At 31.8% G+C, this 52,463-nt stretch overlaps 1 protein-coding gene across 2 annotated transcripts; it reads left to right on the top strand.

Annotated features, from left to right (window-relative positions):
• The first annotated feature begins 16,377 nt into the window (after positions 1 to 16,377).
• Positions 16,378 to 39,006, top strand: LOC111711823 (uncharacterized). Of its 2 annotated transcripts, XM_023486273.1 has the most exons (17): positions 16,378 to 16,460; positions 18,900 to 18,935; positions 21,352 to 21,428; positions 21,861 to 21,940; positions 24,768 to 24,907; positions 25,853 to 25,893; positions 26,360 to 26,400; positions 27,308 to 27,414; positions 28,871 to 28,912; positions 29,719 to 29,810; positions 30,660 to 30,849; positions 31,281 to 31,388; positions 34,409 to 34,491; positions 35,931 to 36,077; positions 37,279 to 37,358; positions 38,218 to 38,283; positions 38,797 to 39,006. In XM_023486273.1, exons 1-17 carry the CDS (start codon positions 16,413 to 16,415, stop codon positions 38,904 to 38,906), a joined length of 1,488 nt encoding a protein of 495 aa, XP_023342041.1. In that variant the 5' UTR covers positions 16,378 to 16,412; the 3' UTR covers positions 38,907 to 39,006. The 2 variants fall into 2 exon arrangements, with proteins under 2 accessions (XP_023342041.1, XP_023342042.1); XM_023486274.1 differs by lacking the exon at positions 28,871 to 28,912.
• Positions 39,007 to 52,463: the final 13,457 nt, after the last annotated feature.

Raw genomic sequence — 52,463 nt, 5'->3', positions numbered from 1 at the left:
AAGATTGGGTCTTAAAGTCGGGTTTAAGGAAATACGACTCGAGCCGAAGCTTTTAAATCTTAATCAGGCAAAATAAATAGTTAAGTATAAAACTTTAAACATAAGTTAAAGAAATTTTTTTAATCGATTTTGATGGTTATTATATCGTTAGAACTGACGAGGGTCAACCCAGACCGAAATATATTTTCAATAAATGTGGAACTAACATCTACTTTTTTACTCTACAGAGGTTTGGTCCATCACCATCACTGAATTTTAAATAACTTTTCTTGCATTAGTACCTTGATCTGAGTGAACATTTAAAAAATAACATCGTATATTTATCTGAAACGTGTTGAATTCTTGCAATTTCCTTCGATGTCATTTTATATGTCCTACCTGTTCTTCATCTGTCCTACACTTCATCAATCCTACATTTCATCTACCCTACATGTCCTACACTTCAACTTTCTTACATTCCATCTGTCCTACACTTTACTCGTCCTTCTCTCTATCTGTGCTACACTTTATCTGTCCTATACTTTATATGTCCAATACACTTCATCTGTCCTACACTTCATTTGTCCTATACTTTATCTGTCCTATACTTCATTTGTCCTACACTTCATCCGTCCTATACTTCATTTGTCCTATACTTTATCTGTCATATACTTCATTTGTCACATACTTCATTTGTCCTATACTTCATTTGTCCTATACTTTATCTGTCCTATACTTCATTTGTCCTATACTTCATTTGTCCTATACTTCATTTGTCCTATACTTTATCTGTCCTATACTTCATTTGTCCTATACTTCATTTGTCCTATACTTTATCTGTCCTATACTTCATTTGTCCTATACTTCATTTGTCCTATACTTCATTTGTCCTATACTTTATCTGTCCTACACAATGTGACGAGGCACATTATAAACAAATGTGTATATTTCTAAAAATCTAATCATTCTCTAAATTCAACTCTGTTTCCTTGTTTCATATCAATGTTAATTTTGCAAATTAAGGATAATTTACATATATATAAAATGCGAGGGACATTTATATATTAATACTTTGCTCTTTTTTGTTTGTATCCAATAAACGTCAAAACGGCTGAAACGATCAGTTTGTGTGGGACCTCACGTGACCGACGTGACCCCAAGTGTTTATTTTAGTAAAAGTTTGGAAAATGCGCCAAAAAAATATTTTGAAATCCGCAATCTTTTGTTTTGTTTTTGTTTTATACTGTACAAAAAGAAGATGCTCACAGATAAAGTCACAATTAAAAGTTAAAATAGATTAAAGGCGCGAAGCGCCCTAAAAGCCTAGTTATTGTTATAAACCCCGAGTTTTATTTGGTCTACAGCAGAATTTAAAACGCAATAATTAACTCTCTAAGTTCATATTTATTAATCTAAGTTTACTAATTCTATATTATATTATATATACAAATGTATATTTCTAAAAACCTAATCATTCTTCAAATTATATTTTTCCTTCTTTCTTGACAATTTTAAATTTTTTAAATTAAGTATAATATAAATATGTATAAAATGTGACGAGGATTATATACATATGTATATATATATATACATATAAATCCTGTTTCACAATATTGAAACTTTAATCATTACTCGCTTAGAGCTTAGCTACTAACAATTTGCAGCAGCACCGAGTATAAATTGACACCCAGCTTATTTATCATAAATTACATTTGATAGGGGACTGAAGGCAGCTCCAGTTATCAGCTAAAAATCACACTAAATAATGGATATCACTTGTTTTTATTTAGGAAAATCCTTGTACTCCAACCTCCGCATAAAGAACTCTAGACCTCCAGAGTTCTACTCCAACCTCAACATAAAGAACTCCAGACCTCCAGAGTTCTACTCCAACCTCCAAATAAAGAACTCCAGACCTCCAGAGTTCTACTCCAACCTCCAAATAAAGAACTCCAGACCTACAGAATCCTACTCCAAACTCTACAAAAAGAACTCCAGACCTACAGAGTTCTACTTTAACCTCCACATAAAGAACTCCAGACCTTCAGAGTTCTATTCCAACCTCCACGTAAAGAACTCCAGACCTACAGAATTATACTCCAAACTCTACATAAAGAACTCCAGACCTACAGAATTATACTCCAAACTCTACATAAAGAACTCCAGACCTACAGAGTTCTACTCCAACCTCAACATAAAGAAGACATTTTAGACTAGACTGATGTGTGCTTGAGTTTGATGTGGTTCAGAAATTGATTTTGTTTTGATAGATTCTCTCAACTTTACATGATGCACAATTCAATGTTTCATTTTACTGTTTTTTTTGCTATTTAAAATATATCATAATCCCGTCAGGACATTTGGAGGAAAATGTACGCTAAATTCTGACGTGTGTATTTAGCTTAATCAACTACACTGATCATTGTTATTAGGTGCAGTACATAGAAAAGGGATATGAAAATAAACCAAAATTTAGTTGGGAGGGGGGGGGGGGNTGATAATAAAAAGAATTGTAACTTTTTCTTCACTTTAATCATACATGATAAAATGGTAAGCATTGACGACTTTTCAAAATATTCAGTGCGTCCAAAAATTATATGGAAAATGAAGACAACTTCTCATAAATATACAGTGCTCCCCAAAATAAAAAGGTAAGCATTGACGACTTTTCTAAATGTAGAGTGCTCCTCAAAATGATATGGAGAGCACTGAATATGTAAGAGAAATCGTCTATGCTTACCATATTATTTTGAGGAGCACTGAATATTTATGAGAAGTCGTCTTTATTTTCCATATAATTTTGGGGAGCACTGAAAACTTTGAAAAGGTTTTAATGCTTACCGTTTTATTTTGGGAAGCACTGTATATTAAAGAGAAGTTTTCAATGCTTAAATATTTTATTTAGGGGAGCACTGTATATTTTAAAAAGTCGCATATGATTACCATTTTATTTTGGGGAGCACTGTATATGTATAAGAAGTTGTCTTCATTTACCATTTTATCATGTATGATTAAGGTGAAGAAAAAGTTACAATCTTTTCATAATTCAAATAGACCATAAATAAATCACCCCCCCTCCCAACTAAATTTTGGTTTATTTTCATATCCCTTTTCCACGTACTCCACCTAATACCAATGATCAGTGTAGTTGATTAAGCTAAATACAAACGTGAGAATAGCGTACATTTTCCTCCAAATCATAATTCATAATTCATTTTTTTAATGGTTAATAAGAGATTTCTAGAATAATTGCACATTTAAGAAGAAATCTTGTTTCCCTGACATTTGTTCAAATTTACGTCAGGCTTCAAATTTTTTGATTTTATTGACAATTTTTTCTTCAAAAATCTGTTTTATAACAAGATATATGCTAAGATAAACATTTTGCTTTTGTTAAATTTCAATGTCTGAAATCTGAATAGAATGTTCTCAACGTTTTTTGTGTTCTTAAATCTAATATAAATGTTTGATGATAAAACATTTAGATAGTAATTTAAATGTCTGGTTTTAGAACAAGTGTGCATAGAGGGGGGTGGCAAGTTGCGCAGTGTCCCATCCAAGATTTCTTTAAAAAGGGGGGCGTCTAGGGAACCCAATGAAATTTATCATTCGCCCCTATTTTTATGATGGAATATTTAAATATTCATGATATTATGATGTATGCTCCATTAATAGAATTCTAAACTGACTAACTTTGCTTTTTATGATGTACAAAGTTTTGGTTTCTGTGACCATCAAAGGACCATAAATGATATTATTTAGATGAATATTTTATCCTGAATCTCTGTTGAGAACATCAAAGTTTATCTATTTAATTCTGTTTATGTGACATAGTTTTAATATGAACATGAATGATAAATGTTTATATCACAACAACTCAAACCAAGTTTTACAATTTATTATTTTAGTTTGATATTCTAATACAATCTATTATATACAAAGTTCCCCGCAAGAATGAGACTGAAAAAACTCTTAAAATATGACGATTTCTGCCTGAAATGTAGTCTTTTATGGCTTTATGGCTTTACAGTTGGAGGAAGTCATGAAAGTAAGAAAACAGCCAGTATAAATTCTTATCTCTGAAGTATGGTCATTTATGGGTAGATTGCACATCGTTGGCAAGGGTTTAGGTAGCACATGATTCAACAATATAAATGCACACAGATAATGTTGACGTATTTTCATTTGAAACAACCCGCCCAGTTCCAAACGATAACTAACCTTTATCTGAGAAAATATTAGATAAATATCTTCGTTTTCTATCTTGAAAAATTCTAAACTCTGACAATTTCCATCCATTGTGCTGCTCCATAAATCGCTTTATAGAAAATCGGCAATTTTCAAATAAAATGGTCAATACAATTTTCATAAATTTTACTGAAATGAAGGTTTGAGGAGAACCGTTGTGACTGGAAGGTAACAGGTACAGTCGACAGCTCCTGAGAACCCCTGGTTTATTAAGTCTATTAATTTGTTTTGTATTCAATTAGAGTTGAAACAGTTGAGCCGATTGGTCCTATAAAAGAACCACGTTTATGACCGGGCACAGTAATACACATATCACAGCAAAGTTTCTCTCCGTAATTCGGCGAAACAACACGTCAGTCAATGAATAAAAACTATGATTTTGAACAATATTCCGGGAATAAATGATTTATAATTTGATTATTATTCTCCTTCTTCAATATTTTAGCAAAGTTTCTCTCCAACTACTCTTCAGTAATTCTCTCAGGTTTCAAAACTTATTTAATTTAAGTCGAGAAGATTTCTAAATCCCTGGAATCCTTCTTTTCTAATAGTAATTCGATTCCATCCTCATTCCTTAACCCATTATTTCAGTTTTATATTCTCTCTCCTCATCGGAACTACTTTTGCCCGCAATGGAATTTTCTAAAAAATTTTCATGTTTTTATCAAAAGAAGTTATGATTGAAATAATGCAAGATTTTGGTTTGACGTGCTACGGATTTATTTAACTATTCTTATATCATAAAATTAATCCTAGAATTTAATGGTGCCTATTTTGGATAATGAACTCAAGCGCTTAAGAGTTACGACATATTCCATCTAAATAGATTCTAATACAATAAATGGCAACGTAGAACTTGTACACTCTCAGTACAAGCTGTATTCTAACGTCTCAAGTGTCAACTTAGTTTTTGTGTCCGACAAAATTATTAATAATAGTGATAATTTTGAAAAAAAGTTCTTATCTTTCTGAAAAATAAGTGCATTTTTTTTATTTTTTTTTATTTTCTGTCCTTACACTGTTTTATTTAATCTTGGAAAACATGTCAATTAATGAGAGAAAATTTCGTTTTCCTTGTTATATTTGACACTTGTGACGTCGTCTTTAATTTGTCCATCTCCCTGTTGCCACCTATTCTACTTGATAATCTATTTGCTTTACAGAAAAGTTCCCCGCTCTGAAGTTAGAAAGTATGTTGTGAATCTCGAGATCAAACATTGGTCTATTGTTCAGACCATACAGATTAGTTTAAGTATACTTACCCTGCAAAAGATAACAATATTTGAGAGATGAAGAGTGGATCCTAATTGAATAGTGCCCATATTAGATATCAAGCTTTCAATATTAACTCCGATCTTATGGAAATCCTTTTTGTTTTGCTTTGAATATTTCATACGGTTCATCTCCTAGAGCTGATCATGTATATTGGTGTTTCTGGCAACCTGTATATCTATTCCACAATACTTATTGACGTTTATTCGATATTCTTAATCTTTTAGAATACATTCATCCTTTCCTTTCACTCATGGCTGAGTTTATCTATCCTTACCTAATATAGGTAGATTCCAGGTTACAGGGTAAAATTACAAAACTCTTTATGCTTTTTTAGCTTAAAGGGACTGTAAAGGAAAATGAAGGGGGTATAATAGGATGACACCTGAGAATTCCAGGCGTTAAACAATACATATAAGACATCTGTCTGGTGTACCTGTCTCGAGAAATGATATAAAACTGTGTCAAAACTATACAAATATTAATATACATACAATTTTGTATAACAGGATGTTTAAACAGATCATATTCAGCAAATACGCAACCAATCTGAAAACGATTATATCTCACAGGCAATCTCAGGTTTGCTCCTATTATAATTTTTTAATTTCTATTCTGCATTTTTAATAGATATAATTGATAATATTATTTCATATAGTCAATATAGTCTGTATTGCGTCACCATAACTTCAGCCAATGGCAGTGCAGTATACTGGTCACGTGATTTCCGTCTATATCACGTGACCAGTATACTGCACTGCCATTGACTGAAGTTCTGGTGACGTAATGCGGACTATAGGGACTATACGTAGATTTGTGTCACTCTATCCCCGTAGTAAATTTGAATTCGAACAGGACCTGCCCAGTTTGTACCGGCCTGCCAGATAACAGCATGTACTGACCCGATCCTATGGTACAGTACGTCGCCCTAATCAGACTAACATACGACAGGGGTCAATTTTCTTTGCATAGTCCCGTGCGAGGGCTAACTATGACAACTCCCACGGCGCGTTCAGACTTTTTACAGTACCCGGCCTAATCCTAGGCCTATTTGACCGACCCCACTGGCTTAGTCCACCGTGGTGTGGTTTATTCAAATGCTGTGAATCTGACATGCCACTCTGACATTGGAGGGGCACTTGAAATTACGTATACAGCCTCTTTAAAATCAACTATTTCTGCTCTTGATATTTTAAAGTATAAAAATGAAAAGTTTGAATGTCTCCAAATTCATTGGACTTTTTCATTATTCATCGTGACTGGCGAGTCTAGCTAAATTGATCATTCATTTGGATTTTTCATAATATTAATATATTAGATTTCAGAGGTACGTATGCTCACTAACTTTGCTTCGAAATTAAACTACACAATACTACTCAAATATAAAAACATTACGTTGGTTCTTCTGGGTTAATAACAAAATCTAAATTTAAAGCAAACCGTTAAAGAGGTTCATGAGTTATGACCCATTTCACATAATTAGTGTTTAAAGGGAGTGTTCGCGAAAAATGAAAGGGGGTATAGGCTTAATGCGATAAAAAAAGCGCTTTTGATCGCTACTAATTTTACTTCTATCTGTTGCGTCTATAAGGAGAAAATTGTTAAAGACGTCTCATAACGAATAACTTTGCGCCCATAGAAATTCAGAAAATTGCAACATACAACTTGACCGTAAAAAATAAATTTAATTTCAAACAAATCATTTAGATATTACAACCTATAGTCATCGATTATCTTTCGCCACATTTGTATATAGTTTATATTTTATAATATTTTATTTTTTTAGAAAACGTTTTAACGGATATCGAAAAATGTGAATGGTGCGCGGCAATCAAATTCAAAACGAAAGATAATCGATGACTATAGGTTTTAATATCTGAATAATTTGTTTGAAATTAAATTGATTTTTTACAGTCTAAGTTGTATGTTGCAATTTTCTGAATTTCTATGGGCGCAAAGTTATTCGTTATGAGACGTCTTTAACAATTTTCTCCTTAGATTTTTACAGTAAGAAAGTTTAAAAAATGTCGTCTGACATGTTTTTATATATAAAGGGATCATAACGCTAATGTTTTCTCACCTATGGTTTTTCTGATTTAAAGGTTTTTATTGTTAACAAGGAGTTGTCGATAACGTTTGTGAACGAAGAGTCGTCGTCGACGGTCGTTAACAAAGTGTCTTTGTTAATGATCGTTAACGAAGAACAAGGAACTCAAAAAAACGACTTCTTCGTTTTTCAACTTAAAAGACGTCTTTTAAAAAAAACCTTTTTGAAAATAATCGGGGTTTTTTTTGTAAAAAAAGGCACAATCGTTTTCCAAAACATTAAAACGATTCATCCATATATAACTCTTCACATATTTTTAAGAAACTTACTGTTATTAGTTTTTCAAGTTATCCTAGATTTGTAAAACCTTCCAACATTTATCTGATCCAAAGACTACACAGACTGCTCATACACTCTACCTGGATAGGCTGAGCAGGCATAAAGTGTCCCTGCACGCCATGCTACGGTTCCATGTAATGTTTTTTGACTGACATCTCACGGCCATTTGTTGCTTTCAGGGATTTTACAACTTTTAAAGAAATGCTCCAATTTTAAACATAAAACTTAACGTTTATGAATATTGTCTATTTTTAAAGATTTTGCCTTTCCTATTCAAAGGATCCTTAAATATCCCTGAATACAGATGTCTCCTGATTGGTCGTGTGCAGTACTTGTACACAATAGAACATGCTGTGGAAAATATCGCATATTATTTGTGTTAATCAATCTCTGTAACTATCTTATCTCTGATCTGATCAATGATGGGTCGGTTTTCTAGCTTGAAAATTTGATGATTTCTATGCCCTTCTTTCTTGAAGAAAATGTATATGCAAATCACTTTTGTAGAGAAGCAATTCAATGGAAGATAATTTCTTTTTAAAATAATAAACACGGATATCTGATACATTCTTGATCTGTAAGTGGGTTGATGGTACAGTAGTGAATCTAACATGAAACTCTACAGCTAGAGAGTTACTTGAAATAACTTCTACGGAGGTGGTTACGTTACCTTCAGAATAATTGATGTTTTTTAATGCAATTTGGTATCTTATTTTCCTGGAACTAAATAATGTTTCAAAAGTTAAATACATCTATAATGCAAATAAAATAGTAATCTTTGTTCGTGTATATCTGATCCTATAACTCTTGAATCCCTTGACCTATTTGTCTCAAACTTGAAAGAACCGCGGCCAAACGTTCTTAGCTTGGTTCAATAATTATAATTTGGATAACTTGAATTCTGTTCTAAGAAAAGAGAACTAGATAAATTAGACTAGATAGCTCATGTCGTCTTCACCATACATTAGTATTTCAACTGAAATTGAAAATATGAATTTTATAAAAAAAAAGTTGCGGTAAGTCTTGTTTATGCTCCGTACAAATGTATGGGGTGTTTTGTTTTGTATAGAGGAACAGTAATTTACACAATTCAGAATGACAAGATACTGATCAGTTAAAATTTGTTTTCTAAAACGTATTCATTGACCTTTTAGTATGACGAGTTTATGATGTTTTAGGGGTTGTACAATTTTCAGATTATATAGTCTGAATGAACAATCTAGGTAGAAAGCTTACTTCCAGGCAAAGCTAATTTCCCAATCTAGTATTGTTTTATAGAAATCGACACACATAAATATTATTTCAATTTGCTAATGCGATATGATTATCTAATATGAAATGATTATACAAATATTTTGTTTTTTTTTACTTGATTTGGGCCATAACTTATTATTCTCCAATGCCTAATAAGAATGATCTATACTGGGTTAATCTTTGATTTAAGCACATATTGCAGAAAAAAATTTCAAATTTAGATTTATACCTTGATTTCAGGCAGAATACATGCATGAAAAGAAACCACAATGCAGATACATTTGTCTTTTTTATTGCTCTCTCTATTCACATCTTTTCTTCCATATTCCAATTGGCATCCGGGTTTAAAGGGAGTGACCGGCAATGTATGATAGTTGAATTGAGAATGTAGTATTGTAGAGAAATTATTTAGGATTTATTTGAGACATTTAAAACGTTTTAATGATGTATAATGTATGATTGAGAGCAAAGTTGACTTTCAAAATCATTCATTTGGGTGGTTACGTTTCGTGAATCGATTTTTTTACAATTATTAAACAACGAAGACAGTAAACTAAATAGTTGTTTAGGAATAGGTTGAGAAAATAATTAATCTTATTCAGTTATTGGTTTATGTAATCTCTCATTGTTCACGCACATTTTCTGTAGATTTTCTGGAAATTTTATTAAAAAGACGACATTTGAAGAATTTGTAGAAATCTGCGAACAAATAAAAGAATAAGAAATTCAATATAATGATAAAAAAGAAATTCTAACATTGATTTATTGGAAAATTTCTATCCAGAAATATGTTCCTAAACATCTAATTAGTTTACTGTAGAATTATAGATTCGTTTTTCATCGTAGTTATTTAATAATTCAAAAAAATTGATACTTTAAATGTAACCAATTTTATTTCTTATTTAATAACTAACAATTTTAAGGTGGTTAGTTTGTGCCGTACACATAGAACCTTTGTCCCTGTTTTAATGTGGGGAATTTGGAAATGCACATATATTTTAATTATTCACGAATTTCTCTCCACAGCTCTTTACTTAAAATACAAGTAATGGAGAGAATCTTTTGCATTTTTTAATGCAAAGGGAGTAGAGATGGTAGGGTAATAAAATGGTTAAAAGACCGGTCGGTTTAAATTTTACTTTATATTTTTTGTTATTCTAGCTACAGCTCTAAATTTCTAAAATAAACATGCTTAAAATTTTTTTCGAGACCTCCCTAGCACCCTCATGAAGTATACACATACAATATACATAGATTTAGACCCCAGTCGGTTTAAATCAGTATAGGGTTAAAATCAATCTTTTTTCGCAGGAGTTTGGTTGCATGAGCGTAAAAATTATATTCTTTAATCAATCTTTACAAAATTTTGAAACAAAAACGAATCCTAATATGCTTATTGATCTAGTTTGTAATCTTGATATTAAACCAGGGCCACACAAAGATAGAGATGTGCATAGTTGTTAAGTGAGTTTTCAACTTTTCTTTTTAGAATCTACAATTTATAGTTTTAAACATTGTGCCACATTTTTACTCTCACATAATTATATTTTTAGAATCCACCATTTAAAGTTTTATACATTGTGTCACATTTTTACTCTCACATAATTTATATTTTTAGAATCCACCATTTATAGTTTTAAACATTGTGCCACATTTTTACTCTCACATAATTTATATTTTTAGAATCTACCATTTATAGTTTTAAACATTTTGCCACATTTTTACTCTCACATAATTTATATTGCCAAAACAAAAAAAGGAAAAAGATCAGAGCTGAAAACTTAAGATTTTGATATCCTTAATCCCGATTGGTTAATTAATCTTGAGATTAATAATAAAAGGAGAACAAGCATTATTTAATATTGAGATTTAGAAAAAGACTGGATCAAGCATTAATCCCGATATCCACCATTCAAAAGTTCCCAGCTCTATAAATTATAAAGAAAATAAAGAAAAAAAACAAAAAAAAACTTCAATTTTATTCAAAGATCTTATAAAAAAGGTGGTCAATTTTTTTTTTCATTTTCATTAAACCATATTGAAGTATAGTTTTAAAAGATACCGCTAAATTCCATTCATTATTTGTTTTAGATATTTCAAAATTGAACAGTTTAAGACAATATTTTAAGGGCTCTGAGCTGAAAACTTTAGAATGGTGGATATCGAGATTAATGCGTGATCCAATCTTTTTCTTAATATCGAGACTAACCTAATCTTGTACTTGTATCCTGAAAAGTATCTAAAATTCAACCAATCAGAGTCACGTATATGAAGCTGATAAATTTGAAATTTTGCGCACCATTAATGTACAGAAACAGGAGGACTCTCTAATTTAAAAAGCCAGTTTTTATTTTACTATGCACAAGAAAGAACGGTTTAAGAAGAAAATCAAAAGTGTATCCATTGGATACTCATATTAAGTAATCGGGATTAAGGATATCTCATTCTAAAATCTTCAGCTCTGACTAGTTTTAGTCCAAAGGAAAAAACCGTTTAATTGGCTGTAATTTTGTGAATTTACAGGATTTTACGAACTCAACAACTTTTTAATTGAGTATACGTTTTAAGACAGAAATTTTGACGAAACTTAAAAAAAATGAGTAATTTTAAAAAAGAATTAAGTGTTCAATTGTAGTGGACTTTTTTTTGAAAAACCCTGGAATGTTTAAGATCGAACCAAAATAATATGCCCAACTCTACGCAGAATCCGGGTATGATATTAATTATTAATGTGAACAAACTTTTCTTTATTATCTAAACCTCTTCCTTTAAATAAAGCGCAGCTAGAGGGGTAAAATAACATTTTTAAAGAAATTGTTAAAAATGTTCAGTCGTTTGTTGCAGACTTGAACCAACATTTCTTTATGAAAATATAATCTTTTTTGATTTTTTTGTTGAAAAATTGTTGTGTTAACCAACTTGTTTTTGTGATGTCATATGCATTGCCTACTTTATTATGTAGGGTCATAAAATAAATTGTCACTTAAAGGGAATGTAGACGTAAATGACCCTCCAAAAATGACGTGCAGATTTATTGTGCAGAGATGTCAGTGAAAGATATTGTCAGAATTTAGTACGTTTAGAAATAAAAAACAACATAGCATCCTTGTTGTTTCTCAAATAGGAGTTTAAAGGGTAATGTTGGGAATCAGAATCAGAAATCTAATAATTACATCTACAGAGATCTTAATAATGTAAATCTTTTTCTTTTCATTTATTTTTTCATAAATAAAACATTTTATCGCATGCAAAGCCTGAGTTTCAGTATTTATATTGTTTTCAAATTTCATTGGAAAACAATACAGACCGAACACAGGTCATGAAACAATAAGGGATTCAAGATATTGCTTCCCTTTGGTGTAATTAAATCAGTTTAAATGAATAAAGTCTTTTAAAAATATATCTTTGAAAGTTTGGAAGGGAAACAAATATTAAACTGTCTTTTTGCATCTAATAAAAGGCAAAACCGATTGGGCCCAAATTGTGTGTGCCAACTCACAAGACCGGCCCCAGGAAAGGGTAATAGACGGTCAAAAAATGTAAACGTTTATTATTTAAAAAAATCAAACAATTTAATTAGACACAACAATTTTTGTTATTGCAGAGTACGATTAATATTTATTATAATAGTTATCATAAACCAGGATGAATTATTCTGTAAGAAAGATATTTCTGTAGTCTGTACTTTGTGATAACATATTCCAAAAGATATTTTTTACATTCTTTATTTTTAATTATATATTGAATAAGATAGTTATATATTCTTTTTTAATTAAATATTGAATAAGATATGATCTATCTATGATGAGTATAGACTAGACTAATACATTCATTGTATTTTCTCCTACAGGTTTTCATTAAGATTTCCTTTGTGTTCTTTTATCGGTTAATCTATACTTAGAATTGGGCGTTTTCGGCTTTTTTTCAGATGGCTCATTAACGACTCGTCTGTTTTTTTCTAGTCATTTAGTAAATATTTGAATTAGTGTTTGTTCTCAGAACAATTTTTAATCATTGATTTATTATTTTTTTGTTAGTTTTTAAGAAACGATTGTTTTGCGAATTTCCTTGAACGATTTAATTTGTTTCCTTATGTTCCTTGATTTTTTTAAGTAGCACTATGGAGTGTCACAAATTCAGATAATTTTTGTTCATTCACAAAAAACGATGTCCATCTCTATCTATAATATATATTTTGAAGGATGCCTTACACTGCTGAGTTTCAGTCTTATAAACTGATTAGATCATTTGTATTTTTTAACAAGGAGTAAAACTATCTGTCCTTTGTGGCCTTGTATCTCTTGTAGTCAATAAAAAATTTCAAAAAATGTTCAAGCTTTCATCTTCAGCCAGAGCAAAGATTTTGCATGATGTAATAACTTTAAGAGAATAAAGTTTTGTACAGTCTTTAACTTCTCAGATTTTGTGGAGCTTTCTAAAAGCCTTATAACCTGAATATACAAATAACCATGATAAATGACCATACTTTTCGCACAAATTTGTTTTTTGTGCATCTTTTAATATTTGATAATAAATATTTGGATATATTTAAGTAAATATGTTCCATAAGATTGCGAAAAACAGAATAAAGCGGAACGACGTAATTTTGTGAGAAATGAAGTTTGCCAATAATTGCTAAAAGTGCTATTTTCTCACGCAAAAATTTAGGGTATCAATAACTGTGAAAAAGTTTTGCGAATGGAAACTCTATTGATGAATAAAGGGTTTGATATCATTCATTAAGCTTTGAAACAGAAAAAAAAACGAATATTGTAAATAATCACGCAACCTCGTTGCTTGAGATAATATTAGTCTGTAAACTACTGTGAATGGAAGGAGGTTGAAGGGATAAGCCTGAAACTTTGCTTCCATTATATCCTTAATCCTTCACCAAAACCATCTTCCCTATTTTCTCTAATGTCCAATTTTGTCAAATATACTGTAAGATTCAGAAAAAGATGAATTGATTTTTTTGTCTAATAAAATTAGACCTTTAATGGTTAGGATGCTAGGGAGGTTTAAAAAGATTTATTTTTGAAGGACTTTTAAAATAAATACAGTTTGGATCTGTAGGTCAATTTATTATAAAGTTATGAACTACTTTTGATTTTTTGAAACACCAACCAGCCGTATTACCGTCCTCTTCCTATTCATCAAAAAAAATAGTTTTTTTTATACAACAAATACATATATAGTCACCGCAGTAATAGTTATATTGTAAATAAAAGGTTTGGTGTCTTGTATACGAGGCTTGACTATGGGGGGGGCAGGAGGGGAAAGAAAGGAAAGGGAGAGTGGCATGCAAGTGGTAAATGGAGTGGGCATTGTTATGGACGATTACTTTTAAAATCTCACAAGTATGGAACAGATCACTAAATTATGTATAAAAATAAAAATAAACGATTGACACATTATACAAAGTTTATTTTACATTAAATCAAATGAGATTATCTGGAAAAAAATTTAAAAAAAAAATATTGTGGACGATAGGTTAATTTACTTAAAGCAAGAAACAATTTTTTAATCACTAGATCAATTTACTTGAAGATTGAAACAGATGTGATCGCTAGATCAACTTACTTAAAGATAGAAACAGATGTGATCGCTAGGTCAATTTACTTGAAGTAAGAAACAATATTGTGATCGCTTTATCAATTTTAGAAACAATATTGTGATCCCTATATCAATTTACTTGAAGTAAGAAACAATATTGTGATCGCTATATCAATTTAATTAAAGTAAGAAACAATATTGTGATCGCTATATCAATTTACTTGAAGTTAGAAACAATTTTGTGATCGCTACATCAATTTACTTGTAGTTAGAAACAATATTGCGATCGCTAAGTCAATTTACTTAAAGATAAAAAGAATATTATGATCGCTATATCAATTTACTTAAAGATAGAAAGAATGTTATGATCGCTATATCAATTTACTTAAAGATAGAAAGAATGTTATGATCGCTATATCAATTTATTTAAAGATAGAAACAAAATTGTGATCGCTATATCAATTTATTTAAAGATAGAAACAATATTGTGATCGCTATATAAATTTATTTAAAAATAGAAACAATGTTATAATTGCTAGATCAATTTCCTTAAAGATAGAAACAGATGTGATCGCTATATCAATTTACTTGAAGTTAGAAACAATTTTGTGATCGCTATATCAATTTACTTGAAGTTAGACACAATATTATGATCGCTATATCAATTTATTTGATGATAGAGACAATTTATAAAGGAACTGAGTTTTTGCCACAAAATCTGATTTCCAAATTGTTATAGCTATGCAACCCAATGTCATAGACGTTTGATATTTCAAACTATGAATTCTGTTAGATCAAATAATTATCAATAAATATCAAATCTCAATATTGTAATCACTATATCAATTCACTTAACGAAAGAAAGAATATTGTGATCGCTAAAAAAATTTACTTGAAGATTTCTGATTTCTCTTTGGTTGAATTCGAAGATTCTTGAGATATGTTTGGTTAATTTTGAAGATTCCTGATTTGTTTTTGGTTGAATTTGAAGATTCCTGATATATCTTTGGTTGAATTTGAAGATTTCCGATATCTCTTTGGTTGAATTTGAAGATTCCTGATTTATCTATGGTTGATATTGATCCTGTTTTTTCTATGGTTGAATTTAAGGATTCCTGATATATCTTTGATTAACATTGAAGACTCCTGATATCTTTTTGGTTAAAAGTAAAGTTTCCTGATTTCTCTTTGGTTTGATTTATAGATTCCTGATTTTTCTTAGGTTAAAATTAAAGATTCCCAGGATATCTTTGGTTGATTTCGAATATTCCTGCAATTTCTCTTTGGTTGAATTTGAAGATTCCTGATTTTCTTTCGTTGAATTTGAAGATTCCTGATTTTTCTCTGGATAATTTAAAAAATGATTTTTGTTCATGTAAAACTGTTTAATCTTTACATAATAACACTCTTCTTGTTTTAAATTTGTTAGATAAAGCTAGCTGGCCAAATTGCTGAACCAAATAGGCAAACAAATTTTAACATTTATACATTCTTTACCTTTTGGAAATTCCACGGGCACCGCCGGCACTTCTTCAGTTAGTTTAAGGTCAAAGAAATGATTTGAGGGCAACGACGATAATCATTCAGATATTAATAAGTTATAAGTTTATATTTATTGGTATATATTAAATAGACTTAATATAAGAGTACATTATGTTTGGATAAAAGATAAGCATTATAACAGGTAGTGTTGTAGTGCAGCTTGGCCAGCAGGTGGAATATGAGACTGAATATTTACGTAGTTTTCACCTTGGGTCTCATTTCTCAGGAATTTTTATCATTTCTCACTCATTTTTAATATTTCAGTTGTAAAATAAAAATACATATGCCTTTAAGAGCGCTATGTACCCTTTTCCTGTTAACAATTTTAGCTTTCAACTTTGAATCTTGCCATTTTTTTTTCTAAAATTTTCACTAATTTTTCTGTTATGATTGGCGAATTTAAAAAAATAATGACGACCAGCCAAACAAGTAAAGTACATATATGTGTATATCTATATTATTCAATACAATTAAAACTCACATCATGTGTTGAATGCTTCTTTTCTTTTATCTATATCAAAGAGATTATCGATAGGTGGCAACAGAGAAATTAACCAATTATGCACGACGTCACAAGTGTCAAATATAACAAGGAAAACGAAATTTTCTCAAATTAGTTGTCATGTTTTCCAAGATTAAATAAAAAAGTGTAAAAACAGAATCTAAAGAGCACACAAAATTGCACCTATTTTACTGTAAGAAAAGCACTTCATTCTAAAATTATCACTATTATTGATGATTTTGTCGGACACAAAAACTGAATTGACACTTGTGACGACAGAATACAACTGTACTGAGAGTGTACAAATTCTACGTTGCCATCTATTGTACTAGAATCTATGTGATCTATATTATATATATAGATTAGATAGATGTTCATGCTTATCGTGAAAAGTTATGTAAATTGAGAAACAACTAACTTGAAAAGTTTTCAAAATTATCTCATTTTCAGGAGTTGCTATCAATTTCAGTAAAACTTAATTTACAAATTTATAAATTTACATCACAGTTTCATCTTTTGCATTACAGTGAGTTCCAGCAGGTACTTCACAATCAAGAAGGAGTATTTACAATTAGAAAATTCAAAAATCTGTTTTTTTGAAGCAACATTTTTAAATCCTAACTGATCAAAATCCAATCCAATAAGGTCACCTGTAATGAGTATTGACTCTTATTATGAAAACATAAACTAACAATTTGTCCTTTCGTGTGCACTGTATGCAGCTCTGTACTGTTCGATGGAGCGCGGGGTTGTGTAACCATAATTGTATTATCTTCATCACCAATTTAAAATAGGATTTCACGCACCCCTGACCCTCTTGTAAAAGTAAATTCAACCTAAAATCTGACCGCGTCAACTTTGTTGCACCGGCCAGTCCTATTGAGTGTCTGCTTTATTTAAACAATATCCGGGCGATACAGTACAAACTGGGTCCGGAAAGGTTGACCCGGCTCAGAAATTCAAATGTACTACAGCTGCCCGTGATTTCCTGGTGATGCATAAAGATTGGAAATGTAATTTCATTAGACCCTCCATTAATGAAGTAGCATATATAATTCACAACTGTACCATGGGGGCTCGGATCAGACATGAAAAAAATATCATTGATTTCCATTTAAAAATAATTTTTTTTTATTAATTTTGATATTTTCTCGATGTAAAGTGACTAGAAAACCGATTATTGATCAGATGAATTGTTTAAAGGTATCTTTAAACAATTTTGCCCTTGACCTCTTAAATGGAGGGTCACTTTGAATTTCAAGGACAGACCCTTCAAGTCCTTTTTACTTTTGCTAAAATATTCGTTTTTGAGAAAATGTCTTCTATTAATCTTCTCCCTTATATCATATAAATTGTGCCTGGCTTAGCTTTAAAACTGCAAACCAAGCTTCTTTTGCAAAATCTAACAAAGAAGAATTTATTGATAAAATCTTGGAAGTGTTTAAAAATTTTATTCTGGAACCGCTTTTGCTTATTTAGCGATTATTAGATTGAAAACAATAAGTTTATTCTAAGATTTGATGAATATGCTTACATGGGTACAAGGAAGGAAGGGGGAGAAGGGAGGGGAGGGGCAAGGGTACGTAAAACCAAGGTTGTAATGCAAGGAAAGTTATTTCAGAAGTGTACGCATCTTTTGTACTGCAGTGTACTGTCTCTGGGCGGTAATGCAAACACAAGACGGATGTTGAAGCCTGACATGGGATCCATCTTTCACATAAAAAAATCAATGAAATATTCTGGTCATAGGAAACTATCATGTGAATTATCAAAATTATCAAAATTAAATGCTTTAAACCTCCTCGGATACTAAACGAACACTGATGCATCTATTCTTGTTTTCAAATTCCGCCCAAAGAGAACTGGTTTCAATATGTACGCAGAGTATACAAAACCGCAATTAACTTTCCTTGCATTACATTCTTGTGTAAAACTAGCAAAAGTGGAATATTTTCAGTCATATTTTGATTTCTTATTTAAAATCTGATATAAGTAACAAAATATCCTTAAAAATGGAAATATAAAATGGTAAATAACGCACAACAGGAAAATTCTTCATTTAATGGGTGAAAATGGGTTATTTTACGGAGAGGGGGGAGGGGTCACGACCAAAGTTCTGAAAATATTTCAAATTATTTGAGAATTGATATTAAAATTGAACAGGCTGCATCTGACTGCAGTATAGAGCCTCCGATTAAGGTAATGTTTACTTTTTAGATTTATGATATTTTTTTAACATTTATTTTTGTAAATGAATGAAAATAATTTATTTTTGATAGTATAGTATAGTTACTCACGTCGACATAGGAATAACTCGTAAAATAAATATGACTTCATTTAGCAATATAAAAACCTGATAATCTCTATCCATAAACATATACAAAAATATCTATGACGATATTTTCTTTAATATTTTGATTTTTCTGCAGGCTTTTGAACTTTTTTAAGATCAGTTTCGATTAAGTAATAATTCAAAGTTTTTAAGCTGCAACCAACCCCAAAATCAAAAGCTCAAACTCAATGTGTATTTAAGTTTCTGTTGATTTCTTAAAGTTTGTCTGCAGAGAAAAAAATGAAAAATATCACGCAAAACCCGATGTAGAAAAATTAAAGTAAAATTATAGAAAATAAGTTTAATTATGTATTTAAACATTTTCTTGCAAACTCTTAAAATTTTTACTTTCAAAGAAAACCCTGGTTCAAAGAAATACTTGAAATTCAGCATTCGTACACAAAAGCTAACATTTAATGGAAGCATGTAGAAACTGTTGTCTTTCGAAAGAGTTTGCATCTTATCAGGAATTCTCTAAAACCAATAATGTTTTTAAATTTCTAAGTTACAACTCCAGCATGAATTATAACAAATAGATGTGACTGCCAATGTAAAAATATGTTAGGATTGTTTCAATTTTAATTCAAAATCAAAATTAAGAAAATTAAGCTTTTAAAACGTTGTCTTTCCTAATTTGCTGGTTATAATTCTGCTCGTGTCTCGTTTTCTTCTTAAGGTTTATGTCATTAAATGATCAACCATCCAAGTGATTTACGCCGTGCCCATTGGATCGTTTTTTTTTCTTAAGGTTTATGCCATTAAATGATCAACCATCCAAGTGATTTGCGCCGTGCGCATTGGATCGTTTTTTTTTCTTAAGGTTTATGTCATTAAATGATCAACCTTCCAAGTGATTCGCGCCGTGGTTGCGCATTGGATCGTTTTTTTTTCTTAAGGTTTATGTCATTAAATGATCAACCATCCAAGTTATTCGCGGCGTGCGCATTGGATCGTTTTTTTTTTCTTAAGGTTTATGTCATTATATCATCAACCATCCAAGTGATTCGCGCCGTGCGCATTGGATCATTTTTTTTTCTTGAGGTTTATGTCATTAAATGATCAACCATCCAAGTGATTCACGCCATGCGCTTTGGATTGTTTTTTTAAGGTTTATGTCAATAAATGATCAACCATCCAAGTGATTCGCGCCGTGCGCATTGGATCATTTTTTTTTTCTTAAGGTTTATGTCATTAAATGATCAACCATCCAAGTGATTCGCGCCATGCGCATTGGATCGTTTTTTATCTTAAGGTTTATGTCATTAAATGATCAAACATCCAAGTGATTTGCGCCGTGCGCATTGGATCGTTTTTTTTTCTTAAGGTTTATGTCATTAAATGATCAACCTTCCAAGTGATTCGCGCCGTGGGCATTGGATGTTTTTTTTTCTTAAGGTTTATGTCATTAAATGATCAACCATCCAAGTGATTCACGCCATGCGCTTTGGATTGTTTTTTTAAGGTTTATGTCAATAAATGATCAACCATCCAAGTGATTCGCGCCGTGCGCATTGGATCATTTTTTTTTTCTTAAGGTTTATGTCATTAAATGATCAACCATCCAAGTGATTCTTGCTGTGCGCATTGGATCGTTTTTTTTCTTAAGGATTATGTCATTAAATGATCAACCATCCAAGTGATTCGCGCCGTGCGCATTGGATCGTTTTTTTTCTTAAGGTTTATGTCATTAAATGATCAACCATCCAAGTGATTCGTGCCGTGCGCATTGGATCGTTTTTTATTAAGGTTTATGTCATTATATGATCAACCATCCAAGTGATTCGCGCCGTGCCCATTGGATCATTTTTTTCTTAAGGTTTATGTCATTAAATAATCAACCATCTAAGTGATTGGGGCCGTGCGCTTTGGATTTTTTTTTTTTAAGGTTTATGTCAATAAATGATCAACCATCCAAGTGATTCGAGCCGTGCGCATTGGATCATTTTTTTTCTTAAGGTTTATGTCATTAAATGATCAACCATCCAAGTGATTCGTGCCGTGCGCATTGGATTGTTTTTTTCAAATTTTTGTTTTTTCTCTATTTTTTCGGATACATAAACACGGATTTTAGCGGTCAAATAACAATTTATTGTGTTCCCCAGCATATTAAATATTTAAGGGATTGAGTTTTTGCAACAAAATCTAATATTTTATATCCCTGCAGCTTTTCAACCCTGTGCATATGTCTTAGACCTTCAATATTTCAAACTATGGATGCTGTGATATAATAATTTAATTATGTAGAGATTAAAAAATTTGAGATTATTTCAAAAATCTTTGTAGGACGGAGAAGATGGTATCGGTTTAATTTTTGTTCCTGGCGCTACAATAAGTGGAGAAGCGTATCTTCCGATCCTAAGGTAGGTATTCAGTGCTGACTTTTGGGACTTTTTTCTGTCTTAAAGGGAGCGTTTGCTAAACGACAAGGGTATTGAGGCTGAACCAAAAATTGAATTCGGAATTGTATCAAATGAGAAAATTGTAAAAATCCAGTGAAATCCCGGATTTGGTAAATTGTAATGTAATTCATGTAATCAATTTCATAAAAATAATTCTAGAAATATCCTAGTACTATTGATCCTTATGGATTAAAACAGCTAATACTATTTCCAGAGTGATCCAAGATGAATATCCTGGATATTTATATGGATTAAAACAGCTAAAATATTTCTAGAAACATCCAAGAGAATTATCCTGGATCCCTATGGATTAAAATAACTAAAATATTTCTAGAAGGATACAAGTGGATTATCCTGGATACCTATGGATTAAAACAACTAAAATATTTCTAGAAAGATCCAAGAGAATTATCCTGGATCCCTATGGATTGGAGCAACTACAGCATGGTTAAACAATTTCCCAAACCCAATTGGTAAATTAATCAATCAGAATCAATCAATGAATAATGAGAAGTTGAACTAGATATATCTAGCGTAACTGCTCTAGTGTGCACTACTGCAGTTTAACTATATATACCTGGTTTAACTACTTTTAGCTAGTAGAGGCTCAACTCTATAGTCGTTTTCTGATTCATGAACCAAACCAAATCATGTCTGTAATATACACGTTATATAGTTATATTTATACTTTTAGGATTCAGTATAAATTTATACACTTCATTTTCTGCTTTTATTGAATATAGAGTCGCTGTATTTGGTAAGCCTGATGTGATAATTTTCTCAAAAAAATATAACTCTCGCTGACAAGCAGGAAAGTCGTTCCAACTGGTTATCTGCCGTTCACCCTTTCACTGGACAGGTTTGCTCCACATGATCCATAAATCAGACTGGTCTTGGAGACCTTGTGGCGAATACCGTGGACTGAATACACAAACTGTCCCTGATAACTATCCTCTTCCAAATGTTTCTGATTTCACATCAAGACTGAACAGGTGCAAGATCTTGCACCTGTTCAGTATTACCAGGTTCCAATGTCCCCTGGAGACATTCCTAAGAGGGTGGTCATCTCACCTTTTGGGCTTTTTGAATGGATATGGATGCCTTTAGGACTATGGAATGCAGGATGTACTTTCCAGTGCCTCATGGACCAGCTACTTGGACACCTTCCACACTGCTTTGTATATATTGATGATATACTCATTTCCAGCCAGGATATCCAGTCTCATCTTCAACATACTTGCTAGGTTCTAGACAGACTCCGCCTCCACGGCCTCAGTATAAATCCAGACAAGTGTGTTTTTACAGCTCCTTCACTCGACTTCCTTGGGATGACAGTTTCAGCAGAAGGTTGTATTCCCTTGTCTAACCACACTGACGTAATATTTGCCTTTCCTCAACCCTCTGATAAGGAATTATCAACTTCTACATACGTTTCATCCAAGGTGCAGCAGGTTTTCTTTTCCCCCTAACTGAAGCTTTGAATGGAAAAGTTTTGTCCTTAACTTGGTCCCATTCCATGCTGGACTCATTCTTTGCTGCCAAATCAGTCCTTGACAAAGTTCCCACCTTGGTTCACTTTGATCCAACCGCCAGAATCTCCGTCTCCATTGATGCATCAGGTTCTCACATTGGAGCAGTTCTCCAGCAAGAAGTAGCAGGTTCCTGAACTCCTCTGTTGTTCTATTTCAGGAAACTTTCCTCTGCCTAATCAAGATACTCAACCTTTGATAGAGAGCTGCTAGCTGCTTACTTTGCCCTACGCCATTTACAGTTCTTACTAGAAGGTAAAGAGTTTGTTTTGCTCTCCGACCACAAACCCTTAACCTCCAGCTCCGTCACTTGTATGTGCTGCACCTCGTTTTAAAGCTAGGAGCAAACCCAATCTAGTTCCATGTTTTTCTCCTCTTTGTAAACTCGTAGGAACCCAAGACGGACAGTTTGAGATAAACCTCATCCTCTTTAACAAGTTCGAGGCTGATGCTGAGGGGACCTCGGTAGGGATCAACTATAATCGTCTTCCGATTCATGAAACCAAACCAAATCATTTCAGCAATATACATGTTATATAGTTACTTTTAGGATTCAATGTATATACAGTTCGTTTTCTGCTTCTATTGAATATAGAGTTGCTACAAGCTATTTGTTAATTATAATCTTTGGCAAAGGAACTAACAATGTCTGAAAGGCACAGGAGATGTAATTTCAAGTTACTCTCCATTATTTTTGTAGCATATCTGAATTACATCGGTGCCTCTAAAAGCTTTGCCTGTGCAAGAATGCATGAGAATATCCATTATTTTGTTTTAAAAATTCATTATTTAAAATTTTGGTATAAATTGGCTTGCAAATTCCTTTTTGTGGAACAATAATGAAAATTTAAAAATTCAACACTTTTCAATATTTTTCCAAGCAAGTTTCAAGCTAGTTTCAGGCTTGTTTGAAGCTAGTTTCATGTTAGTTTCAAGCTAGTTTCAAGTTAGTTTCAAGCCAGTTTTAAGTTAGTTTCAAGCAATTTTCAAGCTAGTTTCAAACTAGTTTCAAGTTAGTTTCAAGCAAGTTTCAAGTTAGGTTCAAGCTTGTTTCAAGCTAGTTCCAAATTAGTTTCAACTAGTTTCAAACTAGTTTTAAGCTAGATTCAAGTTAGTTTCAAGCTAGTTTCAAGCTAGGAAAACTAGGAAAAGGAGGGAAACGACGATATCTCACGTTGTTAATCAGATAAAGCATTAAAGGGTATTGTTGTGAATCAGGACCGCTCCTCTTGAAATGGAGGGTCACTTGAAATTTCATCGTCAGTCCCTTTAAACTCAGATTTCTTATCTCTTTACCTTTGCAACCTGATGTCGTACACATTCGAATTCCTATGAATAAGATCAAAAAGTCTAAGTTAAAGACATTTAAGGTGCACACCATCAGGTTGAAAAAATTGATCCAGTTTGCGTATTTTCCCATAAAGGAAATGTGTTCTTGCAACAAACTCTATATTTTCCCGACTATATCTTAGCAACCCGATTTAGTAGACCTTTGATATTTCAAACTATGAATTCTGTTAGATTAAATAATCTAAGTTTGAAATATCATCGGTTTACATCATCAGGTTTCAAAGATATAGGACTTAGCTTGTGGCAAAAACTCAAATACGTTACAATAAAAAGACTAACAAAATACATAAGAAAAGGTAAGATTCTAAAATTCAGATAAAACCATGAATCAAAATCTTAAAAACGGGAAAACTTTCTCACAAAATTAGGTAAAAACTGAAAGTTTGAAGATAACCTAATTTTTATTTTTATCTGAATATAGAAATCGGTGGACAGATCAATGATTGCCTGTCGATCGCAGAGATCAGTGGATTGAGCACAGAACGGGTTTTCTTTGGTGGGCATTCTCTTGGTGGTATAGTTTTAGAGAGCTATATTTCAGGACATGCAGAGCTGGCTCAGGTTAATTTCATAAATAGAGCTTATGTGATCCAGAGTATTCTAACTTATATAATACTAGCACAAGTGCCTAGCGTTGCCCGTTGAATTTTAAAACCCTTAAAAAAAAATTCGAAATTTTAAGCTAAAAAAATTTGATTTAAAAAAAAATCAAATTCTTACATCATATGTTATTCTATAACCCATGGGTTCCCAAATATATCGGCCAATTGGGTCCAGCCGTTTGCCCAGCTTAATTATAGCTAACATGTAAATATAAATGATTGAATTGCGATTTATTACATAGATATTCAAATTCGACCCCTAAGAACATAACATACACAGTTCTGAAATTCTAAACACAAAGTTATTAACGTATATAACTTTATATTCTATATAAGCAATTTTCTTTACGCGATCAGAATTAACAATGCGTAACTTTACAGTTGATTCAATTTTTGAAATAACTTTCACAATTCATTTCTGTACAGAAGTCATCAAAATAAAGGAAATTCTTGTTTTCAATTGAATTTATGAAGAATAAAGTGAAAAATGTTCAAAATTTTTAATTGTTTTTTTTTCAAATATATTGCCATTATTTTCTAACTCCAGGTGTTGTATTATAATTTAGTAAATTGGTTTTAGGAAAAAGTTTTAAACTTTCAAAAGTTTTATCTCAAATTGATTTATATTTTTAGGGGATTAAAGAGAAATGACAAGTAACCCTCCATTTGCAGAGGGACATGTCTGATTTTTGTCTGATCAATAATAGAAGAAATCTGCAAAACAATTTTGCATAGACACCACAATTTAAAGTAATCGATTTTTATTGAACATCTCATTCATTTTCGAAAATACAAAGATGGTTAAGGGTCTTTGTGAAACAGAGATGCCACTCTATAAATCCAGGGCCACTTGAAATTCCTTATACAGTCCCTTTAAAGATGTAGATAATTAAAACTATTTTAGGGTATAATTTTGCTTGGTACTTGGCTCCCAGATCTTCTCAGGTCAGTAAAACAAATTGTTATTTTTTTACATATTTTGGAAATTCTTTTTCAGGGCAATTATGACATAATTCATTGTTGAAAATATAACTTGATAAGTCAAAAATCCGTACTAGGGATGGTATTTGAATTGAGCGTATTATAATACTGCACTCTTTGTTCAACTACCATATGATTAGCCGGTCACTCTCTTTAATTTCAAAATGTAACAAAACTAATTCAATCCTTAACCAAACAGTTTAACATATCCTGGCTGGGGTTAAATTATCAAAATATTCGGAACAATACAATTTACTTTTCAAAGACGGTTTATGATGCAATACATATAAGAAAATTTATATTTCAAATGCAGCCAGGACAAAAAGTGTTCATCAGAGACAATAAAGTTTGGTTCGAAAAAAAAGAAATGAGGATGATGAAGAAAAATAGTGGACATGCTAAAAATACATCATATTGATTTAAACTTTAGGGCTGACAATGAATTCCCTGTCCCAGTTCTCACAGCAATAGGTAAATTTAAGCTTGATCATTAAAAATAAGAATACACAAAAAGTTTTAAAATTAAACATAATATACAACAAGGTAAAATAGTTAATACAAACGCAAACAAGTTTTTATTAAAACTATTACTCAATGAAAACTTAATGGGGAGGATATAATTCAAATTTAAATCTATACCCCCCCCCCCATAAAATTTATAAAGGTGTTTTTGTAATTTTTATATCAAACCCCTGATACGGCCGCTGGTGTAAAAAATTTAATTAAAGAGGCAAATAGGTGCCCTGGCCCACCTCCACTTTACTTAGGTATCCCCTAACTTTCCTGGAGGGGGACTTCCCCCTCAACCCCGTCCCCCATTAAGCCGTCATTGTATAAAATGTTATGTGTTCGATGGTTGGGCCAAAATATGGTAGTTTGCAGAAATATGCTGAATATAGAAGACAAACTCACAACTTTTTTAGATAAAAAGATGATTGCGCTGTTTTTATAAATAAAGATGAGTGTGTGCATCAAAATGTTGAATGCCACAAGTTCTTGTAAACTTTCAGATAAACCATATTTTCTAATCAGATTTACCCAGAATTTTTAAAACAAAAACAATATATATTTGGTATTTTGTTACACAGAATGTATTTTTTTTTCAATAATGTAAACCCTTAGTTTAAACAATTTAGATTTTTTTAAAGACACGTTAATAAAGAAATACAATTAGTACATTACTATAATTAAAGAAGGGTAGAGAATTTTTTAAATGTATCTGACGCAATAAAGGAACTGAGTTGTTTAACAGAAATTTTCTAAACCCTATATTGTACACCATCAACATTATTGATAACTTAAAATATCAAAGGTCTACGATATCGGGTTGCACAGATATAGGATTATAAAATTAAAGTTTGTTGCAAAATCTGTTTAGGAGAAATTGACGGAGGAGGTATTAGCTACCTTAGACGAGAATATTTCGAGACAAAAGATCTTTCTCCGGAAGTTCAAATGAAAACAAAAACTATCCTGGTTCCTCAGGTAGAGTTAACTATCCTGGTTCCACAGGTAGAGTAAACTATCCTGGTTCCACAGGTAGAGTAAACTATACTGGTTTTTCAGGTAGAGTTAACAATCCTGGTTCCTCAGGTAGAGTTAACTATTCTGGTTCCACAGGTAGAGTAAACTATCCTGGTCCCTCAGGTAGAGTTAACTATCCTGGTTCTTCAGGAAGAGTAAACTATCCTGGTTCCATAGGTAGAGTTAACTATCCTGGTTCCACAGGTAGAGTTACCTATACTGGTTCCTCAGGTAGAGTTAACAATCCTGGTTCCTCAGGTAGAGTTAACTATTCTGGTTTCACAGGTAGAGTAAACTTTCCTGATTCCACAGTTAGAGTAAACTATCCTGGTTCTACAGGTAGAGTTAACTATCCTGGTTCTTCAGGTAGAGTTAACTATCCTGGTTCCTCAGGTAGAGTAAACTATCCTGGTTCCACAGGTAGAGTAAACTATCCTGGTTCCTCAGGTAGAGAAAACTATCCATGTTCCACAGTTATAGTTAACTATCGTGGTTCCACAGGTAGAATTAACTATCCTGGTTCCACATGGTAGAGTAAACTATCCTGGTTCCAAATGGTAGAGTTAACTATCGTGGTTCCACAGGTAGAATTTACTTTCCTGGTTCCAAAGATAGAATTAACTATCCTGGTTCCACAGTTAGAGATAACTATCCTGGTTTCACAGGAAGAGATTACTATCCTGGCCTATCCTGGTTCCACAGGTAGAGATAACTATCCTGGTTAAACAGGTAGAGCTAACTATCCTGGTTCCACAGGTAAAGCTAACTATCCTGGTTCCACAGGTAGAGCTAACTATCCTGGTTCCATAGGTAGAGATTACTAACCTGGTTCCACAGGTAGAGATAAATTTAATGAATTAGAGAGTTCGATAAACAACCTACCGCTGAATCTTGAATCAGTGAATTGGTTATTCGTGATTTGAGCCGGCAGTAGGTAGTTCAACGACTCCTCGCGATGCATTTAATCCGGTTCCTGGTGTTTAAATCTAGTATTACGAAAGTAGAAAACTGTGACCTTTATCACAATTGGACAAATTAATAATTTCATCCTTTTTGTCGGCATATGCTTGTCAAATGTCGGCATATGCTTGTCAAATGTCGGCATATGCTTGTCAAATGTCGGCATATGCTTGTCAAATGTCGGCATATGCTTGTCAAATATCGGCATATGCTTGTAAAATGAAAAACGTAAAACATGATGCAATTCTGCAAAGTATAAATATTGTTGAATTATATTTAGACCAAAACATGATAAAGTTTAAATTAAAGAAATTGAGTCCAGGGTGATCAAGGAACCTTAAAAATATTATAATTGATTAATATGGTTGCCAATGAATTAAAGCTATTTTAGTTAATTTGGTAAACATGAAATGTTCAAAGGAAAAGTGTCATTTCTCCATAATTCAACATATTTTAGGTCCAAATGTTGCTTTTCTTCAAACAATTATACAAATACACGGTAATTTCCTAGAGAACAATTTTTGTGACCCCCGCCCCCCCCTTTTTCAATTTTTTACATGGATCTTAAGGATCATGTGAATACAATTGGTCATGTGGCTGCAGCGCCCGGCCCCCTAGCCTGTCCTAGCCGCGGCGCTCGGCCCCCTAGCCTTTCCTAGCCGCAGCCGCAGCGCTCGGCCCAGAACCTAACCTAACCCTAAAATAAAAAAAAATAAATAATAACAATTTTGCTGAAAAAATAGTGGTCATGTAAAAAATTGATAGGAGGAAGGGGGGGGGGGGGGGGGTGTCCAAAAGTCGTTCTCTATGACAGAACCAACATTCACAATGTATTAAAATGTTAAAAACTAATAATAAACAAATAGTCCGCAAAAAGAAAAGTGTGAACACAAATTAAAAGGTCATTAGTGGATCATTTATATTTACAAAATTAGTCATTGTAGACATCATTTATACTTAGCTTTCCTTTCTTTTTTTGTAATAATCAATAAACATTTTCCAGCACTAATTCATATATGTATATATAATAGGCATTTTTTCGTAGTCAGTAAAACATTTTTACTTTATCCAAAGGTTCCCAAGACCAATTTTGCATTTATAGCGTAGCGAGAGAAGTTTGCTAGGCAAAATTGGTCAAGTGAACCCGTGGTTAGTTAACTTTTAGTTCCGAAAAATTAGTTGTTCACGAAATTATCGTCTTTTAAGATGAAAAGGCGTGATTATTTGTTCCAAGGGACATCCAGTAGCTTAAAATTGTGGGTTGGTCATGGTGGTCAAAAGGTGGTAAAAATATTTTTGTTTGAGGTAAACCATGGTCAAGTGGCGAGTGGTGAGCTTCCTGACGGAGTAATCACCGACGACATTGATCCAGAACTTTCTGAAGAAGAAGCTCACACGTAATTATTTTAAAAATCAATTCCTAACATGGACAAGGTCAAGGGGTAGGGGGGTCGAAAACAAAACATTCTAAGAAATAACAATGTAATTAGAGCGTAGTTAATTATTGAACATAATAAGATGTGAAATAAAAAAAAAACGAGTTTACCATTTAATTTTATTAGATCTCAATTTGAACCTTACCCAGAATTTGTAAAAGAGGGAATTTCTTCAAAAAAAAATTTCATTAAACATTGCTAAAAATTTAGTTATTTGTCTGTTCCTTCATCGCTTTTAAACAAATATCATTAATTAATTAATATCAAATAACATTGTCGAAGTAAAATAAATCACGATATTTGTTCAAGAGTGTTCTGGTTACCTCTGTATCTTGAAAAATAGTATTATAATAAATGGACAAGTTCAAATTCAATATTAGAATAATTCCTGTAAACAGTTTGAAATCCTCTGTGGGTTCTTCACTAATCAGTAAATATTCTGTTTGTATGTATTCTCCTGTTCAGTAGTTATAGTGTTCATGTATACTTCTGTTCGGTATCGTGCATCCTCCTCTTTAGCAACTTAACTATGCATTTTATGTATCCCTCTGTTTTGTTATGCAGTTCACGTATCCTCATGTTTGGATATTATATTGTTCATGTTTACTCCTGTTTTGTAATTATATGCTGTTCCTATATCTTCCTGTTTTGTAACTTTATTGTTCGTGTATCCTCCTTTTTAGTAACTATCCTTTTCGTATATTCTTCTGTTTAGTAACTATATTTTTCGTGTATCCTCTGTTTAGTAACTATACCGTTCGTGTATCCTCCTGTTTAGTAACTATACTGTTCATGTATCCTCCTGTTTAGTAACTATGCTGTTCGTGTATCTGACTGGCTGATCTTGAACAATGAAACTATCTCTGAACAAGAAAAGAGAACAGCTGAAAGAAATTTTGATGATTACGATACAGAGACATTCAACTTTCTTAAACCATTCTCCGCCATGTTTGAACAAGAAACTCAATCCTCATACTCTCCATTCACTCAGCAAGCACAGGTTAAAGATTCAATATATTTTGGTTTAAATAGATCAGACGTATTTAGATTTTGTCTGAAATCTATGTAACTATGAAACTCATCAAATTTGTATACAGCCTCGACTTTAAAGTGTCTGAACGCATTGGCCTTTGGTTTGACCACACCTCTTTGTAGCCCTAGTTTATACATTTAAAAAACATAATGCTCATGCTCTGTCTTTCTTAATAAGAATATATTAAAGAATTTTCTGAAATTAACTGCATAAACCTTATTTTTATGAGGCCCTTCATTGATATCCATGATTTGATTTTAAAAACTGATTTTTTTAATTTTTGGTCTCTCTCTACAAAAGTGACTTGCGCAAGTAAAGAAATTACTTTGAATTCTTGTAATAATACTTGCATATGTGCGTTCTTCAAAAACTGAATAGCATTATTTCCTTGAATTTAGTTGGAGCTCCTTCAAGTTGCTATATCTGATAATCTGGAGGTTAAAGATGAAATAGTGGATGCTGGAACTTTTCAGCTTAAACAACCAAGCTTGGAGGTCAATCCTCAGGTTTTAGTTTTTAATTTCTTTTCATATACATGGTTTATTTATAGAGCTTGCAGACCATTTTACGTGGAATAATATTAATAATAATAATCAATCCTTCAATCTGAAAATTCAGGCTTGAGCTCCCATCCGTTTAACTTCCAATGAATGAATCCAGTTTAGAGATGAGTGTAAATCCATGGTTACACATACAGGATGAGTCTTAGAGACAACTTTTGTGTAAACGAAGCACAGTAAGGTTAACCAAAGTATTTAAAATAATTCCGAACAGTGGAGTCCTCTCTAATCTCTCATCCTTTGCGAATAACCCTTTATGCAGATGTATTTGTGCTAAAATCGAATAGATCTTAATATTTCTCTTTCAGTATTCACACCAGATTTTTATACATTTTTTCTCAAAAACATCGAGTGCATACAGAGGCGCAACTAGGACTTTTGCTAGGGGGGGGGGCAATATATTATTTTGTTAGGGTTTGGGGGGGAGGTTAAGGGTTTCCCCCCTTTTTCAAAAATTTTTCAAAAACAAAAGTGCTTTTTTAAGGGTTTGAAGTCGAAAAAAAGGAAATTTTAAGTTGTTGCATGCAGATTTGGCTGTGTTCAATTCAAATCGATTTTTTGTTCTTGTGTTTTTACAAAATTTATACTTCCAACAGCAGTAAAATGATGATTAGTCAATTCATTGAATATGTGTGCGAATCGCAAAAGAGTATTTTTTAAGTACCTGGTTTAATTACAGATTAAATTGCAAGAAATAATCATTTATAGTTTCTGGAAAAAAAAACATAAAAATACATAGGTAAATAATAATTTCAATCATCTACATTGAAAAAGGACAGATTATGTTACCTTTTCTCTTGAAGTTATTGAATTAATGATTGATCTAACCAACATTCATAATCTAAATTCATTTTCGATTTTACAGAACTTCTGTCAAAGAAGATAAATCTTGTTAGTTATCAAAAATGATAATCAGTTAGAAATTTGCCAGGTTCAGAATTTTCTCTAGATTTGGAACTGAGTTTTTGCCACAAACTCAAATATTCTAATCCCTAAATCTTTGCACCGAGTGGTGTAAACATTTGATATTTCAAACTTGGAATATTTTACCATAAGAATTCAAAGTTTGATATCTACGAGTACTCTATAAACTCAACACAAATAAAATACAGTTCAGAACTTTTTTTACATTAAATGTTTACAATAGCCTTTACCTTGAGAATTGAGAAAGATAAAAATATTCTTTTTAAAACTAACTATAGTATAATAAAATTTCTACAATAACTCTATTGGTTTTCTTATTCCTGTGATACTGATTTTCGCCATTCTTTCTTTCTTTTCATTCTGCAGGGGGGGGGCGCCCCCCCCCCTCTCAGGTGCTAGGGGAGGGCGCGCGCCCGGCCGCCCCCCCCCTAGTTGCGCCTCTGAGTGCATACAGACACAGTACGTACATTTATATTTGCTCATAGATATCAGGTCTTTATAATTCTATAGCACTTTTAGTAATTTACTAAACCTAAAAGCTCATTTCACTACTCCAAGATAAGATAAATATGTCCAAATCTTTTGAAGCATTGTTCATATTTTCAAATATGAAATTTGAAAGTTTTGTTTATTTTGTATCTTTGTTCCTCTTGAGAAAAGTTGAAACAAGTTCAAACCTTTATATTACACAAAGTTTGAATAAAAGTATTGTTTGAAATTTTATCAGAGCTAAAAACTTTAGAATGAGATATCCTTAATCCCGATTACTTAATATGAGTACCCAATGGACACACTTTTGATTTTCTTCTTAAACCGTTCTTTCTTGTGCATAGTAAAATAAAAACTGGCTTTTTAGATTAGAGAGTCCTCCTGTTTCTGTATCTTAATCTTAAATGGTGAGCAAAATTTCAAATTTCATAACTTCATATACGCGACTCTGATTGGTTGAATTTTCTACACGTTTCAGGAAACAAGTGCAAGATTAGGTTATCCTCGAAATTAAAAAAAGAGAGGATCAAGTATTAATCTTGATATCCAACATTCTAAAGTTTTCAGCTCTGGTTTCTGAGGAATTTAGAGAAAATAAGTTAAATTAAAGAAAAAAAGAGAATTAGCGTTGTTATGTAAAACAATAAACAAGTTTATTTGTTGGGTTCATGTTGTGCTTTTTAAAGTTTTAAATTGTGACTTTACAGGCAAATAAATATTTATTATTCATTAAAAAAATAGTTGCGAGTCTAACTTTTTCATTGAAAAATAATACTTTTTTTGGAAATCTATTCCAAAATAATTATTTCTTCATTTATTTCTTGGCTTCACTTATAGAACAGGAATTATATGTTGTTGGACTTTACTTCACTTTTTAAAGTAATAATACTACATAATCGACATTGCAAAACTCAATTTTCTATATTTTTGCCCCCGAATGTCGTAGACCTTTGATATTTCAAATTATATATTTTGTTAGATCATGTAGTCAAAATTAAAAATATCATGGGTTTAGACCAGAAAAGGTTACAAAGATATAGGGATTAGAAATTTTGTTGCAAAAACTCAGATTCTTACCAGACTTTTCACTGATTCTAGACATGAAGAATGCGATAGTTGAACTATATTAGAAAATATATTCAAATGTCAAGCGAACTGTAAGGTTGATTTCAAGTGACCCTCCTTTCTGTAATTCTTTTTCGCAGATAAACCGCAGATGAAAACAAACAGTTTTGAGAAACAAAAACATTGATATCTAATTCATACATGATCATCATTCAAAGCTTTCAAGGGTACCGTTGTAAATCAGGCATTGTTATCTTTGCAAGGAGAGTCACATGGAATTAGGCTTACAGATCCTTTTAATGTTTAAATAAATAAAGGAGTTTAATGCATTATAATTGTAAATGTTTAAATGTAACAGCTCATTGGTAAAAAAAAACATTGGTCACATATTCAAACTTTGACTAATAAGTCAAAAATTTTAATTATAAAATTCTAATCTAAGATCAACATGAAAAATTATTTTTATTCTTAATAATATTTGTATGTAGACTGGACTGGTTATGGTTGGAACTGTCACCCATCTCACCTTTGATTTAGATATACTCGATCATAATCATTATAAATCAGCAAGGTCAGTATTATTCACGTTGGGGTCACCATTTTTATAATAAAATGTAAACCAAAATATGTATCGCTCTCATGTTAAAAACAAATTAAAGGAGTTGAGTCTTTGCCACAGCCTACAACCTTCAACTTTCTATAGATTTGATTAGAGTTCATCCATTAAATCATGGAGTTTATCATCTGAACCTCGGAGTTTATCACTAACCCTGTGCAATTTTCATTCAAACCATGGTAGTTTATCCCCTGAACCATGGAGTTTATCACCTGAACTATGGAGTTTATCACCTGAACTATGGAGTTTATGATCTAAACCATAAGACCCTTTTACTTTGATATATCCTAACCATAAAATATTTCACATCCTGGATATCTGGAAAACTAAAGAACACTGTCTGCTCATATAATCTCAAACACTTCTGAGAGATTGTTATTAACAATTCTGCATTAAAAAAAAAGAAATATATTTTGTTTGTTTCCGCATTTGTTTAATAAAATACAAAGGGTCGTACAAAACACATTTGTTCTAAAATGGTCGTTCGAAATTATATTGAACTTTGAAGTATATGTGAAATCAGGACTAAATTTCTCCAAATCTTTAAAATGAATTTTCTCAGGATTCCCTCGAACCCGGATTTTGAATTTTTACATTTTGAACTCAGGTTGACCGCCTTTTTGGCATAGAATTAATTTCATGTCTGAGCACCAATTTCATGTCTTGAACAGGTTAAGCCTCACTATTATACTATTGCAATGTGCTGTATTTTTTAATATATATTAGTTTTTGTATTTAAGAAACAATAATGCAATATATATCAATTTTTCTATTGTATGATTGCATTGTGCAGTATTTTTATTTGCATTTACTATTTTAATTGAATTGAATAATTCATTTTGTTGCAAACTTTTAAAATTTTAATTTTATAAGAATTCACTACAAACTAATCAGAAGCAGGACATCAACTTTTTAAGATATTAATAATACAACGCTAAGAACTTGCAGTTCCTATAGTTTTTATTTTATGAAAAAATAGGAGAAAAACTAATTTATTCGGATATAAATTAAAAATTCAAAACATGTTTTCTTCCTTATAGCTCTTCAATTAGAGGGGTAATGATTAAAAACGTTTAAGATTTTATTTTCACGTGCAATTTACTCTAGTTTCACTTGAATTTTATTGTTTTCTAGTACTCTGAAGTTTTATTGTTTTCTAGTACTCTGAACTTTTATTGTTTTCTATTACTCTGAAGTTTTATTGTTTTCTAGTACTCTGAAGTTTTATTGTTTTCTAGTACTTTGAAGTTTTATTGTTTTCTAGTACTTTGAAGTATTAATGTTTTCTAGTACTCTGAAGTTTTATTGTTTTCTAGTACTCTGAAGTTTTATTGTTTTCTAGTACTCTGAAGTTTTATTGTTTTCTAGTACTCTGAAGTTTTATTGTTTTCTAGTACTCTGAAGGCCAAGATGAAATCTGCAGATTCTATTTATTCTGCTGTTGAACTACCGGAGACAGGACAGTTCATTTCATGTTCAGAACTCAACAAAGCGTCCTTAGATCTAGCATTGTCCGTTGCAAGTCAAACAGCTCTTAACAGGAAAGAACCTTCGGAACAATATTAACCCTATCCCGCCCGGTCGGGATATTTTTGTCTAACATAGATGTGAGGGAGTATTAAATTGTAAGATTACAAAAGTGTATAGCTTTGATTATTCTGGTATAAGGCGTTTTTAAGACATAAACAAATTTAAAGGTACTCCCCCCCCCCCACCCCAGCTGGATAAGGTTTTAATGTTTAGTTTAGAGAAGATTCTCAGTAAATCTGATTTTAGATTTAAAATTAATATCAAATCCTTGTCCAAATATAGATTTTTTTTTCATATTTCGTGATTTTATATTTTCCCAATTCAATCTAAATATTCTGCTCATATCAACCCTCTGGATTGACAGGATTCAATTTATTCATTAAAATTCTATTTTTTTTTTGATCCATCATATAAAAACCTTCATTTCCTCTGTTCCTCTAAAACGTGATTTCTTTGCAGAATCAATTTTTTAATTCGCAGTTTTAATTGCAAACCCTTAAAAAAAGTTTGATTGAAAAAAAAATAAAATAGTTCAAACATCTGAAATGGGTCACTTTTTGTTTTATTACACCCGAACTAACCAGGGCGAGATGCATTCGGCTTCTTCTATTAAATAACGTTTTGTGATGGAAACGAACCGTTAAACCCAAGTGAGTAGCACATTAAATAAAGTGCAAGTAACATAAGAATAAATATTTAAAACATTTTCTTTAGAAAAGGACGTTTGATTTACGAATCAGATTAAAGTTTTGTACTTTAATATTTCATAAAAGGGCTGACATAATTTTACAAGCTTCTCAGTTAAAGAGAGACTTTAACGATTTTTAACTTGGTTTGAGATTATTTAAAGGGATTTAACGCGTTTAATTTCAAGTGACCTCCAACGCAAAGATGGTATTGTCTGATTCTCAATGGTCCCTTAAAAGTATAAATTATATTTCAATATTTATGATTTATTTTAACTGATAATTTTCATTTGTGTATTTACTACAAAAACGACTTGCGCATTTCTAGTGCAGGAGAACATATAGGAAAGATCAGAATGAAACACTCCTAAAATAATTTCCCACAATAATAAATCGAAAAAGATTTCAAGGGTAATGTTGTTAATCAGGAATTGCTATCTTGAAGAGTCAATTGATATTACGCGTACTTTACCTTTAAAGAAACATTTGATCCCGCATGTTAATCCAAGGTTCCGTGTAACTGTAGGTTGAAGGAGAAGGGACGAAATCTAACTTTTCTTCCCGACCATGAGATGGGTTGGGGAGGAATATCTTGGGAGCTTTCAGGTATATTACCGGGATACTATGATTTTTTCCACAAGAACTTTACTGGGAAGTTTACTTTACCGATTGATGTTTAAAACCAATTTAGCAAAATCAAGAAAGTGGGATAGAGAAACCCTGTCTTAAACTCTTCAAAGAACTTGTAGGATTAAAATGCCTAGTATTACACAGAAATCTATCATATGATCATATACATAAAGTAATTTAAAACCCCTTCACCCCTCTTCCCTTTCCCTCTACCGTTCCCGACCCCTTCCTCTCTTTCAAATTCGTCTTACTGTAGTATTAAACGGATTAATTTAATCCTTTCTGATTCTAGCTAAGTAAAGGATTTAGAACAGCTTGGTTTAAACTTCACCTTTCACTTGAGATTATAACAAACAGTTTAGTGCCTCTCTTCAATAGATTATATCTAACTATATATTCAATTATTATATCTATCTATATATATACATTTATTGGACTCCAGGCCAAATGGTGGTGTAGTGCCCTAAAAGAGGTCTGGGGGTTCCACGTTGGGTTCCCTTTTAGATTAAACCTGCTTTGATATAGAGAAGTAACGTCTATTTGTTTTATGCCTGATCTTAACTCAGGAACCCCTTGACCGATTTGCCTGTATTTTTTATTGGGGAGTTATTAGAACCATAGGAATGTTCCTAGCTTGCTGAATACACTTAATGTGACCATGTCGAGTTTTGCATAAGCATCGTTTGGAATAATAAGGAGGAATATAAACTTTAGAGGTTATTGGTCATTTATTGGTTCCAAAACGGGTTTATGGGTCATTTCTAACACTCAGTGTTAGAAATGGAACAAATTGCGGTTTTGAACTAATGTCCCGTGAACATGCTTTTGTATTTAGGGAAACTAGAATGGGCTGAGGTTAGCCCTGGTGAAGCTACTCTTAAGTCTTCTAGACTTACGTCAGGTCATTTTTAAGACATAAATACTCCAGTTTAATGAATTTCAGTGCTGTGAGATTCAAACTTTGACTTTGACTTCGAGGGGGAATTAGGAATGTTAAAAAAAAAATAAACATAATTTTACAAATTCCTGTATTGCAATTAAAACACAATCCTAGCAAAATTTGTAAAGTATAATGAAGAATAAAAGACGAACGAATTAATTTCACAGTTTCTATAGTATCCTCCATATGTACACTGTGCAGTGTTGTAATTGAATGTTATTTGACAATTTTCTCTCTATTTTCCTTTTCCTGTCCGGCTTTCGGGAAATGTAAACCGACATATTTACAATATACGTCATTATTGGATTCCATTTTGAGAAGGGAACTAAACTGCAAACAAATCAGAACTAAACTGGGTTTTGATCAGCAATTTTCTGCTTAAAGAATGAGAAAGTCATGTTAAGGAATTTAATTTGAACTTCAGCTAACAGTTTGTATCAAAAGTAGCAAAATAATTAGAATATTATTGTACAGGAGTTGATTTCCCATTGTTTCCTGGCGTACAGTACTGCGATATCCTGTCCCCGTACAGAGCTCTTGAGTGGATTTATGTGGAGAGCATTCGGAACACCATGACGTTGTAAAATGTTTCAAGATAGTTTTAACGACAAAAATTAGAAACATCTGCATCTGTAAATCATTTAAAGACGCAGATATAACCAATAAAATGTGGAATGATCGTCATCTTCTTCTTTCAGTTTGAGATGCCAATGCCACTATACGAATGTTATATTTATAAATGGTTCACCTCATATCTCTTATTGGTGGGAGTAAGGTTGTAATGCAAGGAAATTAATTGCAGTTGCTTATACTCTGCGTACACATATTGAAACCAGTTCTCTCTGGGCGGAATTTGTAAACAAGAATAGGTGCATAAGTGTTCGTTTAGTTTCCGAGGAGATTTAAAGCATTAAATTTTGTTATTTTGAAAATTAACATAATAGTTTCCTATGACCAGAATGTTTCATTGATTTGTTTATATGAAAGATGGATCCCATGTCAGGCTTCGACATCCGTCCTTTGTTTACATTACCGCCCAGAGACAGTACACTGCAGTACAAAAGATGCGTACACCTCTGAAATAACTTTCCTTGTACTATAACCTTGGGTGGGAGTAAGGGTGGGATAACCAAAAGAGATTAATTGTCCTAATTTTTCAAATCACATTTTACATACTTTAACACAGAAAGTTCTGTATTTTTCTGAAAGATCCAAGATCTAAGATTCGTGTTCATTTGCTGACTTGCAGAACACCAAAGCTTTTAAGTTTTTAAAATTGTCAATTTCATGTCAAAGGATTTATTAAGTAGATTTTCATCAAAACTCTGTAGAGTAATATTAGAAAATATGTATGTTGAGAAGAGGAAGGTTGTTAATAACTAAATTAAAATAAAAATAAGAATCTTTGATATTATTTTATATGTTGAAAAGGAGAATGTTGTTTATAACAAAATTGAGATAAAATTTAGTATATTTGAAATTATTTTATATAGAGTTACAAACAAAGGATGAAACTTCAGATACTACTTTATGGAATTTATTATATTATCTATATATACATAAATATTTATTTATTTAAAAATTATTTAATTCTACCATAAATAACCTTTTTTTGGCATAAAGCTAAGTTTACTTTTCAGATCCTTTTCAACATATTTTAAATTGTTTAATAAATATATTCTTTTGAGCTAATTTTGTTAAGTTAGAACAATTTAAAAAAAACCTTCAGATACTTCACAGTTCGGATGAGCGCTGCGTAGAGTTGCTCTTGACTTATCCTACAAGGAAGTAGGGAAACATAGGATTTAAACAGTAAACAGGAACTCCATCTTCAGCTTATCTTGGCTCAACATCTCAGCTAACAAGTAACACCAAAGTATAACCCCTGATAGGTATAAAAGCTATGAACAATGATACCGGTTTTTTACTTGGCCGGCTGTGAGGACTGGATTACTGTGAAAGATTCCACCTGATGGGGCTTTAAAAATTTCAACTACCCATTTTGCATAAGTTGTGCTGTTATGGGTTTCCACCAGGAATATGTGTTGCTGACTCAGATATAACATGTGTAAACAAAACAGAGTTCAGAAAAAAATGAAAACAGGATCATCTAAGTTGGCAGCTTGGCAACTGCTAGGATGTTCCAAAATGAAAACAGGATCATCTAAGTTGGTAGCTTGGCAACTGCTAGGATGTTCCAAAATGAAAACAGGATTATCTAAGTTGGCAGCTTGGCAACTGCTAGGTTGTTCCAAAATGAAAACAGGATCATCTAAGTTGGCAGCTTGGCAACTGCTAGGATGTTCCAAAATGAAAACAGGATTATCTAAGTTGGCAGCTTGGCAACTGCTAGGATGTTCCAAAATGAAAACAGGATCATCTAAGTTGGCAGCTTGGCAACTGCTAGGATGTTCCAAAATGAAAACAGGATCATCTAAGTTGGCAGCTTGGCAACTGCTAGGATGTTCCAAAAGAAACTTTTTTTTCGAAATTAGATGAAATATTATGAAATATGTATGAGCAAGAAGAAAATTAAGAATAATAAATATAGAAATGTCAAAATATTTCCATCTGCCATCATATAATTAAATTAAAGAATATTATTGAAATTAAAAAAAAGAGTATGAAAAAATATTAAAAAAAGAATTAGCAATGACTTAAATTAAAAAATCATAATTGCATTTATGTAAAGAAGAAGGATACACTATGCTTATATATGGAAACCGGATGTACAGACGGAATGAATACTTAAAAGCTGTAATAACTATTTATAACATTGTTATTTTGGTTCGCAGTGTTAAAGCTCGGAACAAAATTAAATCTAATAAGGCGAGAACCTTCTTGATAAAGAGAAAATTTCTGTCAAAAACTTTATAACACTGTAATATAACTTTGGAAAATTTTTCAGGAATTCAATTAAATTTTTTTTGTTTAACTTATTAATTAATAATTATTAATCATTCATATAAATTAAACTATCAAAGCCAGCGCACTTTTAAATTTATAAAATACAAGTTTATTATTAGAGTTAAAACTTTTATGACGTTAATCCTATGGCGTCCGCTGTCTGAAAAATGCACTTTAAGAAATGAAGTAGAACACACAGCATTTAGATTTTCTAAAAAAATTGGGTTTGGACAAAAAATTACATTTTTTAATGTGTTAAATTTAACATAGTTTTAACAATTCAAAAGCACACAAATTCAATTTTTTACTTTTTGTAAATTGGGTAATATTCAGAAAAATCTCCAAATTCATTGTTTCTAATGAGAGAAGATTAATAAAAAATCTCAAAATTCGTGTTAATTGCTCCAAACCAAAAATTTATGTTAAAAAATTGTTTTTTTTTACACAGTCACACCCTGATGGTGTAAACCTTTCAAACTTTTCAAATTCTTCGTTAACGAAATTTTACATAAGTTTAGAAAAGAAAACTATCGGAAAATAGTTTTTTTTAAAGATTTTGTGATTCCTACTAAAAGCCAAAAAATAGGATTACAAACTCACCCAACTCTAGTCAAATGCAACATATTAACTTGCTATATTGTGAATTAACAGTTATACATTTTATCTAATTTTAAGACAAACGAAAAATGCAAAATCAACAATAAAAACTTGAACTTTTTCTGGCATCAAATGAATTGAGTCTTTGCCACAAACTCTGATTTTCTAATCACTATATCTTTGGAACCAAATGTTGTAGACCTTAGATATTTCAAAATATGTAAACAATTCCATTAATCTCAGGTAAAATGTTATCTTTTCCATCTTTAACTGTATTTAGAATTTAACATTTCAATTTTGATTTTTAACAGTTGTTGCATTCAATTTATTTCCTCAGTCTTCTACATTGTCATATTTAACATGTACCTAATATTTACTATCTTTCTATCGTGACTTTTAAATTTGCAATTCAGAAAAATCACATCAGAAAACTCTGATGCTTTCTTTAGAAATTCATTCTAAGAAATGAATATTTAAAGGAATTGAGTCTTTGCCACAAACTCTAATTTTCTAATCTCTAAATCTTTGCAAACCTTGGATATTTCAAAATATGAATTATGTTTAAAAAAATCTAAGTTTGAAATAAAAAAAGTTTACTTCATCATCTTGCAAATATATAGGTATTAGAAAAATAGAGTCTGTTGAAAAGACTAAATTCCTTTAAAAGAAATTGATTGAGTACTGTTTATTGCATTCTCTTCTAAATTTTCATATAAATCTATTGATAAATAGCTGAGTTATATTATCAAATTCGCTAAAAATAATCGATGTCACCTGCACCAAATCTAACCAAACCTTATAAAGGTGGGAAAAATGATTTTTTTTGTCATTTAAATTTAATTTATTATTTATTTTGAAGATATTTCAATTTTTCAAAAAAAACTGCTTTTTTGGGTTTTATTTTATGCAATACTTATATTTGATATTTTTGAATATTGGGAATTACCTTTATACATTTGAATATTTTTTAACTTTAAACAAGAAACTAAAAAAAAGCTACGACCTATCGTTTTTACTCTACCCTACACAATGATCTTGTCAGAAGAAGAAGATGCAATGTCAAATTTTCATCTAATAAAATTTGTTGTAGCAATGAAGCCAAATTTAACCTAGTAGCAAAAGTCTTAAATTGTTGTTGAAAGAAAATTATCATTCCTTTATAAAAAGCTGGTTTTTTGGTACGCAACAATTTTCATTTAATCCCGCCGGGATATTTTTATTGAAAGATACTTTGAAAATCTACAAAGGCAAAAAAATCCGCAAGCTCTCGTGTTTTTCATTGAATCCCCTCTTTAAAAAGGAATTTCATTTACTCTCAGACAAATTAGAATCAATGGAAATTTGTCTGAGAGTAAATGATCAACATTTGAAGAGTTGAAGTTTGACATTTTCTTAGGCTGCACCTTCCCTGTCTGCCGTTTAAATTGTTTTTACTCTAGTTGGGCATAAAAGATAATAGAAAGTCCGATAGTTAAAATGAAGCGGAGTTTTCCGTCCTTCTAAAACTGTCCAGTAGGGAAAAAAAATCCCCTGCTTTCAGCCATTTTGTTTTCAGTCTGTGTGTATTGCTGAACCTTGATTAGGAAACAGAAGATCAGTCTGTGTGTATTGAACCCTGATTAGGAAAAAGAAGATCAGTCTGTGTGTTTTGTTGAACCCTGATCTGATTAAAGAACAGAAGAGCAGTCTGTGTGTATTGTTGAACCCTGATTAGGAAACAGAAGATCAGTCTGCAGTTAGGGTTGGTAACGTTTTGATTTTTGAAAAAAACGATCGTTTCGTTAAGAAAACGTCGAGGAAAATCGAAAAACGAAACGATCGTTTTAACGATCGTTTTCAAAAACGATTACCAACCCTATCTGCAGTGTATTGTTCAACCTTGATTAGGAAACAGAAGATCAATCTGTGTGTATTGTTGAACCCTGATTAGGAAACAGAAGATCAGTCTGTGTGTATTGTTAATGAATCCTGATTAGGAAACATAAGAACAGTCTGTGTGTATTGTTGAAACCTGATTAGGAAACAGAAGTTTTCTGAAACCAAATAAAGGATTCTAATCTTGAACTAAACCGTCTAAATTCTAACATTGTTTATATGTCTGTCTCGTGAGATTCAAAACAAAAGAAACTGTTTTAAATAACGTCTCAAAGTGAAATGATAGAACATATTTATTTCAAACAAGCAAAGTCAATGTTTAACTAAAAATCTTTTGCAGCTCTCACTTTCAGTCAAATAATAAAAAACTTAAGTATTTTTATTTCGAGAACAATATATTTTTTTGCAAACTTTTTTATATTTATTCATGTATTTTGAATCATGTGCAATGTGCGTGCGATAAAATAGATAACAGGCTTATTTTGTATCTCGTGCAAAGTAAATCATGAGTCTTCTAAAAACCGGAAAGTTTTAATTATTTATTAAATGCTATATTTAGGTTTACACTGAATATAAATGAAGTCAGATCAGGCTCTAATTAAAATTAGTCGGTCATTGGTTTATTATTATTAAAAGGAACATTTATTTTTTTAAAAGCATGTATCCTTGAAAGACCTGTGAATTTTGAAACATCATAACTCCTCAAAATCTGTTAGAAAGTCCAGCCGAGCTGAGTTTAGTATGCAATGGAATTTAGTCATTCTTCTAAGACGAAAATTTTCCAAAATTCAGCCATGAACTTAAACTTATTTTTTGCAGATCTTCGAATCCAGTGCTACAATTGGGCAATCAGCCACTTGCAAGTTAAAAAAAGTGCAAGACCTGGCAAATCTGAAAAGAAAATTCGAAGTTGACACAAATTTTGTACAGCTGTTCAGATCATCGTAAATTCAATTTTATTTTCAATCATTCATAATTTTCAGTCTCAAATTTTCTTACTTTTACTAAAATAAATAATCAAAATTTAGAAATCTTATTTTAAGCATTTTCCTTTTAAAATTTTCGGAAGTTTATGCATTTAAATGCAACACATCAAAGGAATTTTGATCTTAAATATTCAGTTAAACATGAATCTTGAATTTCAAACATTCCAAACAATCTTAAATTTACTTTATTTCCACCTCGCTGTGGCAGATTTAAAACTAGACCTATTCTTTAAATAATCTGAAGAGATAAGGTTTCAAGGGTACAGTTGTGAATCGGTCTGGTCACTCTGTACAGTTTTGAATCGGTATGGTCACTTGTACAGTTGTGAATCGGTATGGTCACTCTGTACAGTTGTGAATCGGTCTGGTCACTCTGTACAGTTGTGAATCGGTCTGGTCACTTGTACAGTTGTGAATGTGTCATGTTACTCTGTAGAGTTGTGAATCGGTCTGGTCACTTTGTACAGTTGTGAATCGGTCTGGTTACTCTGTACAGTTGTGAATCGGTCTGGTCACTCTTTACAGTTGTGAATCGGTCTGGTCACTCTGTACAGTTGTGAATCGGTCTGGTCACTCTGTACAGTTGTAAATCGGTCTGGTCACTTGTACAGTTGTGAATCTGTCATGTCACTCTGTAGAGTTGTGAATCGGTCTGGTCACTTTGTAGAGTTGTGAATTGGTCTGGTTAGTTTGTTCAGTTGAGAATCGGTCTGGTCACTCATTACAGTTGTGAATCGGTCTGGTCACTCTGTACAGTTGTGAATTGGTCCGGTCACTTTGTACAGTTGTGAATCGGTCTGGTCACTCTTTACTGTTGTGAATCGGTTTGGTCACTCTTTACAGTTGAGTACGGTCTGGTCACTTGTACAGTTGTGAATCGGTCTGGTCACTACAGTTGTGAATCGGTCTGGTCACTCTTTACTGTTGTGAATCGGTTTGGTCACTCTTTACAGTTGAGTACGGTCTGGTCACTTGTACAGTTGTGAATCGGTCTGGTCACTTGTACAGTTGTGAATCGGTCTGGTCACTCTGTACAGTTGTGAATCGGTCTGGTCACTCTGTACAGTTGTGAATCGGTCAGGTCACTTTGAAAATGAGAGGTCACACTAAATAACGTCTGAAGCACAAACTTTGCCTTAAGATTTTTCTCTAAAAGTCAACCCACTCAACTGAGAATTGTAAAACGAATTTAATAACATCAAACATTCTCGTGCAGCTTCTACTGAGTTATCCCAATATAAATGTGAGGTAAATCGGTTCAAATTAAATAATTTTCAATTCAGATCATGTGACATATATTCTTAAATATTGAAAAGATTGTTGGTTAGTAAATGTCAAAGCTTTCCATGCCCTTAAAAGAATATTTTCATATATTAAAAGTAGAAAAGGGCCTATCTATCGTTTTTACTATGCAGCCTGCATTTATATGGTCAAGCCGTGGATCAAGTTTTCGAGGATTCTAGAACATCCTCTTAAATTCAGGATTCTTTTCAGAGATTGGTTTTTGGGAGGTCCAGGTTTGACTTCCAATTCTCAAGCTTATCACTAGGTACAAACATGTAAAGACTCATGGCTGTTGGCTTTTATCATATTTTTGGTCATTCAACATTCTTTCTTTAACCTGTTTAAGTCTTTGCAACAAATTCAATGTTTGTAATCCTTATATCTTTGCATCCTTTGATTTTGTAAACCTACATTATTTGATATGACAGCATTTATAGTGTGAAATATTAAAGGTGTACGACCTTGGGTTGCAATGATATTGAAATTAGAAAATCAGAGTTTGCGGCAAAAGAATGTATTTTAGATGACAAATATTTAAATTATTAGCACAGTGGCAAAGATTTATTTTATAATCTATAAGTATTTAGAGCAAGTGTCCGGAAGCTATTTTATTGTGTATTCTCAGTATGGAACCTTGTTTTGGTATAAGGTCTCGACCCTATCAAGAGTTAATCCTTCGTAATACAGTGGATATTATCCTGCAGCCTTGGTTATAATCTTGTTTTTTCTTCTAGTGCAGAGTACGGATATATAGAACTATTATAGCAGAGATTCTAAATAAACTGGACCTTGCTTTATGGGACTGTACGTGTAATTTAAAGTTACACTTTATGCAAAGATACCCTTGAAACCTTATCTAATCAATGCAATAAAGTGGAAGATATTAACGTTTTTCTAGGTTTAGAAGTGTTTATTCTGTTGATTCCTATGTTTTTTCCTGCAGTAAGATAAATGCGCTTTTTTGAAGAAACCCGAATTAAAAATAATCAGTTTTTAAATTATAAAAACAGATGAATTCTAATTAATCCTTGATCAGACAAAGCTTGTAAGGATACCGTTGTGAACCTGGCATTGCCATCTTTGCAGTAAATCATAGTCTCTACAACATAGGAATTGAGTTTTTGTCCCGAACACTGATTGTCTTATTCTTATATCTTTTTATTCCAATGTCGGAGACCTTTGATATTTCAAACTATGAATTATTTTAGATCAAATAATGATAGTTTGAAATATCACAGGTTAACCATATCAGGTTGCAAAGATATAGCGATTTGAAAATCAGAATTTGTGGCTAAAACTTGCAGTTCCTTTCCAAAATCAAAAGTTTTGTTGAGAATAGCGTACCCCAACCTACCACATTGAGCTAAAACAATCAATAGCTATTTGAAATATAAGTAATAAGTATAAATATTTTTGTATTATAAAGATTTATGCACACAAAAAGATAAACATAAATATATAAATGGTAAGTTAGATATTTAAAATATATAATTTTACAAAAGAAAAAAGGAAAAAAGAAATATGCAAAATAAAGCAAAAATAGGCAACATTGATCGTTACTTATTACATATTTATCATTTCAGTTATTACGTAATCCTCGAATTCTTCAACATATAAATCATTCATTCTTATTTAATAGTTCTTGATGTATCGCAACTTTCCATGCATGGTCCAATGGGACATCAAAATATTTCATTTGATTCTTAACTAGCATTTTATTAAGATCCGAAGGATTTACAGAACAATCATTTGCAATAGAAAATAAATTTCTACCAACAACTGTGTTAAGGTCATTTTTACATAAATTAGAAAGAAATCTAATGCAAAACTTAGAACTTACTACACAGTACTACAAGTGAACATTGTGAAATACTTTCAATCAAATATCTTTGCGTATCTCTAGGTATATTCTAATAGCAGTATTCTATTGTTTAACGTATTGTTAAATGTATGAAATATAAGTAAATATTGTTAAGTATATGGAAAATAAGGTATGAAGTGCATTCATGTATAAAATAAAAGTTTGACGGGTAAATGCATCGAAAAGCATTAAATTCTCTCTTTCTCCAATTTCTCACTTTTATCCAGAAACTTATTTTATTCTTAGATTAATTCGTGGAAAAATGTTTTTTGATCTTAACGTGACTTAGACTTACCCTTCCTAGGATAATACTATGTGATAAGTGATGAAGTAAAAAAAAACAACACTTATTTAGTGTCCAGGTTGGACAGGTTGCTCAAAATCTGTCAATTGTTTTAGAATATCTAAAATAGCCCTAAACTTTTTTTCCTATTTAATCTACAGATCTGAAAACAATATTTTGAAAAGCCCTGAAAAAATGGACGTAAAACCATGTGTCATGTCTTTATATTTCTCAAAATCAAATAAAAAATTGTACTATGGGGTTTTAAACAATTTTATTCATGCAGTCTTAACATAAATATTACAAAGAAATTGCATTTTAAGCAATTAAATTAAATTCAATTTGTAATTTTCTAGATCTAATTTAACATTTTAAATCGGACTTTTAAACACTTTTGATTTATAATGCAAGGAGGATTTTTAAAGTTTTAATTGAGGAATAGACGATTTAGGAACAGTTTAAACAAGGGGTAGACCATCTAGGAACAGTTTAAACAAAGGGTAGACCATCTCAGAACAGTTTAAACAAAGGGTAGATGATTTAGGAGCAGTTCAAACAAAGGGAAGATGATTTAGGAACAGTTTAAACAAAGGGTAGACCATCTAGGAACAGTTTAAACTAATGGTAGATGATTTAGGAACAGTTTAAACAATGGGTAGACGATAAAGGAACAGTTTAAACTAAGAGTAGATGATTTAGGAACAGTTTAAACAAAGGGTAGACCATCTCGGAACAGTTTAAACAAAGGGTAGATGATTTAGAAACAGTTTAAACAAAGGGCAGATGATTTAGGAACAGTTTAAACAAAGGGTAGACCATCTAGGAACAGTTTAAACTAAGGGTAGATGATTTACGAACAGTTTAAACAATGGGTAGACGATATAGGAACAGTTTAAACTATGGGTAGATGATTTAGGAACAGTTTAAACAAAGGGTAGACCATCTAGGAACAGTTTAAACTAAGGGTAGATGATTTAGGAACAGTTTAAACAAAGGGTATACCATCTAGGAACAGTTTAAACTAAGAGTAGATGATATAGGAACAGTTTAAAATAAAGGGTAGACCATCTAAGAACAGTTTAAAATAAGGGTAGACCATCTAGGAACAGTTTAAACTAAGGGTAGATGATTTAGGAACAGTTTAAACAATGGGTATACCATCTAGGAACAGTTTGAACAATGGGTAGACCATCTAAGAACAGTTTAAACTAAGGGTAGATGATTTAGGAACAGTTTAAACAAAGGGTAGACCATCTAGGAACAGTTTAAACGAAGGGTAGATTATATTCCAACAATGACGTTTTATCTTTATCTGCTCCCTCAAAGGGGAGATTTTAACTATATTATATTGTGGAACCTCTGCCCGTGTACTGAACAGCATTGACGAAAAGCGCGTCAAGATTATTCACGCACTGCACTAAAAGAGAACTGAGAAAAGGTTGAATTCTTTCTATCTGGTTTACAAAGTATCAAAACTCAGATTTGCAATATTTTTAGCAAGAAAACCAAAGCGAATTTTCCAAACCTTCCTAAAGATGCATGTCAAGTAAAAGACCAAAGGCCGTATATATCTTGAGTTTCAGATTGTAATATTACTGTGAAACCAACCTAATTTGTAGGTCTAGCTCTAACAATAAGACTCAGCTCAATAAAAAGTAAAACGGGGAAAAAATCGGTATTTACACACCGCGTAACCTCTCACAATTTTTGTAATTTTTAAAGTGACCATTCACTTATTTGGGTAATTTCATGGTAAAATAAACAGCCTATTCGATGATGATTGGTATTAGTCTTACTTTTCGAAGACAACTGTAGCCGGAGAAAAAGCCGCAACAGTTTTATCCGAAGGTAGATGATCTAGAAACAGTTTAGGAGGCTAGGAGGTCTAAAACAATTAAAACTACGGGAAGGAAGGTTAACTAGGAGCAGTTTAAACCAAGGAGAGATGATATAGGAACAGTTTAAGTCAAAGGTAGATAATCTAGGAATAGATTAATCCAAGGGTCTAGGATAGATAAACTAGAAACAGTTTAAACCACCGAATAGATGAAAAAGTAGCAGTTTAAACCAAAGATAAATGATTGGGAACAGTTTAAACCACCATATAGATGAAATAGGAACAGTTCAAACCAAAGATAAATGATCGGGAACTGTTTAAACCACCAAAAAGATGAAGCAGGAACAGTTTAAACCAAATATAAATGATTGGGAACGGTTTTAAACCACCAAATAGGTGAAATAGGAACAGTTTAAACCAAAGATAAATGATCAGGAACAGTTTAAACCACCGAATAGATGAAATAGGAACAGTTTAAACCAAAGATAAATGATTGAGAACAGTTTAAAGCAAAGATAAATGATTGGGAACAGTTTATACCACCATATAGATGAAATAGGAACAGTTTAAACCAAAGATAAATGATTGAGAACAGTTTAAACCACCGAATAGATGAAGTAGGAACAGTTTAAACCAAAGATAAATGATTGGGAACAATTTAAAGCAAAGATAAATGATCAGGAACGGTTTAAACCACTGAACAGATGAAATAGGAACAGTTTAAATCAAAGATAGATGAAATAGGGACAGTTTAAACCAAAGATAAATGATTGGAAAAGGTTTAAACCACTGAATAGATTAAATAGGAACAGTTTAAATCAAAGATAAATGATCAGGAACGGGTTAAATCACCGAACAGATGAAATAGGAACAGTTTAAATCACCAATTAGATAATTAGGAACAGTTTAAACCAAAGATAAACGATTTAGAACAGTTTAAACAACCGAATAGATGAAAAAGTAACAGTTTAAACCAAAGATAAATGATTGAGAACAGTTTAAACCACCGAATAGATGAAGTAGGAACAGTTTAAACCAAAGATAAATAATTGGGAACAGTTTAAAGCAAAGATAAATGATCAGGAACGGTTTAAACCACTGAACAGATGAAATAGGAACAGTTTAAACCAAAGATAGATGAAATAGGAACAGTTTAAACCAAAGATAAATGATTGGAAAAGGTTTAAACCACTGAATAGATGAAATCGGAACAGTTTAAACCAAAGATAAATGATCAGGAACGGTTTAAACCACTGAACAGATGAAATAGGAAGAGTTTAAATCACCAATTAGATAAAAAAGGAACAGAATACACTATTTAACCTCTTCGACCTAAATTCCTTTTCAGAAAAGTGTTGACTACTGCAGGTATATTTAACTTTACATGAATAGAATTGTGTAGAGTTGGGAAAATCTGAATTCAATAGAATCAAGATTGTTTGGACAGCAATATAAGGGTATATAGAAAAATGTTTTTGAAATGATTTTGTGAATTAGATCTATATATTAGGGTACAGTGAAATTAAATAAATCTTTTTTTCGTTTCCTATCATCATTTTTTTTTCGTAACATTCAATTTTAAGAACAATTTAGAAAAGGCGTTTTTTTATTGGAAGACATCTTGATTCCCAAATTTGGGCTTTTATGTACCGAAAATTCGATAAAAATATAGAACAAAACTGTGTTCATAATTTATTCGTTTCTGAACAAACTACATTTTTTATGGCTTCCGTCCCCACTAAAGTGGTATTTGTGGTTATTTATTGGTAAAAAAATTTCTGTAGCTAGAAAACTGACAAAGTTACAGTTTCTGGATTTTCGTAAATTTCATGAAAAATGCGGTACATAAAAGCCCAAATTTGGGAATCAAAATGTCTTCCAATCAAAAAACGCCTTTTCTAAATTGTTCTTAGAATTAAATTTTACATAAGAAAATAGATGATAGGAAGCGTTTTTATGATATTTATATGTTTCATACCATTTTCACTGTACCCTACTATATATATATCAATCTATTTTATGTATAAAGGAATTGAGTTTTTGCCACAAATCCCAATTTTCTAATGCCCATATCTCTAAAACCAGATGGCGTACACCTTTGATATTTCAAATTTTAATCATTTGATTCATCAGAATTCATAGTTTGAAATATTTAAGGTCGGCGACACTGTGTTGGAAAGATGAAGGGATTACAAATTTGAGTTTGTGGCAAAGACTCAATTCCTTTTGCTTGTTTGTCTGTATCCAATAAACATCAAAACCGGAGAACCAGTCAGGTCCAAACCTTATGTGGCAACTCACGAGACCCTAGGGAAGGTTAACGTGAAAAGTTTTGCCTGAAAAAATGTTGACTTTTTTAAATCTTAGAAATCTATCAATGTTTCCAGAAAATCTGTAAAATGTTGAGTTTTATAATGAGGAGGAAAAAATGGCCACTTCAAAGCAACATTTTTATTCTTAAAGGGACCGTTCACTTATTTGGGTAATTTCAGGGTAAACTAAACAGCCTAT

Source organism: Eurytemora carolleeae, unplaced genomic scaffold (assembly GCF_000591075.1).
Source record: "Eurytemora carolleeae unplaced genomic scaffold, Eaff_2.0 scaffold1212, whole genome shotgun sequence".
Classification (NCBI taxonomy): Eukaryota; Metazoa; Arthropoda; class Copepoda; order Calanoida; family Temoridae; genus Eurytemora; species Eurytemora carolleeae.
Note: the sequence above shows the minus strand (reverse complement) of the source record. Positions and strands in the feature narration are given on the sequence as shown.

Bases quoted from the DNA above. Each gene is read 5' to 3' on its own strand.
- LOC111711823 (XM_023486273.1), top strand. From the start codon at position 16,413: ATGAGACTGAATATTTACGTAGTTTTCACCTTGGGTCTCATTTCTCAG. The intron at 25,894-26,359 runs GTCAGTAAAACA...TTTAAACTTTAG, and splicing joins TGGCTCCCAGATCTTCTCAG to GGCTGACAATGAATTCCCTG. The intron at 34,492-35,930 runs GTCAGTATTATT...ATTGTTTTCTAG, and splicing joins AATCATTATAAATCAGCAAG to TACTCTGAAGGCCAAGATGA.